At 27.3% G+C, this 60,948-nt stretch overlaps 3 protein-coding genes across 4 annotated transcripts; 2 read left to right on the plus strand and 1 right to left on the minus strand.

Moving 5' to 3' along the window:
- Positions 1–36,012: 36,012 nt before the first annotated feature.
- On the minus strand, positions 36,013–41,222 carry LOC132939499 (uncharacterized). 2 transcript variants are annotated; one of them, XM_061006691.1, is made up of 6 exons: positions 41,121–41,222; positions 39,108–39,876; positions 38,757–38,990; positions 37,729–38,679; positions 37,304–37,667; positions 36,013–37,227 (listed from the first exon to the last, which is right to left on the minus strand). In XM_061006691.1, exons 2-6 carry the CDS (start codon positions 39,822–39,824, stop codon positions 36,725–36,727), a joined length of 2,769 nt encoding a protein of 922 aa, XP_060862674.1. In that variant the 5' UTR covers positions 39,825–39,876; positions 41,121–41,222; the 3' UTR covers positions 36,013–36,724. The 2 variants fall into 2 exon arrangements, with proteins under 2 accessions (XP_060862674.1, XP_060862673.1); XM_061006690.1 differs by lacking the exon at positions 41,121–41,222 and adding an exon at positions 40,837–41,114 and having other exon boundaries at positions 36,014–37,227.
- Positions 41,223–41,339: 117 nt separating this feature from the next.
- Positions 41,340–45,238, plus strand: LOC132939690 (platelet-activating factor acetylhydrolase IB subunit beta homolog). Its single transcript, XM_061007001.1, has 4 exons — positions 41,340–41,538; positions 41,620–41,826; positions 41,938–42,060; positions 44,820–45,238. Exons 1-4 carry the CDS (start codon positions 41,479–41,481, stop codon positions 45,060–45,062), a joined length of 633 nt encoding a protein of 210 aa, XP_060862984.1. The 5' UTR covers positions 41,340–41,478; the 3' UTR covers positions 45,063–45,238.
- A 7,613-nt stretch (positions 45,239–52,851) lies between these two features.
- LOC132939725 (UDP-glycosyltransferase UGT4-like) lies at positions 52,852–56,962 on the plus strand. Its single transcript, XM_061007055.1, has 5 exons — positions 52,852–53,283; positions 54,741–55,330; positions 55,995–56,220; positions 56,333–56,552; positions 56,620–56,962. The coding sequence occupies exons 1-5, from the start codon at positions 53,049–53,051 to the stop codon at positions 56,879–56,881; spliced, it is 1,533 nt and encodes a 510-aa protein (XP_060863038.1). The 5' UTR covers positions 52,852–53,048; the 3' UTR covers positions 56,882–56,962.
- The last annotated feature ends 3,986 nt before the right edge of the window (positions 56,963–60,948 follow it).

The raw sequence follows: 60,948 nt of genomic DNA on the forward strand, positions 1-60,948 counted from the left end.
AAGTAAAATATGACCACTAGGTCTAAATACCTTTAAAAGATTTTGTAAAAATTATCACGATCATAAATTTTCACCAAGAACTTTGGACGACCACGATTAACAACATTAACAAAAATACAATGAAAGAATAATATTTGTTTTTTCATATTTTTACATTTTAGTGGTACGTTTTCATAATTTGAAAGTAAAATATGACCACTTCGTCTAAATACCTAAAAAGAAATTTTTTATGTCTATCTCGAACATTCATAATCACCAACAACTTTGGCCTATTTCGATTGGCAACATTGGCGAAAATGCAATAGTAGAATAATATTTGTTTTATCATATTTTTTACATTTTAGTGATATGTTTTTATAATTTGAAAGACAAATATGACCAGAAGGTCTAGATACTCATTAAGAAATTTGTATCAATTATCACGATCATTAATTTTTACCAAGAACTTTAGCTGACCTCGATTCGAATATTGATGAAAATGCAAATAAAGAATGATATTCATTTTTCATATATTTTACATTTCCCTGAAACGATTTCATAATTTGAAAGTAAAATATGATCATAAGGTCTAAATACCTACTGAACTCCTATAAAGAAATTTATAAGGATTATAACGATCATTAATTTTTACCCAGATCTTTGGTTGACCTCGATTGGGAACATTGGCAAAAATGCAATAAAAGAATAATATTCGTTATTCATATAATTTACATTTATCTGATATGTTTTCATAATTTGAAAATAAATTATGACCACTAGGTCTAAATACCTAAAAAGCAATTCCTTATGTTAATCACGAACATTTATAATCACAGAGAATTTTGGCCTATTTCGATTGGCAACATTGGCGAAAATGCAATAGTAAAATAATATTTGTTTTATCATATTTTTTACATTTTAGTGATATGTTTTTATAATTTGAAAGACAAATATGACCAGAAGGTCTAGATACTCATTAAGAAATTTGTATCAATTATCACGATCATTAATTTTTACCAAGAACTTTAGCTGACCTCGATTCGAATATTGATGAAAATGCAAATAAAGAATGATATTCATTTTTCATATTTTTTACATTTCCCTGAAACGTTTTCATAATTTGAAAGTAAAAAATGACCATTAGGTCTAAATACCTACTGAATACCTATACAGAAATTTTTAAGGATTATAACGATCATTAATTTTTACCCAGAACTTTGGTTGACCTCGATTGGGAACATTGGCAAAAATGCAATAAAAGAATAATATTCGTTTTTTCATATTATTTACGTTTTCTTGATACGTTTTCATAATTTTAAAGTAAAATATGAAGACTAGATCTAAATACCTAAAAAGCAATTCCTTATGTTTATCACGAACATTTATAGTCACAGAGAATTTTGGCCTATTTCGATTGGCAACATTGGCAAAAATTGCAATAAAAGAATGATATTCATTTTTCATATTTTTTACATTTCCCTGAAACGTTTTCATAATTTTAAAGTAAAATATGACCACTACGTAAATACCTTTAAAAGATTTTGTATGAATTATCACGATCATTAATTTTCACCAAGAACTTTGGACGACCACGATTAATAACATTGGCAAAAATGCAATGACAGAATAATATTCGTTTTTTCATATTTATACATTTTAGTAATACGTTTTCATAATTTGAAAGTAAAATATGACCACTACGTCTATATACCTAGAAAGCAATTCGTTAGAATTATCATGAACATTCATAATCACCAAGAACATTGGCCTATTTCGTTGGCAACATTGATGAAAATGCAATAATAGAATAATATTTGTTTTATCATATTTTTTACATTTTCCTGATACCTTTTCATAATTTGAAAGTAAAATATGACCACTAGGTCTAAATACCTACTAAATACCTATACAGGAATTTGTAAGGATTATCACGATCATTAATTTTTACCAAGAACTTTGGCAACCTCGATTGGCAACATTGGCAAAAATGCAATAAAAGAATAATATTCGTTTTTTCATATTATTTACGTTTTCCTGATACGATTTCATAATTTTAAAGTAAAATATGACCACTAGGTCTAAATACCTTTAAAAGATTTTGTAAAAATTATCACGATCATAAATTTTCACCAAGAACTTTGGACGACCACGATTAACAACATTAACAAAAATGCAATGAAAGAATAATATTTGTTTTTACATATTTTTACATTTTAGTGGTACGTTTTCATAATTTGAAAGTAAAATATGACCACTTCGTCTAAATACCTAAAAAGAAATTTTTTATGTCTATCTCGATCATTCATAATCACCAACAACTTTGGCCTATTTCGATTGGTAACATTGGCGAAAATGCAATAGTAGAATAATATTTGTTTTATCATATTTTTTACATTTAGGTGATATGTTTTTATAATTTGAAAGACAAATATGACCAGAAGGTCTAGATACTCATTAAGAAATTTGTATCAATTATCACGATCATTAATTTTCACCAAGAACTTTAGCTGACCTCGATTCGAATATTGATGAAAATGCAAATAAAGAATGATATTCATTTTTCATATTTTTTACATTTCCCTGAAACGTTTTCATAATTTGAAAGTAAAACATGACCATAAGGTCTAAATACCTACTGAATACCTATACAGAAATTTTTAAGGATTATAACAATCATTAATTTTTACCCAGAACTTTGGTTGACCTCGATTGGGAACATTGGCAAAAATGCAATAAAAGAATAATATTCGTTTTTCATATTTTTTACATTTTCCTGATACGTTTTCATAATTTGAAAGTAAATTATGACCACTAGGTCTAAATACCTAAAAAGCAATTCCATATGTTTATCACGAACATTTATAATCACAGAGAATTTCGGCCTATTTCGATTGGCAAAATTTGCAAAAATTCAATAAAGAATGATATTCATTTTTCATATATTTTACATTTCCCTGAAACGATTTTATAATTTGAAAGTAAAAATATGATCATAAGGTCTAAATACCTACTGAACACCTATACAGATATTTATAAGGATTATAACGATCATTAATTTTTACCCAGATCTTTGGTTGACCTCGATTGGGAACATTGGCAAAAATGCAATAAAAGAATAATATTCGTTATTCATATAATTTACATTTATCTGATATGTTTTCATAATTTGAAAGTAAAATATGACCACTAGGTCTAAATACCTTTAAAAGATTTTGTAAAAATTATCACGATCATAAATTTTCACCAAGAACTTTGGACGACCACGATTAACAACATTAACAAAAATACAATGAAAGAATAATATTCGTTATTCATATAATTTACATTTATCTGATATGTTTTCATAATTTGAAAATAAATTATGACCACTAGGTCTAAATACCTAAAAAGCAATTCCTTATGTTAATCACGAACATTTATAATCACAGAGAATTTTGGCCTATTTCGATTGGCAACATTGGCGAAAATGCAATAGTAAAATAGTATTTGTTTTATCATATTTTTTACATTTTAGTGATATGTTTTTATAATTTGAAAGACAAATATGACCAGAAGGTCTAGATACTCATTAAGAAATTTGTATCAATTATCACGATCATTAATTTTTACCAAGAACATTAGCTGACCTCTATTCGAATATTGATGAAAATGCAAATAAAGAATGATATTCATTTTTCATATTTTTTACATTTCCCTGAAACGTTTTCATAATTTGAAAGTAAAAAATGACCATAAGGTCTAAATACCTACTGAATACCTATACAGAAATTTTTAAGGATTATAACGATCATTAATTTTTACCCAGATCTTTGGTTGACCTCGATTGGGAACATTGGCAAAAAAGCAATAAAAGAATAATATTCGTTATTCATATAATTTACATTTATCTGATATGTTTTCATAACTTGAAAGTAAATTATGACCACTAGGTCTAAATACCTTTAAAAGATTTTGTAAGAATTATCACGATCATACATTTTTACCCAGAACTTTAGATGACCTCGATTAGCAACATTGATGAAAATGCAATAAAAGAATAATATTCGTTTTTTCATATTATTTACGTTTTCTTGATACGTTTTCATAATTTTAAAGTAAAATATGAAGACTAGATCTAAATACCTAAAAAGCAATTCCTTATGTTTATCACGAACATTTATAGTCACAGAGAATTTTGGCCTATTTCGATTGGCAACATTGGCAAAAATTGCAATAAAAGAATGATATTCATTTTTCATATTTTTTACATTTCCCTGAAACGTTTTCATAATTTTAAAGTAAAATATGACCACTACGTAAATACCTTTAAAAGATTTTGTATGAATTATCACGATCATTAATTTTCACCAAGAACTTTGGACGACCACGATTAATAACATTGGCAAAAATGCAATGACAGAATAATATTCGTTTTTTCATATTTATACATTTTAGTAATACGTTTTCATAATTTGAAAGTAAAATATGACCACTACGTCTATATACCTAGAAAGCAATTCGTTAGAATTATCATGAACATTCATAATCACCAAGAACATTGGCCTATTTCGTTGGCAACATTGATGAAAATGCAATAATAGAATAATATTTGTTTTATCATATTTTTTACATTTTCCTGATACCTTTTCATAATTTGAAAGTAAAATATGACCACTAGGTCTAAATACCTACTAAATACCTATACAGGAATTTGTAAGGATTATCACGATCATTAATTTTTACCAAGAACTTTGGCAACCTCGATTGGCAACATTGGCAAAAATGCAATAAAAGAATAATATTCGTTTTTTCATATTATTTACGTTTTCCTGATACGATTTCATAATTTTAAAGTAAAATATGACCACTAGGTCTAAATACCTTTAAAAGATTTTGTAAAAATTATCACGATCATAAATTTTCACCAAGAACTTTGGACGACCACGATTAACAACATTAACAAAAATGCAATGAAAGAATAATATTTGTTTTTTCATATTTTTACATTTTAGTGGTACGTTTTCATAATTTGAAAGTAAAATATGACCACTTCGTCTAAATACCTAAAAAGAAATTTTTTATGTCTATCTCGAACATTCATAATCACCAACAACTTTGGCCTATTTCGATTGGTAACATTGGCGAAAATGCAATAGTAGAATAATATTTGTTTTATCATATTTTTTTACATTTTAGTGATATGTTATTATAATTTGAAAGACAAATATGACCAGAAGGTCTAGATACTCATTAAGAAATTTGTATCAATTATCACGATCATTACTTTTTACCAAGAACTTTAGCTGACCTCGATTCGAATATTGATGAAAATGCAAATAAAGAATGATATTCATTTTTCATATATTTTACATTTCCCTGAAACGTTTTCGTAATTTGAAAGTAAAATATGAAGACTAGATCTTAATACCTAAAAAGCAATTCCTTATGTTTATCACGAACATTTATAATCACCAACAACTTTGGCCTATTTCGATTGGCAACATTGGCGAAAATGCAATAGTAGAATAATATTTGTTTTATCATATTTTTTACATTTTAGTGATATATTTTAATAATTTGAAAGTGAAATATGACCACTAGGTCTAAATACCTAAAAAGCAATTCCTTATGTTTATCACGAACATTTATAATCACAGAGAATTTTGGCCTATTTCGATTGGCAACATTGGCAAAAATTCAATAAAGAATGATATTCATTTTTCATATATTTTAAATTTCCCTGAAACGATTTCATAATTTGAAAGTAAAATATGATCATAAGGTCTAAATACCTACTGAACTCCTATACAGAAATATATAAGGATTATAACGATCATTAATTTTTACCCAGATCTTTGGTTGACCTCGATTGGGAACATTGGCAAAAATGTAATAAAAGAATAATATTCGTTATTCATATAATTTACATATATCTGATATGTTTTCATAATTTGAAAGTAAATTATGACCACTAGGTCTAAATACCTTTAAAAGATTTTGTAAGAATTATCACGATCTTAAATTTTTACCCAGAACTTTAGATGACCTCGATTAGCATCATTGATGAAAATGCAAATAAAGAATGATATTCATTTTTCATATTTTTTACATTTCCCTGATACGTTTTCATAATTTGAAAGACAAATATGACCAGAAGGTCTAGATACTCATTAAGAAATTTGTATCAATTATCACGATCATTAATTTTTACCAAGAACTTTAGCTGACCTCTATTCGAATATTGATGAAAATGCAAATAAAGAATGATATTCATTTTTCATATTTTTTACATTTCCCTGAAACGTTTTCATAATTTGAAAGTAAAACATGACCATAAGGTCTAAATACCTACTGAATACCTATACAGAAGTTTTTTAGGATTATAACGATCATTAATTTTTACCAAGAACTTTGGTTGACCTCGATTGGGAACATTGGAAAAAATGCAATAAAAGAATAATATTCGTTTTTTCATATTATTTACGTTTTCTTGATACGTTTTTATAATTTTAAAGTAAAATATGAAGACTAGATCTAAATACCTAAAAAGCAATTCCTTAAGTTTATCACGGACATTTATAATCACAGAGAATTTTGGCCTATTTCGATTGGCAACATTGGCAAAAATGCAATAAAAGAATGATATTCATTTTTCATATTTTTTACATTTCCCTGAAACGTTTTCATAATTTTAAAGTAAAATATGACCACTAGGTAAATACCTTTAAAAGATTTTGTACGAATTATCACGATCATTAATTTTCACCAAGAACTTTGGACGACCACGATTAACAACATTGGCAAAAATGCAATGACAGAATAATATTCGTTTTTTCATATTATTTACGTTTTCCTGATACGATTTCATAATTTTAAAGTAAAATATGACCACTAGGTCTAAATACCTTTAAAAGATTTTGTAAAAATTATCACGATCATAAATTTTCACCAAGAACTTTGGACGACCACGATTAACAACATTAACAAAAATACAATGAAAGAATAATATTTGTTTTTTCATATTTTTACATTTTAGTGGTACGTTTTCATAATTTGAAAGTAAAATATGACCAGTTCGTCTAAATACCTAAAAAGAAATTTTTTATGTCTATCTCGAACATTCATAACCACCAACAACTTTGGCCTATTTCGATTGGCAACATTGGCGAAAATGCAATAGTAGAATAATATTTGTTTTATCATATTTTTTACATTTTAGTGATATGTTTTTATAATTTGAAAGACAAATATGACCAGAAGGTCTAGATACTCATTAAGAAATTTGTATCAATTATCACGATCATTAATTTTTACCAAGAACTTTAGCTGACCTCGATTCGAATATTGATGAAAATGCAAATAAAGAATGATATTCATTTTTCATATATTTTACATTTCCCTGAAACGATTTCATAATTTGAAAGTAAAATATGATCATAAGGTCTAAATACCTACTGAACTTCTATACAGAAATTTATAAGGATTATAACGATCATTAATTTTTACCCAGATCTTTGGTTGACCTCGATTGGGAACATTGGCAAAAATGCAATAAAAGAATAATATTCGTTATTCATATAATTTACATTTATCTGATATGTTTTCATAATTTGAAAGTAAAATATGAACACTAGGTCTAAATACCTATAAAAGAATTCGTTAAAATTATCATGAACATTCAAAATCACCAACACCTTTGGCCTATTTCGATTGGCGACATTGGCGAAAATGCAATAGTAGAATAATATTTGTTTTATCATATTTTTTACATTTTAGTGATATGTTTTTATAATTTGAAAGACAAATATGACCAGAAGGTCTAGATACTCATTAAGAAATTTGTATCAATTATCACGATCATTAATTTTCACCAAGAACTTTAGCTGACCTCGATTCGAATATTGATGAAAATGCAAATAAAGAATGATATTCATTTTTCATATTTTTTACATTTCCCTGAAACGTTTTCATAATTTGAAAGTAAAACATGACCATAAGGTCTAAATACCTACTGAATACCTATACAGAAATTTTTAAGGATTATAACGATCATTAATTTTTACCCAGAACTTTGGTTGACCTCGATTGGGAACATTGGCAAAAATGCAATAAAAGAATAATATTCGTTTTTCATATTTTTTACATTTTCCTGATACGTTTTCATAATTTGAAAGTAAATTATGACCACTAGGTCTAAATACCTAAAAAGCAATTCCATATGTTTATCACGAACATTTATAATCACAAAGAATTTCGGCCTATTTCGATTGGCAAAATTTGCAAAAATTCAATAAAGAATGATATTCATTTTTCATATATTTTACATTTCCCTGAAACGATTTTATAATTTGAAAGTAAAAATATGATCATAAGGTCTAAATACCTACTGAACACCTATACAGATATTTATAAGGATTATAACGATCATTAATTTTTACCCAGAACTTTGGTTGACCTCGATTGGGAACATTGGCAAAAATGCAATAAAAGAATAATATTCGTTTTTCATATTTTTTACATTTCCCTGAAACGTTTTCATAATTTTAAAGTAAAATATGACCACTAGGTAAATACCTTTAAAAGATTTTGTACGAATTATCACGATCATTAATTTTCACCAAGAACTTTGGACGACCACGATTAACAACATTGGCAAAAATGCAATGACAGAATAATATTCGTTATTTCATATTTATACATTTTAGTAATACGTTTTCATAATTTGAAAGTAAAATATGACCACTACGTGTAAATACCTAAAAAGCAATTCGTTTTGTTTATCACGAACATTCATAATCACCAAGAACTTTAGCCTATTTAGATTGGGAACATTGGCAAAAATGCAATAAAAGAATAATATTCGTTATTCATATAATTTACATTTATCTGATATGTTTTCATATCTTGAAAGTAAATTATGACCACTAGGTCTAAATACCTTTAAAAGATTTTGTAAGAATTATCACGATCATAAATTTTTACCCAGAACTTTAGATGACCTCGATTAGCAACATTGATGAAAATGCAAATAAAGAATGATATTCATTTTTCATATTTTTTTACATTTTCCTGATACGTTTTCATAATTTGAAAGGGAAATATGACCACTAGGTCTAAATACCTAAAAAGCAATTCCTTATGTTTATCACGAACATTTATAATCACAGAGAATTATGGCCTATTTCGATTGGCAACATTGGCGAAAATGCAATAAAAGAATGATATTCGTTTTTCATATTTTTTACATTTCCCTGAAATGTTTTCGTAATTTGAAAGTAAAATATGGCTATAAGGTCTAAATACCTACTGAATACCTATACAAAAATTTTCAAGGATTATAACGATCATAAATTTTTACCAAGAACTTTGGTTGACCTCGATTGGGAACATTGGCAAAAATGCAATAAAAGAATTATATTCGTTTTTCATATTTTTTACATTTTCCTGATACGTTTTCATAATTTGAAAGTAAAGAAGACCACTAGATCTAAATACCTAAAAAGCAATTCCTTATGTTTATCACGAAAATTTATAATCACAGAGAATTTTGGCCTATTTCGATTGGCAACATTGGCAAAAATTCAATAAAGAATGATATTCATTTTTCATATATTTTACATTTCCCTGATACCTTTTCATAATTTGAAAGTAAAATATGACCACTAGGTCTAAATACCTACTAAATACCTATACAGGAATTTGTAAGGATTATCACGATCATTAATTTTTACAAAGAACTTTGGACTACCTCGATTAGCAACATTGATGAAAATGCAAATAAAGAATGATATTCATTTTTCATATTTTTTACATTTCCCTGAAACGTTTTCATTAATTGAAAGGAAAATATGACCATAAGGTCTAAATATCTACTGAACACCTATACAGAAATTTATAAGGATTATAACGATCATAAATTTTTACCAAGAACTTTGGTCGACCTCGATTTGCAACATTGGCGAAAATTCAATAATAGGATAATATTTGTTTTATCATATTTTTTACATTTTCCTGATACGTTTTCATAATTTGAAAGTAAAATATGACCACTAGGTTTAAATACCTACTAAATACCTATACAGGAATTTGTAAGGATTATCACGATCATAAATTTTTACCAAGAACTTTGGACGACCACGATTAACAACTTTAACAAAAATGCAATGAAAGAATAATATTCGTTTTTTCATATTTTTTACATTTTAGTGATATGTTTTATAATTTGAAAGACAAATATGACCACTAGTTCTAAATACCTGTAAAAGATTTTGTAAGAATTATCACGATCATTAATTTTCACCGAGAACTTTGGACGACCTCGATTAACAACTTTAACAAAAATGCAATGAAAGAATAATATTCGTTTTTTCATATTTTTTACATTTTAGTGATATGTTTTTAAAATTTGAAATACAAATATGACCAGAAGGTCTAAATACCTACTGAATACCTATACAGAAATTTTTAAGGATTATAACGATCATAAATTTTTACCATGAACTTTGGTCGACCTCGATTGGGAACTTTGGCAAAAATGCAATAAAAGAATAATATTAGTTTTTTCATATTTTTAGATTTTAGTGATACGTTTTCATAATTTGAAAGTAAAATATGACCACTAGGTCTAAATACCTAAAGAGCAATTCCTTATGTTTATCACGAACATTCATAATCACAGAGAATTTTGTCTTATTTCAATTGGCAACATTGGCGAAAATTCAATAATAGAATAATATTTGTTTTATCATATTTTTTACATTTTCCTAAAACGTTTTCATAATTTGAAAGTAAAATATGGCCACTAGGTCTAAACTCCTATAAAGGAATTCGTTAGGATTATCACGAACATTTATAATCACTATGAACTTTGGCCTATTTCGATTGGCAACATTGGCAAAAATGCAATAATAGAATAATATTTGTTTGATCATATTTTTTACATTTTGCTGATACGTTTTCATAATTTGAAAGTAAAATATGACCATAAGGTCTAAATACCTACTGAATACCTATACAAAAATTTTTAAGGATTATAACGATCATTAATTTGTACCAAGAACTTTGGTTGACCTTGATTGGAAACATTGGCAAAAATGCAATAAAAGAATAATATTCGTTTTTCATTATTTTTACATTTTCCTGATACGTTTTCATAATTTGAAAGTAAAATATGGCCACTAGGTCTAAATTCCTTTAAAAGATTTTGTAAGAATTATCACGATCATTAATTTTCACCGAGAACTTTGGACGACCTCGATTAACAACATTGTCAAAAATGCAATGAAAGAATAATATTCGTTTTTTCATATTTTTACATTTTAGTGATACGTTTTCATGATATGAAAGTAAAATATGACCACTACGTCTAAATACCTACTGAATACCTTTACAAAAATTTTTAATGATTATAACCATCATTAATTTGTACCAAGAACTTTGGTTGACCTCGATTGGAAACATTGGCAAAAATGCAATAAAAGAATAATATTCGTTTTTCATATTTTTTACATTTTCCTGATACGTTTTCATAATTTGAAAGTGAAATATGACCACTAGGTCTAAATACCTATGGAGGAATTCCTTATGTTTATCACGATCATTCATAATCACCAACAACTTTGGCCTATTACGATTGGCAACATTGGCGAGATTGCAATAGTAGAATAATATTTGTTTTATCATATTTTTTACATTTTAGTGATACGTTTTCATAATATGAAAGTAAAATATGACCACTAGGTCTAAATACCTAAAAAGCAATTCGTTTTGTTTATCACGAACATTCATAATCACAGAGAAGTTTAGCCTATTTCGATTGGCAACATTGTCGAAAATTCAATAATAGGATAATATTTGTTTTATCATATTTTTTACATTTTCCTGATACGATTTCATAATTTTAAAGTAAAATATGACCACTAGGTCTAAATACCTTTACAAGATTTTGTATGAATTATCACGATCATTAATTTTCACCCAGAACTTTAGCTTACCTCGATTAGAAAGGAATTCGTTAGAATTATCATGAACATTCATAATCACCAAGTACTTTGGCCTATTTCGTTGGCAACATTTTTCGAAAATGCAATAATAGAATAATATTTGTTTTATCATATTTTTTACATTTTCCTGATACGTTTTCATAATTTGAAAGTAAAATATGACCACTAGGTTTAAATACCTACTAAATACCTATACAGGAATTTGTAAGGATTATCAAGATCATAAATTTTTACCAAGAACTTTGGACGACCACGATTAACAACTTTAACAAAAATGCAATGAAAGAATAATATTCGTTTTTTCATATTTTTTACATTTTAGTGATATGTTTTTATAATTTGAAAGACAAATATGACCACTAGTTCTAAATACCGACTAAATACCTATACAGGAATTTGTAAGGATTATCACGATCATTCATTTTTACCAAGAACTTTGGCAACCTCGATTAACAACATTAACAAAAATGCAATGAAAGAATAATATTCGTTTTTTTATATTTTTACATTTTAGTGATACGTTTTCATAATTTGAAAGTAAAATATGACCACTAGGTCTAAATACCTAAAGAGCAATTCCTTATGTTTATCACGAACATTCATAATCACAGAGAATTTTGTCTTATTTCAATTGGCAACATTGGCGAAAATTCAATAATAGAATAATATTTGTTTTATCATATTTTTTACATTTTCCTGATACGTTTTCATAATTTGAAAGTAAAATATGGCCACTAGGTCTAAATTCCTATAAAGGAATTCGTTAGGATTATCACGAACATTTATAATCACTATGAACTTTGGCCTATTTCGATTGGCAACATTGGCAAAAATGCAATAATAGAATAATATTTGTTTGATCATATTTTTTACATTTTGCTGATACGTTTTCATAATTTGAAAGTAAAATATGACCATAAGGTCTAAATACCTACTGAATACCTATACAAAAATTTTTAAGGATTATAACGATCATTAATTTGTACCAAGAACTTTGGTTGACCTTGATTGGAAACATTGGCAAAAATGCAATAAAAGAATAATATTCGTTTTTCATTATATTTACGTTTTCATGATACGATTTCATAATTTGAAAGTAAAATATGACCACAACGTCTAAATACCTAAAAATCAATTCGTTATGTTTATCACGAACATTCATAATCACCAAGAACTTTGGCCTATTTCAATTGGCAACATTGGCGAAAATGCAATAGTAGAATCATATTTGTTTTATCATATTTTTACATTTTAGTGATACGTTTTCATAATTTGAAAGTAAAATATGACCACTAGGTCTAAATACCTAAAGAGCAATTCCTTATGTTTATCACGAACATTCATAATCACAGAGAATTTTGTCTTATTTCAATTGGCAACATTGGCGAAAATTCAATAATAGAATAATATTTGTTTTATCATATTTTTTACATTTTCCTGATACGTTTTCATAATTTGAAAGTAAAATATGGCCACTAGGTCTAAATTCCTATAAAGGAATTCGTTAGGATTATCACGAACATTTATAATCACTATGAACTTTGGCCTATTTCGATTGGCAACATTGGCAAAAATGCAATAATAGAATAATATTTGTTTGATCATATTTTTTACATTTTGCTGATACGTTTTCATAATTTGAAAGTAAAATATGACCATAAGGTTTAAATACCTACTGAATACCTATACAAAAATTTTTAAGGATTATAACGATCATTAATTTGTACCAAGAACTTTGGTTGACCTTGATTGGAAACATTGGCAAAAATGCAATAAAAGAATAATATTCGTTTTTCATTATATTTACGTTTTCATGATACGATTTCATAATTTGAAAGTAAAATATGACCACAACGTCTAAATACCTAAAAATCAATTCGTTATGTTTATCACGAACATTCATAATCACCAAGAACTTTGGCCTATTTCAATTGGCAACATTGGCAAAAATGCAATAGTAGAATCATATTTGTTTTATCATATTTTTACATTTTAGTGATACGTTTTCATAATTTGAAAGTAAAATATGACCACTAGGTCTAAATACCTAAAGAGCAATTCCTTATGTTTATCACGAACATTCATAATCACAGAGAATTTTGTCTTATTTCAATTGGCAACATTGGCGAAAATTCAATAATAGAATAATATTTGTTTTATCATATTTTTTACATTTTCCTGATACGTTTTCATAATTTGAAAGTAAAATATGGCAACTAGGTCTAAATTCCTTTAAAAGATTTTGTAAGAATTATCACGATCATTAATTTTCACCGAGAACTTTGGACGACCTCGATTAACAACATTGGCAAAAATGCAATGAAAGAATAATATTCGTTTTTTCATATTTTTACATTTTAGTGATACGTTTTCATAATTTGAAAGTAAAATATGACCACTAGGTCTAAATAACTATAAAGGAATTCGTTAGAATTATCACGAACATTTATAATCACTATGAACTTTGGCCTATTTCGATTGGCAACATTGGCGAAAATTCAATAATAGAATAATATTTGTTTTATCATATTTTTTACATTTTCCTGATACGTTTTCATAATTTGAAAGTAAAATATGACCACTAGGTTTAAATACCTACTAAATACCTATACAGGAATTTGTAAGGATTATCAAGATCATAAATTTTTACCAAGAACTTTGGACGACCACGATTAACAACTTTAACAAAAATGCAATGAAAGAATAATATTCGTTTTTTCATATTTTTTACATTTTAGTGATATGTTTTTATAATTTGAAAGACAAATATGACCACTAGTTCTAAATACCGACTAAATACCTATACAGGAATTTGTAAGGATTATCACGATCATTCATTTTTACCAAGAACTTTGGCAACCTCGATTAACAACATTAACAAAAATGCAATGAAAGAATAATATTCGTTTTTTTATATTTTTACATTTTAGTGATACGTTTTCATAATTTGAAAGTAAAATATGACCACTAGGTCTAAATACCTAAAGAGCAATTCCTTATGTTTATCACGAACATTCATAATCACAGAGAATTTTGTCTTATTTCAATTGGCAACATTGGCGAAAATTCAATAATAGAATAATATTTGTTTTATCATATTTTTTACATTTTCCTGATACGTTTTCATAATTTGAAAGTAAAATATGGCCACTAGGTCTAAATTCCTATAAAGGAATTCGTTAGGATTATCACGAACATTTATAATCACTATGAACTTTGGCCTATTTCGATTGGCAACATTGGCAAAAATGCAATAATAGAATAATATTTGTTTGATCATATTTTTTACATTTTGCTGATACGTTTTCATAATTTGAAAGTAAAATATGACCATAAGGTCTAAATACCTACTGAATACCTATACAAAAATTTTTAAGGATTATAACGATCATTAATTTGTACCAAGAACTTTGGTTGACCTTGATTGGAAACATTGGCAAAAATGCAATAAAAGAATAATATTCGTTTTTCATTATATTTACGTTTTCATGATACGATTTCATAATTTGAAAGTAAAATATGACCACAACGTCTAAATTCCTTTAAAAGATTTTTTAAGGATTATCACGAACATTCATAATCACCAAGAACTTTGGCCTATTTCGATTGGCAACATTGGTGAAAATGCAATAGTATAATAATATTTGTTTTATCATATTTTTACATTTTAGTGATACGTTTTCATAATTTGAAAGTAAAATATTTCTACTAGGTCTAAATACCTAAAAAGCAATTCCTTATGTTTATCACGAACATTCATAATCACTAAGAACTTTGGACTATTTCGATTAGCAACATTGGCAAAAATGCAATGAAAGAATAATATTCGTTTTTTCATATTTTTTACATTTCCCTGAAACGTTTTCATTATTTGAAAGGAAAATATGACCATAAGGTCTAAATACCTACTGACCACCTATACAGAAATTTATAAGGATTATAACGATCATAAATTTTTACCAAGAACTTTGGTCGACCTCGATTTGCAACATTGGCGAAAATTCAATAATAGGATAATATTTGTTTTATCATATTTTTTACATTTTCCTGATACGATTTCATAATTTTAAAGTAAAATATGACCACTAGGTCTAAATACCTTTACAAGATTTTGTATGAATTATCACGATCATTAATTTTCACCCAGAACTTTAGCTTACCTCGATTAGAAAGGAATTCGTTAGAATTATCATGAACATTCATAATCACCAAGTACTTTGGCCTATTTCGTTGGCAACATTTTTCGAAAATGCAATAATAGAATAATATTTGTTTTATCATATTTTTTACATTTTCCTGATACGTTTTCATAATTTGAAAGTAAAATATGACCACTAGGTTTAAATACCTACTAAATACCTATACAGGAATTTGTAAGGATTATCAAGATCATAAATTTTTACCAAGAACTTTGGACGACCACGATTAACAACTTTAACAAAAATGCAATGAAAGAATAATATTCGTTTTTTCATATTTTTTACATTTTAGTGATATGTTTTTATAATTTGAAAGACAAATATGACCACTAGTTCTAAATACCGACTAAATACCTATACAGGAATTTGTAAGGATTATCACGATCATTCATTTTTACCAAGAACTTTGGCAACCTCGATTAACAACATTAACAAAAATGCAATGAAAGAATAATATTCGTTTTTTTATATTTTTACATTTTAGTGATACGTTTTCATAATTTGAAAGTAAAATATGACCACTAGGTCTAAATACCTAAAGAGCAATTCCTTATGTTTATCACGAACATTCATAATCACAGAGAATTTTGTCTTATTTCAATTGGCAACATTGGCGAAAATTCAATAATAGAATAATATTTGTTTTATCATATTTTTTACATTTTCCTGATACGTTTTCATAATTTGAAAGTAAAATATGGCCACTAGGTCTAAATTCCTATAAAGGAATTCGTTAGGATTATCACGAACATTTATAATCACTATGAACTTTGGCCTATTTCGATTGGCAACATTAGCAAAAATGCAATAATAGAATAATATTTGTTTGATCATATTTTTTACATTTTGCTGATACGTTTTCATAATTTGAAAGTAAAATATGACCATAAGGTCTAAATACCTACTGAATACCTATACAAAAATTTTTAAGGATTATAACGATCATTAATTTGTACCAAGAACTTTGGTTGACCTTGATTGGAAACATTGGCAAAAATGCAATAAAAGAATAATATTCGTTTTTCATTATATTTACGTTTTCATGATACGATTTCATAATTTGAAAGTAAAATATGACCACAACGTCTAAATACCTAAAAATCAATTCGTTATGTTTATCACGAACATTCATAATCACCAAGAACTTTGGCCTATTTCAATTGGCAACATTGGCGAAAATGCAATAGTAGAATCATATTTGTTTTATCATATTTTTACATTTTAGTGATACGTTTTCATAATTTGAAAGTAAAATATGACCATAAGGTCTAAATACCTACTGAATACCTTTACAAAAATTTTTAAGGATTATAACCATCATTAATTTGTACCAAGAACTTTGGTTGACCTCGATTGGAAACATTGGCAAAAATGCAATAAAAGAATAATATTCGTTTTTCATATTTTTTACATTTTCCTGATACGTTTTCATAATTTGAAAGTGAAATATGACCATAAGGTCTAAATACCTACTGACCACCTATACAGAAATTTATAAGGATTATAACGATCATAAATTTTTACCAAGAACTTTGGTCGACCTCGATTTGCAACATTGGCGAAAATTCAATAATAGGATAATATTTGTTTTATCATATTTTTTACATTTTCCTGATACGATTTCATAATTTTAAAGTAAAATATGACCACTAGGTCTAAATACCTTTACAAGATTTTGTATGAATTATCACGATCATTAATTTTCACCCAGAACTTTAGCTTACCTCGATTAGAAAGGAATTCGTTAGAATTATCATGAACATTCATAATCACCAAGTACTTTGGCCTATTTCGTTGGCAACATTTTTCGAAAATGCAATAATAGAATAATATTTGTTTTATCATATTTTTTACATTTTCCTGATACGTTTTCATAATTTGAAAGTAAAATATGACCACTAGGTTTAAATACCTACTAAATACCTATACAGGAATTTGTAAGGATTATCAAGATCATAAATTTTTACCAAGAACTTTGGACGACCACGATTAACAACTTTAACAAAAATGCAATGAAAGAATAATATTCGTTTTTTCATATTTTTTACATTTTAGTGATATGTTTTTATAATTTGAAAGACAAATATGACCACTAGTTCTAAATACCGACTAAATACCTATACAGGAATTTGTAAGGATTATCACGATCATTCATTTTTACCAAGAACTTTGGCAACCTCGATTAACAACATTAACAAAAATGCAATGAAAGAATAATATTCGTTTTTTTATATTTTTACATTTTAGTGATACGTTTTCATAATTTGAAAGTAAAATATGACCACTAGGTCTAAATACCTACTGAATACCTATACAAAAATTTTTAAGGATTATAACGATCATTAATTTGTACCAAGAACTTTGGTTGACCTTGATTGGAAACATTGGCAAAAATGCAATAAAAGAATAATATTCGTTTTTCATTATATTTACGTTTTCATGATACGATTTCATAATTTGAAAGTAAAATATGACCACAACGTCTAAATACCTAAAAATCAATTCGTTATGTTTATCACGAACATTCATAATCACCAAGAACTTTGGCCTATTTCAATTGGCAACATTGGCGAAAATGCAATAGTAGAATCATATTTGTTTTATCATATTTTTACATTTTAGTGATACGTTTTCATAATTTGAAAGTAAAATATGACCACTAGGTCTAAATACCTAAAGAGCAATTCCTTATGTTTATCACGAACATTCATAATCACAGAGAATTTTGTCTTATTTCAATTGGCAACATTGGCGAAAATTCAATAATAGAATAATATTTGTTTTATCATATTTTTTACATTTTCCTGATACGTTTTCATAATTTGAAAGTAAAATATGGCCACTAGGTCTAAATTCCTATAAAGGAATTCGTTAGGATTATCACGAACATTTATAATCACTATGAACTTTGGCCTATTTCGATTGGCAACATTGGCAAAAATGCAATAATAGAATAATATTTGTTTGATCATATTTTTTACATTTTGCTGATACGTTTTCATAATTTGAAAGTAAAATATGACCATAAGGTTTAAATACCTACTGAATACCTATACAAAAATTTTTAAGGATTATAACGATCATTAATTTGTACCAAGAACTTTGGTTGACCTTGATTGGAAACATTGGCAAAAATGCAATAAAAGAATAATATTCGTTTTTCATTATATTTACGTTTTCATGATACGATTTCATAATTTGAAAGTAAAATATGACCACAACGTCTAAATACCTAAAAATCAATTCGTTATGTTTATCACGAACATTCATAATCACCAAGAACTTTGGCCTATTTCAATTGGCAACATTGGCAAAAATGCAATAGTAGAATCATATTTGTTTTATCATATTTTTACATTTTAGTGATACGTTTTCATAATTTGAAAGTAAAATATGACCACTAGGTCTAAATACCTAAAGAGCAATTCCTTATGTTTATCACGAACATTCATAATCACAGAGAATTTTGTCTTATTTCAATTGGCAACATTGGCGAAAATTCAATAATAGAATAATATTTGTTTTATCATATTTTTTACATTTTCCTGATACGTTTTCATAATTTGAAAGTAAAATATGGCAACTAGGTCTAAATTCCTTTAAAAGATTTTGTAAGAATTATCACGATCATTAATTTTCACCGAGAACTTTGGACGACCTCGATTAACAACATTGGCAAAAATGCAATGAAAGAATAATATTCGTTTTTTCATATTTTTACATTTTAGTGATACGTTTTCATAATTTGAAAGTAAAATATGACCACTAGGTCTAAATAACTATAAAGGAATTCGTTAGAATTATCACGAACATTTATAATCACTATGAACTTTGGCCTATTTCGATTGGCAACATTGGCGAAAATTCAATAATAGAATAATATTTGTTTTATCATATTTTTTACATTTTCCTGATACGTTTTCATAATTTGAAAGTAAAATATGGCCACTAGGTCTAAATTCCTTTAAAAGATTTTTTAAGGATTATCACGAACATTCATAATCACCAAGAACTTTGGCCTATTTCGATTGGCAACATTGGTGAAAATGCAATAGTATAATAATATTTGTTTTATCATATTTTTACATTTTAGTGATACGTTTTCATAATTTGAAAGTAAAATATTTCTACTAGGTCTAAATACCTAAAAAGCAATTCCTTATGTTTATCACGAACATTCATAATCACTAAGAACTTTGGACTATTTCGATTAGCAACATTGGCAAAAATGCAATGAAAGAATAATATTCGTTTTTTCATATTTTTTACATTTCCCTGAAACGTTTTCATTATTTGAAAGGAAAATATGACCATAAGGTCTAAATACCTACTGACCACCTATACAGAAATTTATAAGGATTATAACGATCATAAATTTTTACCAAGAACTTTGGTCGACCTCGATTTGCAACATTGGCGAAAATTCAATAATAGGATAATATTTGTTTTATCATATTTTTTACATTTTCCTGATACGATTTCATAATTTTAAAGTAAAATATGACCACTAGGTCTAAATACCTTTACAAGATTTTGTATGAATTATCACGATCATTAATTTTCACCCAGAACTTTAGCTTACCTCGATTAGAAAGGAATTCGTTAGAATTATCATGAACATTCATAATCACCAAGTACTTTGGCCTATTTCGTTGGCAACATTTTTCGAAAATGCAATAATAGAATAATATTTGTTTTATCATATTTTTTACATTTTCCTGATACGTTTTCATAATTTGAAAGTAAAATATGACCACTAGGTTTAAATACCTACTAAATACCTATACAGGAATTTGTAAGGATTATCAAGATCATAAATTTTTACCAAGAACTTTGGACGACCACGATTAACAACTTTAACAAAAATGCAATGAAAGAATAATATTCGTTTTTTCATATTTTTTACATTTTAGTGATATGTTTTTATAATTTGAAAGACAAATATGACCACTAGTTCTAAATACCGACTAAATACCTATACAGGAATTTGTAAGGATTATCACGATCATTCATTTTTACCAAGAACTTTGGCAACCTCGATTAACAACATTAACAAAAATGCAATGAAAGAATAATATTCGTTTTTTTATATTTTTACATTTTAGTGATACGTTTTCATAATTTGAAAGTAAAATATGACCACTAGGTCTAAATACCTAAAGAGCAATTCCTTATGTTTATCACGAACATTCATAATCACAGAGAATTTTGTCTTATTTCAATTGGCAACATTGGCGAAAATTCAATAATAGAATAATATTTGTTTTATCATATTTTTTACATTTTCCTGATACGTTTTCATAATTTGAAAGTAAAATATGGCCACTAGGTCTAAATTCCTATAAAGGAATTCGTTAGGATTATCACGAACATTTATAATCACTATGAACTTTGGCCTATTTCGATTGGCAACATTAGCAAAAATGCAATAATAGAATAATATTTGTTTGATCATATTTTTTACATTTTGCTGATACGTTTTCATAATTTGAAAGTAAAATATGACCATAAGGTCTAAATACCTACTGAATACCTATACAAAAATTTTTAAGGATTATAACGATCATTAATTTGTACCAAGAACTTTGGTTGACCTTGATTGGAAACATTGGCAAAAATGCAATAAAAGAATAATATTCGTTTTTCATTATATTTACGTTTTCATGATACGATTTCATAATTTGAAAGTAAAATATGACCACAACGTCTAAATACCTAAAAATCAATTCGTTATGTTTATCACGAACATTCATAATCACCAAGAACTTTGGCCTATTTCAATTGGCAACATTGGCGAAAATGCAATAGTAGAATCATATTTGTTTTATCATATTTTTACATTTTAGTGATACGTTTTCATAATTTGAAAGTAAAATATGACCATAAGGTCTAAATACCTACTGAATACCTTTACAAAAATTTTTAAGGATTATAACCATCATTAATTTGTACCAAGAACTTTGGTTGACCTCGATTGGAAACATTGGCAAAAATGCAATAAAAGAATAATATTCGTTTTTCATATTTTTTACATTTTCCTGATACGTTTTCATAATTTGAAAGTGAAATATGACCACTAGGTCTAAATACCTATGGAGGAATTCCTTATGTTTATCACGATCATTCATAATCACCAACAACTTTGGCCTATTACGATTGGCAACATTGGCGAGATTGCAATAGTAGAATAATATTTGTTTTATCATATTTTTTACATTTTAGTGATACGTTTTCATAATATGAAAGTAAAATATGACCACTAGGTCTAAATACCTAAAAAGAAATTCGTAATGTTTATCTCGAACATTCATAATCACTAACAACTTTGGCCTATTTCGATTGGCAACATTGGCGAAAATGCAATAGCAGAATAATATTTGTTTTATCATATTTTTTACATTTTAGTGATATGTTTTTATAATTTGAAAGACAAATATGACCAAAAGGTCTATATACTCATTAAGAAATTTGTATCAATTATCACAATCATTAATTTTTACAAAGAACTTTGGACTACCTCGATTAGCAACATTGATGAAAATGCAAATAAAGAATGATATTCATTTTTCATATTTTTTACATTTCCCTGAAACGTTTTCATTATTTGAAAGGAAAATATGACCATAAGGTCTAAATACCTACTGACCACCTATACAGAAATTTATAAGGATTATAACGATCATAAATTTTTACCAAGAACTTTGGTCGACCTCGATTTGCAACATTGGCGAAAATTCAATAATAGGATAATATTTGTTTTATCATATTTTTTACATTTTCCTGATACGATTTCATAATTTTAAAGTAAAATATGACCACTAGGTCTAAATACCTTTACAAGATTTTGTATGAATTATCACGATCATTAATTTTCACCCAGAACTTTAGCTTACCTCGATTAGAAAGGAATTCGTTAGAATTATCATGAACATTCATAATCACCAAGTACTTTGGCCTATTTCGTTGGCAACATTTTTCGAAAATGCAATAATAGAATAATATTTGTTTTATCATATTTTTTACATTTTCCTGATACGTTTTCATAATTTGAAAGTAAAATATGACCACTAGGTTTAAATACCTACTAAATACCTATACAGGAATTTGTAAGGATTATCAAGATCATAAATTTTTACCAAGAACTTTGGACGACCACGATTAACAACTTTAACAAAAATGCAATGAAAGAATAATATTCGTTTTTTCATATTTTTTACATTTTAGTGATATGTTTTTATAATTTGAAAGACAAATATGACCACTAGTTCTAAATACCGACTAAATACCTATACAGGAATTTGTAAGGATTATCACGATCATTCATTTTTACCAAGAACTTTGGCAACCTCGATTAACAACATTAACAAAAATGCAATGAAAGAATAATATTCGTTTTTTTATATTTTTACATTTTAGTGATACGTTTTCATAATTTGAAAGTAAAATATGACCACTAGGTCTAAATACCTACTGAATACCTATACAAAAATTTTTAAGGATTATAACGATCATTAATTTGTACCAAGAACTTTGGTTGACCTTGATTGGAAACATTGGCAAAAATGCAATAAAAGAATAATATTCGTTTTTCATTATATTTACGTTTTCATGATACGATTTCATAATTTGAAAGTAAAATATGACCACAACGTCTAAATACCTAAAAATCAATTCGTTATGTTTATCACGAACATTCATAATCACCAAGAACTTTGGCCTATTTCAATTGGCAACATTGGCGAAAATGCAATAGTAGAATCATATTTGTTTTATCATATTTTTACATTTTAGTGATACGTTTTCATAATTTGAAAGTAAAATATGACCACTAGGTCTAAATACCTAAAGAGCAATTCCTTATGTTTATCACGAACATTCATAATCACAGAGAATTTTGTCTTATTTCAATTGGCAACATTGGCGAAAATTCAATAATAGAATAATATTTGTTTTATCATATTTTTTACATTTTCCTGATACGTTTTCATAATTTGAAAGTAAAATATGGCCACTAGGTCTAAATTCCTATAAAGGAATTCGTTAGGATTATCACGAACATTTATAATCACTATGAACTTTGGCCTATTTCGATTGGCAACATTGGCAAAAATGCAATAATAGAATAATATTTGTTTGATCATATTTTTTACATTTTGCTGATACGTTTTCATAATTTGAAAGTAAAATATGACCATAAGGTTTAAATACCTACTGAATACCTATACAAAAATTTTTAAGGATTATAACGATCATTAATTTGTACCAAGAACTTTGGTTGACCTTGATTGGAAACATTGGCAAAAATGCAATAAAAGAATAATATTCGTTTTTCATTATATTTACGTTTTCATGATACGATTTCATAATTTGAAAGTAAAATATGACCACAACGTCTAAATACCTAAAAATCAATTCGTTATGTTTATCACGAACATTCATAATCACCAAGAACTTTGGCCTATTTCAATTGGCAACATTGGCAAAAATGCAATAGTAGAATCATATTTGTTTTATCATATTTTTACATTTTAGTGATACGTTTTCATAATTTGAAAGTAAAATATGACCACTAGGTCTAAATACCTAAAGAGCAATTCCTTATGTTTATCACGAACATTCATAATCACAGAGAATTTTGTCTTATTTCAATTGGCAACATTGGCGAAAATTCAATAATAGAATAATATTTGTTTTATCATATTTTTTACATTTTCCTGATACGTTTTCATAATTTGAAAGTAAAATATGGCAACTAGGTCTAAATTCCTTTAAAAGATTTTGTAAGAATTATCACGATCATTAATTTTCACCGAGAACTTTGGACGACCTCGATTAACAACATTGGCAAAAATGCAATGAAAGAATAATATTCGTTTTTTCATATTTTTACATTTTAGTGATACGTTTTCATAATTTGAAAGTAAAATATGACCACTAGGTCTAAATAACTATAAAGGAATTCGTTAGAATTATCACGAACATTTATAATCACTATGAACTTTGGCCTATTTCGATTGGCAACATTGGCGAAAATTCAATAATAGAATAATATTTGTTTTATCATATTTTTTACATTTTCCTGATACGTTTTCATAATTTGAAAGTAAAATATGGCCACTAGGTCTAAATTCCTTTAAAAGATTTTTTAAGGATTATCACGAACATTCATAATCACCAAGAACTTTGGCCTATTTCGATTGGCAACATTGGTGAAAATGCAATAGTATAATAATATTTGTTTTATCATATTTTTACATTTTAGTGATACGTTTTCATAATTTGAAAGTAAAATATTTCTACTAGGTCTAAATACCTAAAAAGCAATTCCTTATGTTTATCACGAACATTCATAATCACTAAGAACTTTGGACTATTTCGATTAGCAACATTGGCAAAAATGCAATGAAAGAATAATATTCGTTTTTTCATATTTTTTACATTTCCCTGAAACGTTTTCATTATTTGAAAGGAAAATATGACCATAAGGTCTAAATACCTACTGACCACCTATACAGAAATTTATAAGGATTATAACGATCATAAATTTTTACCAAGAACTTTGGTCGACCTCGATTTGCAACATTGGCGAAAATTCAATAATAGGATAATATTTGTTTTATCATATTTTTTACATTTTCCTGATACGATTTCATAATTTTAAAGTAAAATATGACCACTAGGTCTAAATACCTTTACAAGATTTTGTATGAATTATCACGATCATTAATTTTCACCCAGAACTTTAGCTTACCTCGATTAGAAAGGAATTCGTTAGAATTATCATGAACATTCATAATCACCAAGTACTTTGGCCTATTTCGTTGGCAACATTTTTCGAAAATGCAATAATAGAATAATATTTGTTTTATCATATTTTTTACATTTTCCTGATACGTTTTCATAATTTGAAAGTAAAATATGACCACTAGGTTTAAATACCTACTAAATACCTATACAGGAATTTGTAAGGATTATCAAGATCATAAATTTTTACCAAGAACTTTGGACGACCACGATTAACAACTTTAACAAAAATGCAATGAAAGAATAATATTCGTTTTTTCATATTTTTTACATTTTAGTGATATGTTTTTATAATTTGAAAGACAAATATGACCACTAGTTCTAAATACCGACTAAATACCTATACAGGAATTTGTAAGGATTATCACGATCATTCATTTTTACCAAGAACTTTGGCAACCTCGATTAACAACATTAACAAAAATGCAATGAAAGAATAATATTCGTTTTTTTATATTTTTACATTTTAGTGATACGTTTTCATAATTTGAAAGTAAAATATGACCACTAGGTCTAAATACCTAAAGAGCAATTCCTTATGTTTATCACGAACATTCATAATCACAGAGAATTTTGTCTTATTTCAATTGGCAACATTGGCGAAAATTCAATAATAGAATAATATTTGTTTTATCATATTTTTTACATTTTCCTGATACGTTTTCATAATTTGAAAGTAAAATATGGCCACTAGGTCTAAATTCCTATAAAGGAATTCGTTAGGATTATCACGAACATTTATAATCACTATGAACTTTGGCCTATTTCGATTGGCAACATTGGCAAAAATGCAATAATAGAATAATATTTGTTTGATCATATTTTTTACATTTTGCTGATACGTTTTCATAATTTGAAAGTAAAATATGACCATAAGGTCTAAATACCTACTGAATACCTATACAAAAATTTTTAAGGATTATAACGATCATTAATTTGTACCAAGAACTTTGGTTGACCTTGATTGGAAACATTGGCAAAAATGCAATAAAAGAATAATATTCGTTTTTCATTATATTTACGTTTTCATGATACGATTTCATAATTTGAAAGTAAAATATGACCACAACGTCTAAATACCTAAAAATCAATTCGTTATGTTTATCACGAACATTCATAATCACCAAGAACTTTGGCCTATTTCAATTGGCAACATTGGCGAAAATGCAATAGTAGAATCATATTTGTTTTATCATATTTTTACATTTTAGTGATACGTTTTCATAATTTGAAAGTAAAATATGACCACTAGGTCTAAATACCTAAAGAGCAATTCCTTATGTTTATCACGAACATTCATAATCACAGAGAATTTTGTCTTATTTCAATTGGCAACATTGGCGAAAATTCAATAATAGAATAATATTTGTTTTATCATATTTTTTACATTTTCCTGATACGTTTTCATAATTTGAAAGTAAAATATGGCCACTAGGTCTAAATTCCTATAAAGGAATTCGTTAGGATTATCACGAACATTTATAATCACTATGAACTTTGGCCTATTTCGATTGGCAACATTGGCAAAAATGCAATAATAGAATAATATTTGTTTGATCATATTTTTTACATTTTGCTGATACGTTTTCATAATTTGAAAGTAAAATATGACCATAAGGTTTAAATACCTACTGAATACCTATACAAAAATTTTTAAGGATTATAACGATCATTAATTTGTACCAAGAACTTTGGTTGACCTTGATTGGAAACATTGGCAAAAATGCAATAAAAGAATAATATTCGTTTTTCATTATATTTACGTTTTCATGATACGATTTCATAATTTGAAAGTAAAATATGACCACAACGTCTAAATACCTAAAAATCAATTCGTTATGTTTATCACGAACATTCATAATCACCAAGAACTTTGGCCTATTTCAATTGGCAACATTGGCAAAAATGCAATAGTAGAATCATATTTGTTTTATCATATTTTTACATTTTAGTGATACGTTTTCATAATTTGAAAGTAAAATATGACCACTAGGTCTAAATACCTAAAGAGCAATTCCTTATGTTTATCACGAACATTCATAATCACAGAGAATTTTGTCTTATTTCAATTGGCAACATTGGCGAAAATTCAATAATAGAATAATATTTGTTTTATCATATTTTTTACATTTTCCTGATACGTTTTCATAATTTGAAAGTAAAATATGGCAACTAGGTCTAAATTCCTTTAAAAGATTTTGTAAGAATTATCACGATCATTAATTTTCACCGAGAACTTTGGACGACCTCGATTAACAACATTGGCAAAAATGCAATGAAAGAATAATATTCGTTTTTTCATATTTTTACATTTTAGTGATACGTTTTCATAATTTGAAAGTAAAATATGACCACTAGGTCTAAATAACTATAAAGGAATTCGTTAGAATTATCACGAACATTTATAATCACTATGAACTTTGGCCTATTTCGATTGGCAACATTGGCGAAAATTCAATAATAGAATAATATTTGTTTTATCATATTTTTTACATTTTCCTGATACGTTTTCATAATTTGAAAGTAAAATATGGCCACTAGGTCTAAATTCCTTTAAAAGATTTTTTAAGGATTATCACGAACATTCATAATCACCAAGAACTTTGGCCTATTTCGATTGGCAACATTGGTGAAAATGCAATAGTATAATAATATTTGTTTTATCATATTTTTACATTTTAGTGATACGTTTTCATAATTTGAAAGTAAAATATTTCTACTAGGTCTAAATACCTAAAAAGCAATTCCTTATGTTTATCACGAACATTCATAATCACTAAGAACTTTGGACTATTTCGATTAGCAACATTGGCAAAAATGCAATGAAAGAATAATATTCGTTTTTTCATATTTTTTACATTTCCCTGAAACGTTTTCATTATTTGAAAGGAAAATATGACCATAAGGTCTAAATACCTACTGACCACCTATACAGAAATTTATAAGGATTATAACGATCATAAATTTTTACCAAGAACTTTGGTCGACCTCGATTTGCAACATTGGCGAAAATTCAATAATAGGATAATATTTGTTTTATCATATTTTTTACATTTTCCTGATACGATTTCATAATTTTAAAGTAAAATATGACCACTAGGTCTAAATACCTTTACAAGATTTTGTATGAATTATCACGATCATTAATTTTCACCCAGAACTTTAGCTTACCTCGATTAGAAAGGAATTCGTTAGAATTATCATGAACATTCATAATCACCAAGTACTTTGGCCTATTTCGTTGGCAACATTTTTCGAAAATGCAATAATAGAATAATATTTGTTTTATCATATTTTTTACATTTTCCTGATACGTTTTCATAATTTGAAAGTAAAATATGACCACTAGGTTTAAATACCTACTAAATACCTATACAGGAATTTGTAAGGATTATCAAGATCATAAATTTTTACCAAGAACTTTGGACGACCACGATTAACAACTTTAACAAAAATGCAATGAAAGAATAATATTCGTTTTTTCATATTTTTTACATTTTAGTGATATGTTTTTATAATTTGAAAGACAAATATGACCACTAGTTCTAAATACCGACTAAATACCTATACAGGAATTTGTAAGGATTATCACGATCATTCATTTTTACCAAGAACTTTGGCAACCTCGATTAACAACATTAACAAAAATGCAATGAAAGAATAATATTCGTTTTTTTATATTTTTACATTTTAGTGATACGTTTTCATAATTTGAAAGTAAAATATGACCACTAGGTCTAAATACCTAAAGAGCAATTCCTTATGTTTATCACGAACATTCATAATCACAGAGAATTTTGTCTTATTTCAATTGGCAACATTGGCGAAAATTCAATAATAGAATAATATTTGTTTTATCATATTTTTTACATTTTCCTGATACGTTTTCATAATTTGAAAGTAAAATATGGCCACTAGGTCTAAATTCCTATAAAGGAATTCGTTAGGATTATCACGAACATTTATAATCACTATGAACTTTGGCCTATTTCGATTGGCAACATTGGCAAAAATGCAATAATAGAATAATATTTGTTTGATCATATTTTTTACATTTTGCTGATACGTTTTCATAATTTGAAAGTAAAATATGACCATAAGGTCTAAATACCTACTGAATACCTATACAAAAATTTTTAAGGATTATAACGATCATTAATTTGTACCAAGAACTTTGGTTGACCTTGATTGGAAACATTGGCAAAAATGCAATAAAAGAATAATATTCGTTTTTCATTATATTTACGTTTTCATGATACGATTTCATAATTTGAAAGTAAAATATGACCACAACGTCTAAATACCTAAAAATCAATTCGTTATGTTTATCACGAACATTCATAATCACCAAGAACTTTGGCCTATTTCAATTGGCAACATTGGCGAAAATGCAATAGTAGAATCATATTTGTTTTATCATATTTTTACATTTTAGTGATACGTTTTCATAATTTGAAAGTAAAATATGACCATAAGGTCTAAATACCTACTGAATACCTTTACAAAAATTTTTAAGGATTATAACCATCATTAATTTGTACCAAGAACTTTGGTTGACCTCGATTGGAAACATTGGCAAAAATGCAATAAAAGAATAATATTCGTTTTTCATATTTTTTACATTTTCCTGATACGTTTTCATAATTTGAAAGTGAAATATGACCACTAGGTCTAAATACCTATGGAGGAATTCCTTATGTTTATCACGATCATTCATAATCACCAACAACTTTGGCCTATTACGATTGGCAACATTGGCGAGATTGCAATAGTAGAATAATATTTGTTTTATCATATTTTTTACATTTTAGTGATACGTTTTCATAATATGAAAGTAAAATATGACCACTAGGTCTAAATACCTAAAAAGAAATTCGTAATGTTTATCTCGAACATTCATAATCACTAACAACTTTGGCCTATTTCGATTGGCAACATTGGCGAAAATGCAATAGCAGAATAATATTTGTTTTATCATATTTTTTACATTTTAGTGATATGTTTTTATAATTTGAAAGACAAATATGACCAAAAGGTCTATATACTCATTAAGAAATTTGTATCAATTATCACAATCATTAATTTTTACAAAGAACTTTGGACTACCTCGATTAGCAACATTGATGAAAATGCAAATAAAGAATGATATTCATTTTTCATATTTTTTACATTTCCCTGAAACGTTTTCATTATTTGAAAGGAAAATATGACCATAAGGTCTAAATACCTACTGACCACCTATACAGAAATTTATAAGGATTATAACGATCATAAATTTTTACCAAGAACTTTGGTCGACCTCGATTTGCAACATTGGCGAAAATTCAATAATAGGATAATATTTGTTTTATCATATTTTTTACATTTTCCTGATACGATTTCATAATTTTAAAGTAAAATATGACCACTAGGTCTAAATACCTTTACAAGATTTTGTATGAATTATCACGATCATTAATTTTCACCCAGAACTTTAGCTTACCTCGATTAGAAAGGAATTCGTTAGAATTATCATGAACATTCATAATCACCAAGTACTTTGGCCTATTTCGTTGGCAACATTTTTCGAAAATGCAATAATAGAATAATATTTGTTTTATCATATTTTTTACATTTTCCTGATACGTTTTCATAATTTGAAAGTAAAATATGACCACTAGGTTTAAATACCTACTAAATACCTATACAGGAATTTGTAAGGATTATCAAGATCATAAATTTTTACCAAGAACTTTGGACGACCACGATTAACAACTTTAACAAAAATGCAATGAAAGAATAATATTCGTTTTTTCATATTTTTTACATTTTAGTGATATGTTTTTATAATTTGAAAGACAAATATGACCACTAGTTCTAAATACCGACTAAATACCTATACAGGAATTTGTAAGGATTATCACGATCATTCATTTTTACCAAGAACTTTGGCAACCTCGATTAACAACATTAACAAAAATGCAATGAAAGAATAATATTCGTTTTTTTATATTTTTACATTTTAGTGATACGTTTTCATAATTTGAAAGTAAAATATGACCACTAGGTCTAAATACCTAAAGAGCAATTCCTTATGTTTATCACGAACATTCATAATCACAGAGAATTTTGTCTTATTTCAATTGGCAACATTGGCGAAAATTCAATAATAGAATAATATTTGTTTTATCATATTTTTTACATTTTCCTGATACGTTTTCATAATTTGAAAGTAAAATATGGCCACTAGGTCTAAATTCCTATAAAGGAATTCGTTAGGATTATCACGAACATTTATAATCACTATGAACTTTGGCCTATTTCGATTGGCAACATTGGCAAAAATGCAATAATAGAATAATATTTGTTTGATCATATTTTTTACATTTTGCTGATACGTTTTCATAATTTGAAAGTAAAATATGACCATAAGGTCTAAATACCTACTGAATACCTATACAAAAATTTTTAAGGATTATAACGATCATTAATTTGTACCAAGAACTTTGGTTGACCTTGATTGGAAACATTGGCAAAAATGCAATAAAAGAATAATATTCGTTTTTCATTATATTTACGTTTTCATGATACGATTTCATAATTTGAAAGTAAAATATGACCACAACGTCTAAATACCTAAAAATCAATTCGTTATGTTTATCACGAACATTCATAATCACCAAGAACTTTGGCCTATTTCAATTGGCAACATTGGCGAAAATGCAATAGTAGAATCATATTTGTTTTATCATATTTTTACATTTTAGTGATACGTTTTCATAATTTGAAAGTAAAATATGACCACTAGGTCTAAATACCTAAAGAGCAATTCCTTATGTTTATCACGAACATTCATAATCACAGAGAATTTTGTCTTATTTCAATTGGCAACATTGGCGAAAATTCAATAATAGAATAATATTTGTTTTATCATATTTTTTACATTTTCCTGATACGTTTTCATAATTTGAAAGTAAAATATGGCCACTAGGTCTAAATTCCTATAAAGGAATTCGTTAGGATTATCACGAACATTTATAATCACTATGAACTTTGGCCTATTTCGATTGGCAACATTGGAAAAAATGCAATAATAGAATAATATTTGTTTGATCATATTTTTTACATTTTGCTGATACGTTTTCATAATTTGAAAGTAAAATATGACCATAAGGTTTAAATACCTACTGAATACCTATACAAAAATTTTTAAGGATTATAACGATCATTAATTTGTACCAAGAACTTTGGTTGACCTTGATTGGAAACATTGGCAAAAATGCAATAAAAGAATAATATTCGTTTTTCATTATATTTACGTTTTCATGATACGATTTCATAATTTGAAAGTAAAATATGACCACAACGTCTAAATACCTAAAAATCAATTCGTTATGTTTATCACGAACATTCATAATCACCAAGAACTTTGGCCTATTTCAATTGGCAACATTGGCAAAAATGCAATAGTAGAATCATATTTGTTTTATCATATTTTTACATTTTAGTGATACGTTTTCATAATTTGAAAGTAAAATATGACCACTAGGTCTAAATACCTAAAGAGCAATTCCTTATGTTTATCACGAACATTCATAATCACAGAGAATTTTGTCTTATTTCAATTGGCAACATTGGCGAAAATTCAATAATAGAATAATATTTGTTTTATCATATTTTTTACATTTTCCTGATACGTTTTCATAATTTGAAAGTAAAATATGGCCACTAGGTCTAAATTCCTTTAAAAGATTTTGTAAGAATTATCACGATCATTAATTTTCACCGAGAACTTTGGACGACCTCGATTAACAACATTGGCAAAAATGCAATGAAAGAATAATATTCGTTTTTTCATATTTTTACATTTTAGTGATACGTTTTCATAATTTGAAAGTAAAATATGACCACTAGGTCTAAATAACTATAAAGGAATTCGTTAGAATTATCACGAACATTTATAATCACTATGAACTTTGGCCTATTTCGATTGGCAACATTGGCGAAAATTCAATAATAGAATAATATTTGTTTTATCATATTTTTTACATTTTCCTGATACGTTTTCATAATTTGAAAGTAAAATATGGCCACTAGGTCTAAATTCCTTTAAAAGATTTTTTAAGGATTATCACGAACATTCATAATCACCAAGAACTTTGGCCTATTTCGATTGGCAACATTGGTGAAAATGCAATAGTATAATAATATTTGTTTTATCATATTTTTACATTTTAGTGATACGTTTTCATAATTTGAAAGTAAAATATTTCTACTAGGTCTAAATACCTAAAAAGCAATTCCTTATGTTTATCACGAACATTCATAATCACTAAGAACTTTGGACTATTTCGATTGGCAACATTGGCAAAAATGCAATGAAAGAATAATATTCGTTTTTTCATATTTTTACATTTTAGTGATACGTTTTCATAATTTGAAAGTAAAATATGACCACAAGGTCTAAATACCTGTAAAAGATTTTGTAAGAATTATCACGATCATTAATTTTCACCAAGAACTTTAGCTGACCTCGATTAGCAACATTGATGAAAATGCAAATAAAGAATGATATTCATTTTTCATATTTTTTACATTTCCCTTAATCGTTTTCATAATTTGAAAGTAAAATATGACCACTAGGTCTAAATACCTACTAAATACCTATACAGGAATTTGTAAGGATTATAACGATCATTAAGTTTTATCAAGAACTTTGGTTGACATCGATTGGAAACATTGGCAAAAATGCAATAAAAGAATAATATTCGTTTTTTTATATTTTTACATTTTTATGATACGTTTTCATAATTTGAAAGTAAAATATGACCACTAGGTCTAAATACCTAAAAAGCAATTCCTTATGTTTATCACGAACATTCATAATCACTAAGAACTTTGGCCTATATCGATGGGCAACATTGGCGAAAATGCAATAGTAGAATAATATTTGTTTTATAATATTTTTTACATTTTAGTGATATGTTTTCATAATTTGAAAGACAAATATAACCAGAAGGTCCAGATACTCATTAAGGAATTTGTATCAATTATCGAAATCATTAATTTTTAACAAATACTTTAGCTGACCTCGATTAGCAACATTGATGAATATGCAAATAAAGAATGATATTCATTTTTCATATTTTTTACATTTCCCTGAATCGTTTTTATAATTTGAAAGTAAAATATGACCATAAGGTCTAAATACCTACTAAATACCTATACAGAAATTTGTAAGTATTATAATGATCATTAACTTTTACTAAGAACTTTGGCCTATTTCGTTGGCAACATTGGCGAAAATGCAATAATAGAATAATATTTGTTTTATCATATTTTTTACATTTTCCTGATACGTTTTCATAATTTGAAAGTAAAATATGACCACTAGGTCTAAATACCTACTAAATACCTATCCAGGAATTTGTAAGGATTATCACGATCATTCATTTTTACCAAGAACTTTGGTCGACCTCGATTGGCAACATTGGCATAAATGCAATAAAAGAATAATATTCGTTTTTTCATATTATATACATTTTCCTGATAAGATTTCATAATTTTAAAGTAAAAATATGACCACGGTCCTTTCAAAACATAAACTTTTGGTTACATCTTATATTCATATTATAACATCCATGCATGACGCTTAAAATAAATAAAAACAAATAGTTTCTTTCATGAAATATTGTTTTCGTAGAATAGTCTGGTTGTTGCATAGATCCTAGCCTGAATACCTTGGCCGTGATGGCGCATTCGATGAACGCAGAGGCGTGACAAAAAATAATATGTGTTTCCGTTTAACGAAAAAACAGTGTACTCTCGGTAACTTGAAGCTCACAGGGGAAAAAAAAATTTGAATTACTAGAAATTTTGTGTTATTGAAATTTTAATGTGTTATTGTTATTTGAAGGGTAATTTTATTTGTTCGAGATGTCTAGAATTTCTAGTTATCGAGGTTCGAGAGTACACTGTATTTTTATCAACCAAACCTAATTAGAACCAAATTTATTTAATTCTATATTTTTATTCTCCATAATACAAATATTATTTGTTGCCCATCTCATAATATAGAAGTTTCACCGTATCTGAATTATTATATTTTAATTAAATTATTTACTAAAGTAATTGATATACAAGCTATAAATTATTTATAAAAACCAAACATTATTCAATTATAAAAAAAATATATTGCGATATATCATGTACTTAATAATTACTTTATAAGATGATTATATTCACAAATAATTAATATGTTAACAACTCCATAAATATTATTTCGGTTAGTTTTTTAAGTAGAATGTAACAAACTACATAACTTGATTGAAGTAAACATTGGTTCAAATACAACTTTTAACATTTATGCTACACAAAAAATTCCATATTAAATCTTACCTCATAAACCAGAGTCCATAATGATTCATTTTTTAATTTATTTTTACAATTAAAACATCTTCAGAGTTTGGAATGCTAGTAACAAATGATTCGGAGTATTTAAAATAAAAAAACATAGAACACAAAAATAAATATTTACAAATTTAGTAACCCATAAATTTTACAAAAAAATATAACAGGGAAAATAGAATATTACAATGCACAGTATACATAATATACAACATCTCAAATGTATCTGGCCATACATTGACAAAATTTAAATAACCATAAAATATAGTAAATATGCACCAATTATAAATAATAACTAAATAACTAAAAATGTAAAATAATTCCAAAATATTAATAACAGTTATTTATATTTAACATCAATTAAATATTTGATCATTAATTTATTATAGATATCAAATTAGATTCACATAAATTAGTAAGATCCTGAGGTAAATTAAGCATGTTTACATTAAATGCAGTCTCAATATCTTTTTGGGCTATTTTGTCATTTGTGGTGATAAAATTAATAACTTTCACTTTGCGGTCAAAACAACCGACAATTTTACGTACATAGTCTTTTGGCTTTTTAGGAAGATCATAATTAATAACCCAAGCTACATCTGAAAAATCCTCGCCTCTCTGTAGTTCAGCAGTAACTAACACTCTGTTAATACCAGATTGAAACTGATGTAATATGAGATGCCGTTGATGAGAATCCATTTCGTTATGTATAGCTGAGACTAAACATGTTTTAAAACGCATGTTTTCTGCTATTTCTAGAGACTTGCTCCATGTGTTGCAGTAAACAACAGTATGTATTAAATTGAGTGATTCATAGAGTTCATAGAATGCATCAAATTTCCATTCTTCAGGTACATAAACACAATACTGTAATATATCTATGAATAAATACTTATATTAATAATTTTAAATTTTAAATAATCAATAATATAAAAATTAAAGATCAATAAATACCACTCAATGAAGGTTTTTCATTTGGTACTAAAATATACTCAGGATTCTTCATTAAGTCAGAAAACTGATCTAAGATTTCCTCTATTTTTGAAGTGGACATAATAATTAGTTGACGGTTATTGTTAAGGAATAACAAAATATGTCTAATTTTATTAAAAAATCCATTGCATTTAAACATTTCTTCTGCATCATCAATTATAAGCATTTTTATAAAATCTTTACACAGCGAGTTGCAACTGATCATTTCACATAAACCTTGCAAAGTACTGATCACTACATGAGGGACCGGTGAAAGTTTACGAGGAACATTGGTACCACCAATACACGTAGAAACATTTAAAAATTTCCCAATTGATTTCATTGTCTAAAACATAGTAATTTAAAAATATTAAAACTGTACATGGCCCTAATAATAAACTAAATACCTTTTGAGCAGACAATGCCAATTCTAATGTTGGAACTAATATAATAGCTTGACATTCATTTAAGCTAGTGTTAATCCTTTGCAACACTGAAATGAGGCACACGGTTGACTTCCCAACACAAGGGTATGAGTAAAAAATAACATCATGCCCATTAATATAATGGAACATGCATTTCTGTTGCAATGACATTAGATCCTGAATGCCATGCTGATGAATGCCATTTAATAGTTCATCCTTCAGGTTTATAGTACGATATAACCGCATAGGCTTTTCGTTATTATTAATAGAAGACAGTTTATCATTAGTATTGGTCAATGAATAATTAAATTTTTCAGTGTTGAATAAAGTAGATGTAGTTTTAACTTTATCATTTGAACAAACTAGATTATGAATATCATTTTCATTATAATGAATAACAGAATTGCAAATATTCTTAAAACTCTTAATGTTTGATTCAAGCTGGTGGTTATATAGTTGACCATTAAAAACTTGACATTCTACCTCTGTGTTTACTTTTGCCTCAATTAATTTGCTTGATACATTAAAATCTTCAGGACTTGATGATAATGATGAAATAATTTCTACTTTGCATTGTTGAACGTTGTTTGGAAAAACTTGATTATGAGTTTCATTTTCATAACCATGATCATTATCATTGCAAACATTTTCAAGATTTTTAATTTCAACAATGTCTTTTGATTCAAACTGGTGAATACATAAATTATTATTCTGTACTTGAATTTCTACATTTAAATTTTCTTTTGATCCATTGACTTCAGTGAAAGATAACAAGTTACCACAAACATCATCATTAACCGTACAACCTGGCTTATGAATTTCATTTTCGTAATTAGGATCAACATTGTTACAGCTATTGTCCAAACTTTTAATTTCACTAATATTTTGATCAAAAGTATCTACATATGTGTTTATTTTTGACACTGTGTTGTCCTAAAAAAAAAAAAAAATTATAAGTAGTCTCATTCAAATATACAAAAATATTAAGAAATTATAGTATTATAAAGTACTTTTTGTGAGTCAGTAATTGATAGAAAAACATCAACATGTTTTTCTTCTAAAATTTCTTTGGAGCTGATCTTCACCCATGAATCATTCACCAATTTTGACACATTATTACATTCCTTATTATCTAATGTTTTTATTCCAATTTCATCAAATTCTTTATCATTTAAACATGGCTGATGTGCTTTACAAAGTGTTGATTGGGCTTTTCTTTTGTCACATTTAATTTCAATGTTTTCCTATAAAACAATAAAAACTAAATAATTAAAAAATACTACTTCATTGATACAGAATCCTATAAAATATGAATATGATTAATATAGCTATACATATAATAAACAAAATAATATACAAACATTTCCATTGCAGTTTAGAAGGTCTAATTCGTTTACAACATCATATAAGTCTAAGAGTTGTTCACTTTTACTATTTGTATTCATCGATGAAATAGTGCTTTTAGAATTAGATTGTACACAACAATTGTTATCTTTTACTTGATTATTTATTATAGATTCAATTGAACCAATATTTGGGTTTAGATGATCAACTAATGTTAAATGCACACTAGATGCCATCTGTAGTGCTTCATCATACATGACTTTGTTTTCCACAGGTTTTTCTGAATTATTTAGAACTTCTTCATCTGAAACCACATCATAATCGGATAAAATCATGATACTTTCTTCTGAGCTAACGTCACTCAAAGAGTCCAATGTTTCAATGGCACATATGCTACTCGGGGTTAATAATGAACTCTCTGAACATTTTCGCTCTTCAATATTTAAATCATTATTAGGTATAGTTGAAACCATAAGTTGCCTTTGTAAAACTTGTTTTAAATAATCTAATGGCTTAATGTCAGTTCTTAAATTATTAACCATACTTTCTAACGACGTTAATATTTTTTGTTTATTCTCCAAATCAGAAATTTTCCGATTCACTTTTTCTAATGATAAACATTCATTAAGCACACAGATTTGGTCTTGTAACATTTTTTTCTCAGCAAACAACTCCTTGATTTGTTCTTGGAGTTGGATTTGCTTCTTTGCATATTTTTCAATTTCTAAGTCCATTATTATTTTTTTTTTTTCATTTTTTAATACTCATACTATTTGACATTTCAACCTGGAACAAAATTATAGATAAATATAATAGTTAAAGGTACCAATTTATTTTCTAACTATTAAAATATAAACTATTGGTAAATAAAATTTTACTTTGGGGCATTTGTTGCCTAGATTCCTATAACCAATACCTTCCTAATAAGTAATAACTATTACAAAACTAATTTAACTGAACTATTCAAAATAGTTTAAGTAAAGGTCATGTAGTATAAGTATAAATAATCAAGGTCATAATGTATATGACATAATTTACGAACCAAAATGTATACAGTTGTACAAAAGTAAAAACAACATATTATACAATAGTAAAGTAAATAACTCAAAATAAAATAAAAATATGAAACAACAATTGTGTTGAGAAAATATACTATAAGCTTTTTTGCTCATAAACTAAAAATAATACAAATTTAAAATTACTGTATCTCCAAACAGTGGCATACTAGGTGGCTGTGGGGTCGTAGCCCTTCCCCAACATTTCAGGAAGAATTTAAAAAATTCTTTAAATCTTTTGAGAACGTATCTAGTACATAAGATGTAACCACTTATCAAAATTATCATTTGCATGAAGATTACTGCATAACTGTCTGATATGTTGTATACCCAGAGCATCAGAGTTTAGCATATGTACCAAACTTATAATGGATTCCAGATAAGCGTCCCATAGATTAATTATCAGTACCTTCCTACTCCCAGAGCAAAATCCTGGCAAGACCTTTTTTTTCACATTAGTTTGAACTTACGTATTATTCACCACAGTTATGTGTGGTTACAAAATGAGAAAATATTGTAATATTGTAATTACAGTTCAATTATTATTACTCTAATAAATTATTGGTTTCACCTAACTTATAATACCTAGTATGGTAATAATATATTCTTTATTGCATGCACCATTCCTATTGTGATAAACAAGCCATCACATTGCTACAGTGGAAAAAATATTTAAAATAAATGCGCTTACTTTTGTGTATTTTGTCAAACGAATCGATAAAATGTATAAAAATGAAATTGTTCGGTAGTACGGCACGAGCACAAACTTTGTCCGTAAAAAAAATTGTAAATTAGGTAGGTACTTAATAGATGACTGTACTCAATAAAGTTGCGGATACTTTTAATCAATAATCAGAGTAATTCAGTTATCAGACATTCATTTAAAGTTACCAGAAAGTGTATTGCATAGGTCGTCGATAATAATTAATAAATAATTATTAATAACATTGTACTTTTCTATTGCGTAGTACCTACTTGATTAAGATTTAACTTAATTACATTATCATTTCGTTGTTATTGTTGCTGTTGTTGTTGTTGTTATTATTATTTATATGTGATTATATCACGGACTTTGATTATATCTTAGTCCGTGGATTATATCAATTTATACACCAGCAGCTGCGAGCTATCAGCTGCTTGGGTAGTTAACCTAATCACCAAGTAGATAACAAATAACAATACTAATTATTATCACAGAGCATGCACATTATCATGACAAAATATTTTACTGGACTATATTGCGAATTGCGATTGCCATAAATACATAATATTATAATAGACAATATGTCGGATTTTTTAAATTTTTTCCCGTGTTTTTATTTATTATAAAACTATGAATCCGTGTGTTGTTCCAACAATTCCATTTGATGGCGGCAAGGAATGGAAAATTCAAGTATGTATAAATATAAAGAATGTATTATGGTCTATCATAATATTATTCAAACTAAAAATTAATCATTCATTCATTTTTTAGCACAATCGATATGTGGCCGAAGCCAAAGCCCAAGACCCGGATGTTATCTTAATTGGTGCTTCTATTATTCAATTAATTCAATGTTATCCAATATGGAATGATGCATTTTTACCATTAAAAAGTCTAAATTTTGGAATTTGTGGTGATCGAACTCAAGATGTATTATGGAGAGTGAAAAATGGCATTCTTGATCACATAAGACCTAAAGTAGATATAAATAAATAATTAGGTTTTATTTAATCCTTTCATAATTGTATAAATACAATTTTTATTGCATTGTATTATTGTTTTATAAAATGTCTCTGTAATTTCTTATAGGTTTGTATCCTTAATGTTGGATCTAACAATGTTGATAATACTCCTGCTCAAATTTCAGATGGTATATTGGCTATTGTTGATGAAATTAGATCAAAACTTCCTGATTGCTACATTATAATCATAGTAAGAGTTGTATATTTATAGTTGTTATATTTTATTGTTTTTTTAATCATAACATTTTTATCAATAAATATTAAATTATAAATACCAAATTGAGAAGATGTGTAAAATAAATGCACAATCTTCATATTGATATAGGTTTACATTTAAATTTCATACTCGAAAATAGTGTGGTCCAACCGGTGGCATTTTACATGGTGAATTCATCAATCATTGTGCGATAAAAACATAGACATATAAATAAATTTATATGTCTATGGATAAAAATGGTTATACCTATGTTCTTATTAATAGTAAAATAGCTATAAAATTTAAAACTGTATCCCGATAAGTGGAAGACTAGTTATGTTTACCTTACATTTAAAGCAGGTAATCTTAATATTGTTAATAATTATCATCATATATCCCGTCAGAGTACACTACCTAAAATTTTAGAAAAAATGATAGCACCTAAATTATCATTGGTATTTAGCAATATTATTTCTGATATACAACACGATTTTCGTTATGCTAAATCAACCATAACTAATTTACTAGTATATTATACCGACCTGGTGTCAATACTTAGTAGAGGTATTCAGGTGGATGCAGTGTACACGGATATAAGGAAAGCTTTTGATAGTGTAGACGTCTATTTTGGTAAAAAAAAATAAGAATATAATGTCATATCAGGACCAATGTTAAAATGGTTTAATTCATATTTATGTAGTAAATCTCAACAAATTAAGTTAGGCAGTTCTATCTCAACGTTAATTAATGTTACATCTGGTGTTCCTCATCTACCACCTTTACTTTTTTTAATATTTATTAACGATGTTACTAGTATCTTTAAAAACTGTAAATTCTTAATATTTGCCAATGATCTAAAATTATATCTACCAATTTATTCAACTGATGATTGTGTTAAATTATAGTATGATCTGAATCAGTTTTATTCATGGTGCATAAAAAACAGCCTTAGTGTTAATGCTGAAAAATATTCACAGATAACCTTTACACGTCGAAAACAAAACTTAAAATTTAATTATAAAATGAATAGCTCTGAACTGATGGTAGTTATGCAAGTAAAATACTTGGGCATATTTCTATCAAATGACCTGTTTTTTAATAACCATATAAACATGATATGTAATAAAGCATTGCGGGTATTCGGCTTCATACATCAAAATGTTCAGAATTTAAAAATCCAAAGTGTATGAAAGTTTTATATTTTTCTCTGGTCCGTTCGATCTTAGAAGATGGCTCAGTTATTTGGAACCCTCACCAAGCTAATCTAATATCCAGAATTTGATGTATTTAGAACAGGTTATTACGGGTACTTGCATACAAAACAAATAAAATAAACTTATCTATTAAACAATTGACATTGGAATTTGATATTGAGCCTATAGTCAATCGTAGGAAACTGAATGATGTACTTTGGCTCCATAAATTATTAAATTCTAAAATTGACTGTCCTGAACTACTGAGCCTAATTCCTTTTAATGTCCCTCGTGTTAATACTCGTATTTTACTACCCTACCTACCGTCAGAATTATAGTCTTTTTGTTCCGATCAATAGAATGCTGACAACAGCAAACTCATCAAATAATTTTGATTTTTTTTATGATGACTCAACCAAATTAAAGTGTCTAGTTTAATTTAATTTAATTTGTCACATATTACACTCTTTAATTTGTAAAATATTGTTAATTTAGTTTAATTTATCATTATCAATTAGGTATAGTTATAAGTATAATTGTATCATTATTTGTACTGTACTGAGCCCGACAAGGCGTATATATTTTATTATTATAATATCCCAAATTTACTTTCTCATTCAAACTTTTAGTAGAAGAGTCAATAAAGTTAGTAACCACGTGTCTGGATTTCTTCAAAATCTAATGTAAAACAACAAGTGCTACTTTTTAGCCCTGGATGAAAATAATGTTCTTCACAAGAGCAATTTCTCTCTTGAAATGTTTTCGTTATTTAAAAACTAAAAGTACTTTAATTTGTTAAACTGCATTTTCTACTAAATTATGAGGATGTCAGAACAATATTTGTTTTCTCTCAGACCCATGCACACCATAGATAAAACACAGTCCAGTAAAATCATTTTTATGTTTTTTGAGTTATCTTAAAATGAAATAATCTATTACAAAAATATTATTATTATTATTTCTGTAATGGGTGATTTTATTCGAATATTACTCAAAAATATAAAAGAAATGATTTTACGTAAATTAGTTTTTTCTATGTTGCATGTGGGCTAAAGAGAGAAAACAAATAATGCGCTGACATCCCCTTAAGTTTAAATTAAGAATTACATCAATAATTTATTATTGAAGTTGTGTCTTGTGTTCCAGGCTATCATAAAGATAAGCTTCTGAAAAACATTGTCAACTTTCAAATTACTAATATATTTATATCACAATTACACATTTATATTTAATTTAAATTAATAAAATATAAATAAATATTTATAAAAATATTGAATTATAATTTAAATGTATATGTTACAAATTTTCAAATATTTGTAATTTAATAATACCAAAAATAAAATTTTTATTACCTATTAGTTATTACATTTTCTTTTTGGTCTGCAAATTGTTTTGTTTATGTATACATTATACTCTAGAATTCACATTATTTTGATCAAAGCAATTTTGTTTTTAACAGAGTGGTTCAACCATTTATTTGTATATACAAATAAAACAATTTGAATATATTTTTATTAATAAATATTTTGAATTGTATATTTTAATGATTTTTATCTATAGGGAATATTACCACGTGGTCCTTATCCAAATCCATTGAGAATTTTGGGAACTCAAGTAAATGAAATTGTCAGTGAAAAAGTGAAAAACATTTTCAAAGTTGAATTATTCAATGCTCATTTGCTACAACCAGATGGTACATTAAGTCAAGAAGATGCGCCAGATTTTCTTCATCCGTCTGAAATAGGTTATCGTAAGATATTCAATCCAATTTTTGAGCGTCTTAAAAAAATTGTAGATGACTGAGTAAAAATATTTACTAAATAATATTATATTTTTGTTTAAGATTTTAAAAATGACTTATTTTCCAAAATACAGTGAACCTTAATGAATTTATTTATTTATTTTATTAATGATTTGAAGAAAATAGAATTTTTGTTTTATTTTTCAAATAAAAATATTTATTAATTTTCCATTAGTAAGTTTGTGCTCTTGTATTTTATTCTTTAAAATGTTTACTTATAGGAATATTTTAGAAAAGACATAGGATGTTGACTATTGGATATGATATGTCCCTGTTAATTATAATATTATAAAGTATAAACTATTAAACTCTATTTACAATTTATATATTATTGGACACCATAGTACCCACATAAGAAAAATAGCTCAACTTGAAAATTATAATCTTATGTTGTATGTAGTAATTGTAATTGTAAAGTGTAAACACAAAAATCAATAAAGGAAAAAAATCTTATTGATAAAAATTCTGATATATAATTATTAACCACTACCCAATTGTAGAAAATTGATCTATTCCATTAAGTATTACATAAATTATAACTCAAAATATTTGGACTAATTTTAAGTTTTTTATAGACATTTAAGCATTTTGAATTTTTTAGTTGTTTTTTGAATGTGAAGATTTAAATTGTGCTATAGTAGAACATTTATAAAATTCAATAAAATTCAATAAAAGGTTAGCCTAACTTGGTTCCAGTGCCGCAACAACTGCCGGGGCAATGCCCCTATAGAGGGCCGCTAATCGTTGGCTCAGGGGGCCCCGCATCTATTTTAAATTTTTTAATAGTTGCATTTAAATCAAATTAAATATATCAAATAAAAATATTTTTTTTATAATTTATTATGCTATTTAATTTTCTGTCGAAGAAAATGGGCCCCTATTTATCCATAATAATATCTATATTTATCTATAAATGGTCACTGGTCACTGGGTAGTGAGACTTCACATTATATTTTTAAGCTTTTTAAAAAAAAATTACCATCATTATTTATTTTTGTAACTTATAAAAAAAATTATATACTTAGACTTCAGGGCCGCATACATTAACTTTGTCCGGGGGCCCCAAGAATCCTAATTGCGGCACTGCTTGGTTCATAGGTACATGACCTATAGCTCTTACTAAAATCCAAAAATTCAATAATTATGGCGTCATAACATTTCATTTAAACAAAAAACGACTTTAGTTATTTTCGGAATTCAAATACTCGCGGGGACTTCAAGCTTGTGTGTATTATATTATTATATTTTACTGTAAGCAATGTCATTTTCAAAATATTTAGATTAATTTTAAACTATTGCCTATTTATACCATATTACTAATAGTAAAATAAATTACTATAATAGCAAAACTAGCAACATATAAATACCATGATAAAATAAATTTCACTAGTAAAATAGGTTAACATTAACACAATAACACCTTACAGGTAGGTAGTCTCTAACTGTACGGCAGAACGGTTACATAGATAGTACTTACGTCTTACACAGATTTTCATTTAATTGTGGTACTTACTTACCCACTTTTTTTTCTCGATTAATTTGAATATAACTGGACCAGTTTTAAATTGACCAACCCCGCCACACCTCTTTTCCACATAAACCCACACACAGGAATACAGGATCAATATTATAATTTATAACAAACAAATTACTTTTATTGAATATTGAAATACTTATCTACCTCAAGAATCTGTATTAATAGTGAATACACTGATTAGCAATTACTAATTATTACCTACTTATTATACCTACTTTAGATATAGACAACTTTGCTATCTCAAAAATACCTACCTAATAAACAAATAAATTGTATTAAAAATCTATCACCTAGTTTTAGAATCTTTGAGGAGCAATAAATTTAATAGATACCAATTTTTAAAAAAATTTTACGATAAAATTTTTTTACGGAAATATGTTAATGGCAATACAGATTGAATTTTAGTTTACACTTCAATACTTTTATGTATATTTAAGTAAGTATATAACAATAATCAAATTAGTAATTAGTAATTAATAAGCAACTCATATTTAAATAAATTAACCATAACCACCTAACCATGAATTATTAAAAATATTATTTTTTAGTTCAACATGTAATATGTTATTTATAGTAATTCTTTCAGAAATATCAGTTTCAGATTTTTTTTAACTATTATTCAATGTATTATATAATAAAAAATGCACATTCATATTATACAAACCGACAATGCGATACGACTATAGATACATTCGATAAATATAAATTATCGTGCTAATATCGAATAACTAATAAGTTTATTGTTTGAAAATTACATCTTTACTATGAGTACCAATCTGGAACCTATAGGTGCTAGGACAGTATTACACTAGGCACTATTAAAGGTTCCCGCCTTAATAGTTAAGAGAATGTCAATTGTCAGGGCACTAATGCACCGCACCCACGCGCCACATATAGGTATCAAATTTTCGATCGGCAGAACTAATGATTGTGTTGTTAGATTTATACTAATATTATATTATATTAATATTAATATTATAATGAATTGAGCATTTGAACTATTATCAAACTTAAAGATTAGAATGGTACTAACTAGCTAGAACATCTGATTGCTGGCTTTCACTGACATTTTAATTGTAAAGCAAGTTATGACTTATGATCGTTAATCGTTATATAAAATTTCGTTATTTTACACACGAGCTAGTATTATAACTTATTAGCCATAACATTAAGCTCATAAAGTCATAACCAAGAGGGAACATGTCCCCCTAGATTTCCGTGTCTATTATACATTTACATAAAATATATTATAACTGATACATTGAATAAATAAAATTGATAATCATAGCGTTCATTACTATAACTTCTTGTTCTATAGGCACAGAAATTAATTTTATCCATCGATAATTTATTAAAAGAAAAATATGTTGATGATTTTACACGTAGTTCAATGATTTTAACAACAGCGATATATCACCATTCATCACATAGATATTAAACTTAATAATAACTACCTAATACCTAAGTACCTATAATATAATAATTTATTATATGGATTATGTATGCTTAGTATACATAGACAGAAAATGCAAGACTTAAATTTAGCTCAAAATGTTGTCGACGAATTTTCGAAAAATAAACGCAACTTACTGCAGTTCTTGTTTTAAAATTGAATTATCTTTAGTTATAACTTATAACTATTAATCTTATATTATGTTTCTTACTTTTTTAAGTAAGTAGTAACTGTATTAAATAAATAATAAAGTGTATCACCTATTTATGTTATATATTTTACATTTTATTAGAAATTGAACTACCTACTCTTATTTATTTTATAAATAATTATATAGTTATAAAGTTATAAATTAATTATATAATAGTATTATGATAAATTAATAAATACTATCGTATGAATACAGTCATATAATACTATTGATATTATGCTATGTAAACTTACATATAGCAGTTAACAGGTTAACTAAAAGGTCAATATTATTGAAAAATATAGTGTGTCTCCCTGGATTTCCGAAGATGGACGCTCTTGCTCATAACACACTGTTATATAATATTAAATCTAACAAGTAACAACTATCAACACAATATTGACTCTATTAAAGTAGGTATAGGTACTTGGTACCTACTATAAACGCATATAATAGGCGTATTTCGTACCTACCTATTTGTTATGTATCAGTGGCGAACCCAGGGGGGGAGACCCCGGGTCCGGTCCCCTCCCCTCTTGGCTAATGTCATAGTTTTATTTTTAAAAGTTTCCCTAAAATGTTCATCGAAACTTATTGAACAGCGCTTGGATTTTACACTATGAATAATAAGACTGATGGCTATACCATAATTTAATTGACATAATAATAATAACTAGGTAATTGACATATACCTACATATATTCTAAATATAAATTTAAAAAGGTGGGCAAGTGGGTGTCACTCTGTTGTACAGTAGGTTACAAGTGAGCAGGGCTTGAAACCGGTTACCGGTTACCATGACCAATTTTGGGACTGGTAAGTGGTAACTGCTTCCCGGTTTGCAAGTTTAAATGTTGAGAAGCGATTAATAATTACCGGTAACCACCATGCAAGTTCAATTAAGGGGTAACGTGAAGCGGTAACCTTTTTTTAAAAAAAAACCAGTCAATTCAACAAGACCGGAAATATCAAAAAAATTAACGTTATACCTATTTGATCTTTATATTTTATATTTTTTTTTTTTGGAAATTGTATTCAAATTTTTTGATTAATAATTTTATTTACAAGATAATAAATTTAATGTAATAATAAGTACGATTAAAGATGATATACTGTCTGTAGCCACGATAATAAGTAATTAACACCAATCGTAAATACTAAGTACGATTCATTGCCGTAAAACACAATACGTTTAACATTATTTATTCATACTTATGACATAAGTATAAATGTACAATATGTTGGGGTCGAGAATATGATTCACATATTTATGTTTTAAAAATATGGACTCTAAATAGGCTAATTTAATTTCTATTATTGAAGCCCAAGTATTACAATGTCGTAAACAATAATAAAATTCTGTTTATTTAGAACTCATAACATAATGTACCACGCATTCATATAGATTATATTTTAAAAATATTCTTTTAATTTTATACAGGTTTAAGTGTAATTTAGCCAAGGTGAATCACTCCTAGCGAATCCCTGTTAGGTATATAAAATATATCAATATTTAAATATTGAGTACACAATTGTGTACCAACAAACATAAACAGCTTGGAATTACTATAACTCCATATTTGCTGATAACCAAATATGTAAGCAACTTAATATTAATATTTATAATTTTAACAATATATATTTTTTTGTCACTTATAAAAAGCTAGATTTTTTAAAAATATACTTATACCTATATAAGAAAAAAATTAACCATTATACCCAATTAGTTTTAATGAAATTGTCATATTTGTTTATTTTCATATTTGTTTTAACCTTTAAATCTTTAGCTATAAAAATTGAAAATTTTATAATTGTTTAATTACAATAATTGATAATTTTTGAGATTTTGATAAATTTAGTCAAAATATGAACTTCAAATACTTATCAAAACAATTTTACCTACGGATCTTTAATATTTATCAACTGCTATTATAACAACATTTAAGGAACCTTGTTTCAATTTTCAAGATTTTTAACCGAACGAATAAAATTGTATCTACATTTATAGAATAAAAAAGAGAGACACAATAGAGCTACACTAAAAAACAAAATCGAGTTTTTTCTAAAACCTTGCGTAAAAATATCAGTTTTTCCTTAACTTTTTGTTTGTTTTTCCCGACGATTTTGAAAACTTTTGGGAACTTTTGTCCCCCCAAAGTACCAACTAGGTGCACTTTCTTGCCAGAAAAAATGATGTTGAAGAAAATTTAAGTATTATTTTCACTGGCCCAAAAGGTGATACAGACACAAATATAAAAAAAAAAACATTGTAAATCAATACATTCATTGCTTCGCTCAAAATCTAAAATGCTGATGTTCTCATTAACAAAATAGTGTTTCTTTTTTTTCGTATTAAGTATTAAGATTTAAGAGTGTATTTTTATTTTTTTTTTTTATTTCAATTGAATAATGGGTGCGACTGAACATGTTAGGGCCTACATTGTAGGTGTGTAGGTACAATGGTACATGTTACGGTAAAAGTAAGAATACCCATGAAACCTAGGTTTTAACAGTAAATGACTGCTGCTTCACAGGTCCCTGTTGTGAGGATGGATATTATAGTTATTAAACGCGATTTAGGCAATGACCATTATTGTGATTATAGGCGTGATTTAGGATATTAATAGATATACTAATTGTAAAATCAAATTTCAACCTTGGTAATAGTCGGCGTCCGTTAAATGTATTTGCCCCTGGAACGCAGTTTTTTAATCGTTGGATTGAGCTCCTCTACTTAATTTTTCCCAATTCGAGCACTGTTCATTGGTTCATAGACATATTATAGAACATATTAAATGATTATTATTCATTTTATTTTATTGTAAGTGTCGCCGTTGATTCACTTTGCCGTGAACTATTTTTCAATTGATGGTTATGGGTAATTTACTAATTTAATTTAAATTTATGTTTATCCATATCTTCAAATGATAAAATACAGCCATATATAGGTATTTTTTTTATTATTTAGCTTGTCCTGAACCATTTTATAAATCGTATATTTGTTTTGTGTAAATTATAGTGAAACTAAAATTTTCCAAAAAAAAACATAAATGGAAAAAACCGTTTCCGAAGTGATGGTTACCGGTAATTTTGAAGAATTAAAACCGCTTCCAAACCGTTAACCGGTAACCACATTTTTAGAGATAATTTTAGTAACCGGTAATCAATTACCACTAATTCTTAAAACCCCTAAAACCGATAACCACTTACGAAAAAATTTTAAGGTCTTACCGGACCCGGTAACCGAATTTTTCATAAGCGGTTTAATGCCCTGCAAGTGAGTCATTATAATGGATGGTGTTACATTTGAATTCAATGATATAGGTAATATCATTGTATAAGAAAAACGAATCTAAGCAAAGACAGTCAGTCAGCCTATGATATTACTAAGTATATTTGATGATATTATTGTGAATAAAGTAATTTATGCTTTAAATGCTTATAACAAAAAAACTGAGACTAAGGATTTTTAATATTTTTTAAATACTATTGTAACAATATAGTAGGAGCCTTGTATTACATTTTCAAGCTTTTAAAACCTACAAATAAAGTTGTATTGACATTCATGGAAAAAAAAACTTATACAATTGGAAACTGAAAATGTTCCTAAACAGTTCAAAATTTATCAAAATATTTTGAAAATATTATCGTGTATAGAAAATGCAAATATAAACAACCAGTGAAAATGTACGATCATTTGTTTCAGAGTTACACCAAAAACCAGAATCGATTTTGTCAAAAACCGATTTTGCGTAAAAATTCCCGTCTTTCCTTAATTGTTATTTAGTTTTTCCGGGTGCTTCTGAAAACTATTGGGAATTTAAAATTTTAACCTCCCAAAAGTACCATACTGAAGTTGAAAATCGAAGTAATATTTCGACTACTAATCGTGTAAGTACAGACACAAAAATAAATTAAAAAATTAAAAAAAACACACACACCATTGTAAAACCAATACATTCATCGCTCCGCTCAGAATCTAAAATGTAAATAATATAATTATGTTTTTTTTTTTATTGGTCTTTAACCCGGCAAATTTAGTTTTTTAAGAAATGAAATGTATGCATATACTTAGGAAAAAAACAGAAAAACAGTAGTTAAATACAAATTTTTGGACCCCCTCCCCCTTGTATAAATCCTGGTTGCGCCACTGTTATGTATTGCGCGTAGGTCAGAGAAAGAAAACTATTTCTGGGATGACATATAATATGTCTATTTCTGACATACCTATTTTTATTTCTTAAGATAATTAGAAATGTAGAATTTTGTAGGGATTAAATTTTTTTGGAATTCAAAATTCGAATGGACTAAGATCATCCCCTCCATAAGTCATAGAATATTATACGAAACTAAGCTACTATAAGCCTGCTGAATTCAATAATAATTACACGATTATTATTAATTTATCATTACCAAATCAACAGCCAAGCTTATGTAGTTAAATAATTGAAAACATTGATTCAATTCTAAGATTCAAAATATTATATTGGTTGAAAAAAAAATCGAACAAACTATTATGTTGCGTAATTTATTCCGTCGAGGTCTTCGCCCTTCCTACATAATAATAATGTAATATAGTGTTATCAAATCAGTTTAACTAAAAGTACCTAACCGCGATGATGTCTCAACATTTACACAAAACAATTCAATCTATTCTCAATCGTCGAAATGTCCAATGATTTACTTCGAACGATGAAAATAAGTTTAACTAACTACATTTTTGGAATTTTTTTTATCGATACACTGGTGTCTATTTAAAAAAAGATCGTTCTGTGTTTGAACCGCGTTTTAGATTATTTACGCATAAAATGTTGTCAAGCGTGGTATTTTGTTCGGTTTTATGTATCACCGCCACCGTTATAAAGGCAGCAAACATATTGGTCTTCATGCCATTACCGATTAAAAGCCACGTCCGCGGATTCCAACCGTTGTTCGAAGAATTGTCAAACCGAGGGCACAATGTAACCGTAGTCAGTTCATTCCCTCTAGATCGTGTGATTGCCAACTACACAGACATAGGACCATTTATAGACAAAACAAGAGGTTCGTGGACGTTGCATTAAGCATTATAACTTACAAATTATAATTAACATTTAACACAGCAGAGATTAAACATTCAAAATATGATAATAAACATTATAATAATATATGTACCTAAATATTTTGTAATTTATGCCTTATATACAAAGATTATTTAGTATATTATATTATCATTATAGTACCTATATTTAGACCATTATACCGTGCTAATTTAGTTTTTAAACTTCATAGTATATCATTATTATTATTTATTACGTATGTAAATCAAATATAGGCATTTTTTTTTTGGAAAAACGATTATAATGTAAAATATATAAAAGAAGAAAAGTCACCTAACACTGGGGAGATATCTTGATAAATGTTGAGCTACCTATCTGCTATCGATTTTTACATGTGGCGGGGACATACCTACTATACGCCTTCTCCATATAGTGGCATACACAGTAATCTTGTACTTATTGCTATTTTATTTCACTTCAATGACATGGATACAGGTATACAGGCATACAGCTGGCGCCTGGCACTACATACATTTACATTACTGTAATTTATAATTTATAAATAGACAAATTAGTAATTAACTTCTTATAATATAGTTATATATACTTATGTCTTATAACATATACCTAATACCTACTTATATAATATAATACTATAGTACCTATTATACCTATTACCTTTAATTATACGTATTTAGTTGTTGCCAATTGACAATTGTACAATACTTATTATACTTATATATATATATGGGCGCCACTGGTTGTTGCCAGTTTCGTTAAGTATTGATTGTTGTTTTTAATTGTGTTTAGAAGCTATATAGAATAAGATATCCCATTGGGTTAGTATATAACTGTTCCGTTAGGTATGTATTTAATTTTAAGATGGTATATGTTGTGTTCAACACTTCAGCTCGGTGGAATGTTGACCAGGACTTAATACTAATATTGTTAGGTATAACCAGCTGCGTATTTAGAAATTGTTTAAGGGATGGGATAAGGCATTGAATCATTTGAATCATGAACATGGAGATGACAGATGAAGTGATTATCCCCCTTATTAGAGTTACCGATACTTTCCTACCATATGCTGTATAGCAGTGTTCCTCAAACTTATTTGATCGTAGATCCCTTATGTTGCTAAGTGGCAAATTCTACAGAGCCCTGAACATTTTGATTTTTTGTATACATAACTCATGAAAAATACTAAATATTGCATAAAAGATCTAATGGTCAACTAATGTGCTACTATAATAATATATAGATAATATACGTACAACCAAGTGGCGTAGGTAGCCAAGGAGTGCTGCCCCTCGCCCCCCCCCCCCCAAAAAAAAATCTTAAGACAATTATATATCTATATAAATATTTTATACTATATTAATATTATAATATGTAGGGATTATTATTATTATTATCCAAACAAAGATATTTATAAATTATTTATAATACGTTTTGTTTCAGAGAGAAACGTAATGGATTTGGTACGCATGAACTTTGTAACATCGGTTCAATTGAAATGGCGCATTGGGATACAACTATCAGAAATGGTCATGTCGCATAGAAATATGAAACAGTTCGTTCAATCGAATTCAAACTCGTTCGATTTGGTTATGGTCGAAACTTTCGGCCAAGAATATGCTGTGGTCATGGGTCACAAATTCAAGGCACCCGTCATTAATCTAGCACCAGCAATGATCTGGACCAGTATCAGCAAATGGCTGCACGTCCCTTCCACGTTTTCGTACATACCGGATGCCTGTACCCAATCAACCAGCGACATGGGTTTCATCGAACGTCTAAAGAACACTATTACTGGGTTCATGCAATCATATGTAGAAAATTACTTGTATTTACCCAAAACGAAGGAAGTTATGAACACATACCTCAAGTACAAGGGCTGGGAATCTAGGCCTCCACTCGAGCATATGTTGAATAATGTATCCCTAACACTGGTCAACTCTCATAACGCGATTGGTATACCTAGACCATACCTTCCAGGCATCATTGAGGTGGGTGGGATGCACATCAAAGACCCAAAACCTCTGCCCAAAGTAAGTATAATAAGCTCTGAAGTGGGTAACTGGTATCGTTCTCCCTCTGGTAGTTATTGTAAATTGTAGGTAGGTATATAAAGAATTGCTTTGCTAAATTCATAAAATCTTCATTGGTTTAATATTTTATATATATTTTTTTTGTAGGTACCTAGGTATTTAATATTTTTAAATGCAAAATATAAAAATAAGTTTTTGAATTATATTTGAAATACGTTTTTGCAAAAGTATTTGAAATGTACCTATATTGTATATATATACATATGAACCTAGTACAGTAGTACATATTAGGTACTTAAGAAGTATGACAGTATGTGCCTACCTATAAGTATTTAACCTCTTTGCGTTAGTTGAACTGTACACAGAGAGAAGTCAATTAAAATTTAATTTTCACAATTATTCTTTTTGGTTAAAATACTACATGAATATAACTTATTACTTATAATATACGATATATGGTATTATAACTAGGTACTGATAAATTGAAATTTGAAATTGATTCCGGCTCCAATGCACATTGATATATTTTTGTATACGTTATACATTTATACCTAAAAATGGTTTACGAATCAACCTGGTTTAAAAATCATATTATGGTATATATATAAATATTTTTTATTAACATTACTTTTATAAAAATCATAACTTTTGTTTATAATTTTAGAATCTTCAAACATTTTTAGATGCAGCAGATCAAGGAGTAATATTTTTTAGTTTTGGTACTCTAGTTAATTTAAATGACTTACCTAAAGAAAAATTGAATATTTTTATTAATGTCCTTGGAAGATTAAAACAAAAAGTAATAATAAAATGGACACCCGAAGATAGTAATGTAAAGCTGTCACAAAACATCATGACTGGTTCATGGTTTCCACAAAGAGATATTTTAGGTAATAATATTGACACATTATTGATTATTGTCATTATTATAGTATCATACACTAATAAAAATAATAATATTCTATTCACCTATTTTTTATATTACACAACGTACATATACAGCTCATCCAAATGTAATACTTTTCATTACTCATGGAGGATTACATAGCTTAGAAGAAACTGTTTGTAATGCAAAACCTATAGTTGGGGTACCTTTTTTCGCCGAACAGAATTTTAACATGAAAATAGTTGAGGAAAAAGGTTATGGTAAACTAGTAAATTTTTTTGAAATTACTGAAGAATCCTTTGGAAATGCTGTTGATGAAGTGTTGTCCGACGTCACGTATGTACAAACTATAAACTACCTAATACTATTATCTTAAAATAATTGTTTTTACTTTTTAATTTAGGTTTAAAAAGAAGGCAATGATACAAAGCCTGGTGTACAAAGATCAATCAATGAAACCCCTAGATCGTGCTGTTTACTGGGTCGAGTATGTTATTCGGTATGGTGGAGCTGGACATTTAAAAAGTGACTCCATAGGGTTAAATGATTTTCAGTATTTTTTGTTTGACATCTCATTAATTTTACTTCTTTCTTTTGGATTGATTGCTTGGTTGTGTAATTTTGTAATTGCAAAAGTTATGTCTAAACATTTAAAAACAAATTAATTACTTTAAAACTTATTACAAATACTATATTTTTTTGTATTAAAAATTATCAATCAATAAATGCATTATTAACAAGCTCAATTTATACTAAACTAGTATTTAATATTTTCACTCTCGTGTACTTTCTCGTCATATTACTCATAATAGTATACTACTTATACTATCACATGTAATATAAAATACTGCAAATAATATATAAATATAATACCCTGTGTCCTCACAAATAGGGTACACTCTATAACTCAATCCATATATATATCACTCAGTACCTACTACCTACCCTATAAATATTTTTGAACTCTATTTGGAAGACATTAAGATTAAACTAGACTGTTAGATCATATAAATTCCTATAAATTCCAATTTTTTAACTCTTGTATTTTTCATATGCGCAACAACTTAACTTTTTTGTGTAAATACCTACCCTATTTTTGCGGGACACACGGTACATTATAATAGGTACAAAGTACCTTCTACCTGTATAGACTTAATTTAGGTATCGATATAATATATCGAGAAATATTTAAGAGACCACTGATGTCGTCTGACTCGTTTGGGTCTGACGAGTTTTCGAAAAGTTACATTGTAAAGTTATAAGTTAATTAAAACTTAAAATTAATAAATTCAATCCACGTAACGCAGATGGTTTATTTTGAAATTGTAATAATTGACATACAAATATTCCTAGTAAAGATAGAAATATATTAAGAGGATGTTACCCATGCATCTGTTGTCTCCGTCTTACATACGTATGACATAGAAAATTTTCGTTCACTAATTTCAATGGTGTCCTGTAAGTTTTGATATTAGAGTGATTTCATCAATTATACATTTTGTAGATGATAACATTATCTGTACTTAAGCGTTGGCTTTTATTCGATATTTTAATTTTCAAGCGAGATTTGAGCATTTTTAATTTTTGATATTTCATATACCCATATCTTGCTTGAAAATGAAAATTTCGAAAAAATCAGCAACGCTTAAACACAGATAATGTTCTTACCTAAAAGTTTTATAATAGGTCAATTCCATCTAGTATCAAAACTAACAGCACACTATTGAAACTAGTGAACGACCATTTGCTATGTCATGCGTGTGTAAGACGGAGACAACAAATGTATGGGTGGCGTCCTCTTAACATTATCTAATAACTAATAAGGTATTACAATTATTGTACATATATGGGCTATGATAATAATAAAGATATAGGTATTTCAGTATTTGATGAATATAATATGAATATTAAATAAAATATGTTTGCAACTTTGTTTGATTTATTATTATTGTACCTAATTATAATATTATGAACTATTGAACTATTACTATTACTATTTACTATTATTGGAATACGAAAACAAAACTGTTTAAAACTAGTTTTAAGTTATCTGGTAACTGTATTATATTATGTAAAAATATTATCATGTGACCAAAATAAAATAAAAAAAAAACCATAAAATACGATTGACGATTACTTATGTATAGTTATGTCACATTAATTATCTAACCCACATTCCACACTATATACATAATATTGTATATGTAATAGGTGTACTATTATATTAATCGTTACTGTACAGATAACCAATTAGGTACATCCACAACATGTCACATAATAATTAAACATTTTTTTATAATTTAGACGCCTTATTATAGTGCCTTACACATCACTCAAATCTCAATCATACAGGTTCGCTATTCGTGTGGCCATGGCCATGACAACACCTCATTCACATATTCAATTACAATATATACACTTTATTCTTAGTTTACAATGTTTTATATAATATAATATTGGATTCGCAGTCCACAAGATAATATGTATAGTATATATATATTATATATATATAATTATATCCTTATACATTATTTATAATTGCCGATTGGGCGTGAGTTAATTAAAATAAAATAATATATTATATTATTATCATACATATCTGTGATTGGAATATAGTAATAGCAAATATTTAATTATAAAAAAATTTAAGAAATAATATGTCTGAGTGGGGCCTGAGCACTCCCCCTGGATCCGTTCTTATTTCCTGTCCCTTAAAAATTCAATAAAACGATTTGAACTCGGCTCAGTCACGTCGATTAGGTACGAATTTCCAAACTTAACTTAATACACTGGTTATTATTATAAAGATTATATTATTATATAGGTACCTAAACTATGCTCCTGTCATCATAAAAGCATATTAATGGATGTAGGCATAATAGTACAGTACATTAATTATAAGTGGAAAATCAGTAGCACTAATATTATCAAAATGTTGCGTGATTATATTTTATGGCAGTTTTTTTTAATACTATTTATATGACTTTATTGGTGACGCTTTTACCATTATAATTATAAAACAAAATGTTCGAGCTTTTAGGTCAACTGTGAGAGAAACTATGGTTCTCACTTTCTCAGTGTTCTCGCTAAACACAGAAGCTTCTCAGTAGGTAATGAAGAAACTAACGTTTAAATAAGAAAGAAAAGAGATGTAGCCATGTAGGTAACCTACCTGGCTAATTATACCAACCACCTACCTACTTACTTATATTTTATAATGTGACGTTTAAATAACATTTAAAACATAATTCAGGGGCTATCCCGAGTACGTGAATACGCTGTACTTGAATATTTTTAAAAAGTATCTTTTAGTGGTCTGGTATATTACGACAGTCTAGCTAGGTAGGTACCTATACCTATATATAAGAAAATAATAATATTATGCAGTAAACTTTCATAGGTAATGTCGTAGGTAACGCCACCGAACCCGTCGCGCCGCGGGTGCAGGTCGGAGAACATGCGCGGGTGACTTACCGCCGCGCACCGTCCGTGCTCTTTCTCGAATCCTCCCCTCCATTCCGTCGCCGTCATCCTGTCCGTCGTTCTCATCCAAAACTTCGTCGAGCGGTCCGCCCCCGGGAGTCGGATTGGGATCATCCATAGTGTTTTGCCATGGCTTTAAAGTATATTTTATAGAAATAATACATTAAAAAAAGGTGGGCAAAAAAGGTGTCACTCTGCTGTACAGCAGGTTACAAGTGGATCACTGTAATGGACGGTGTTGAATTTGAATTCAATGATATAATATAATTGTATATGAAAAAACGATTCTGAGCGTCAGCCTATTATATTATTACTAAGTATATATGATGATATTATTGTGAATAAAGTAATTTTATTTATATATTATGACCTATTTACGCGGAACCTTGTCTTAAATTTTCAATCCTTAGCTATAAAAGTTAAACATTTTATACATTTTTAACTATAAAATAATTATTAAATTTTGTCGAAAATTCTAACTTTAAATGCTTATAAAAAAAATTGTGATGCTATGTATTTTTAATATTTTTCAACTGCTAAAGTAACAATATATGAGCTTTGTATTAAATTTTCACTTTTTTTTACCAACAAATAATATTTAATTGACAATTATAAAAAAAAAAAAAATAAAAACTTAACGAGTCCGTAAACAGGATATTTGTATTTATTCAGCCAAAAAAAATACAATAAATTACATTAATAATAACTGATATGCATACCAACTGAGCTATAAGCTTGTATCTGGTATACGGTATGCCAAATCACTAATCAGTAATCACTAAGTACGAATAACTCGACGAAAATAATAATTTATGTCTAATAATAAATAATAATTATAATATAAAAAAAGGTGGATAAGTGGATGTCGCTCTGCTGTACAGTAGGTTACAAGTGGGTCACTGTAATGGATGGTGTTAAATTTGAATTCAATGATATAATATCATTGTATAAGAAAAACGATTCTGAGCGAAAACGGTCAGTCAGCCTATGATATTACCAAGTATATTTGATGATATTATTGTGAATAAAGTAATTTATATATAACCTATTTACTCGGAGCCTTGTTTTAAATTTTCAATATTTAGCCATAAAAGTTAAACATTTTATACATTTTTAACCACAAAATAATTAATAAATTATAAATTTGATAAATGTTGTCAAAATTTGAACTTTAAATGCTTATAAAAAAAAATTGTGCCTATGTATTTTTAATATTTTTCAACTGCTATTAGAACGATATATCAGGAGC

This window comes from Metopolophium dirhodum, chromosome 2 (genome assembly GCF_019925205.1).
Source record: "Metopolophium dirhodum isolate CAU chromosome 2, ASM1992520v1, whole genome shotgun sequence".
In the NCBI taxonomy this organism is placed as follows: domain Eukaryota; kingdom Metazoa; phylum Arthropoda; class Insecta; order Hemiptera; family Aphididae; genus Metopolophium; species Metopolophium dirhodum.

Coding starts and splice junctions, on each gene's coding strand:
- LOC132939499 (XM_061006691.1), bottom strand. CDS start 39,824: ATGGACTTAGAAATTGAAAAATATGCAAAGAAGCAAATCCAACTCCAA. Junction 38,991..39,107: donor TTCTAAACTGCAATGGAAAT/GTTTGTATATTA, acceptor ATTGTTTTATAG/GAAAACATTGAAATTAAATG. Junction 37,668..37,728: donor TGGCATTGTCTGCTCAAAAG/GTATTTAGTTTA, acceptor ACTATGTTTTAG/ACAATGAAATCAATTGGGAA.
- LOC132939725 (XM_061007055.1), top strand. CDS start 53,049: ATGTTGTCAAGCGTGGTATTTTGTTCGGTTTTATGTATCACCGCCACC. Junction 53,284..54,740: donor ATTTATAGACAAAACAAGAG/GTTCGTGGACGT, acceptor GTTTTGTTTCAG/AGAGAAACGTAATGGATTTG. Junction 55,331..55,994: donor ACCCAAAACCTCTGCCCAAA/GTAAGTATAATA, acceptor TTATAATTTTAG/AATCTTCAAACATTTTTAGA.
- LOC132939690 (XM_061007001.1), top strand. CDS start 41,479: ATGAATCCGTGTGTTGTTCCAACAATTCCATTTGATGGCGGCAAGGAA. Junction 41,539..41,619: donor GCAAGGAATGGAAAATTCAA/GTATGTATAAAT, acceptor TTCATTTTTTAG/CACAATCGATATGTGGCCGA. Junction 41,827..41,937: donor TTGATCACATAAGACCTAAA/GTAGATATAAAT, acceptor AATTTCTTATAG/GTTTGTATCCTTAATGTTGG.